Source organism: Ceratosolen solmsi, unplaced genomic scaffold (assembly GCF_000503995.2).
Source record: "Ceratosolen solmsi marchali unplaced genomic scaffold, CerSol_1.0 scaffold11, whole genome shotgun sequence".
Lineage (NCBI taxonomy): Eukaryota > Metazoa > Arthropoda > Insecta > Hymenoptera > Agaonidae > Ceratosolen > Ceratosolen solmsi.
Window position 1 is genome coordinate 9,330,004 of NW_011948416.1, and position 68,278 is coordinate 9,398,281.

General features: G+C 28.2%; 5 protein-coding genes across 5 annotated transcripts in view; 4 read left to right on the forward strand and 1 right to left on the reverse strand.

The window, feature by feature from the left end:
* The first annotated feature begins 16,041 nt into the window (after nt 1-16,041).
* LOC105359498 (uncharacterized) lies at nt 16,042-20,083 on the forward strand. The gene is made up of 7 exons (XM_011496112.1): nt 16,042-16,234; nt 16,312-16,406; nt 16,638-16,705; nt 16,795-17,074; nt 17,557-17,723; nt 18,306-18,423; nt 19,700-20,083. Exons 1-7 carry the CDS (start codon nt 16,042-16,044, stop codon nt 20,024-20,026), a joined length of 1,248 nt encoding a protein of 415 aa, XP_011494414.1. The 3' UTR covers nt 20,027-20,083.
* A 1,047-nt stretch (nt 20,084-21,130) lies between these two features.
* Nucleotides 21,131-24,312, reverse strand: LOC105359499 (MATH and LRR domain-containing protein PFE0570w). Its single transcript, XM_011496113.1, has 4 exons — nt 24,176-24,312; nt 23,552-23,728; nt 23,356-23,488; nt 21,131-23,223 (listed from the first exon to the last, which is right to left on the reverse strand). Exons 1-4 carry the CDS (start codon nt 24,221-24,223, stop codon nt 21,131-21,133), a joined length of 2,451 nt encoding a protein of 816 aa, XP_011494415.1. The 5' UTR covers nt 24,224-24,312.
* Nucleotides 24,313-24,689: 377 nt separating this feature from the next.
* LOC105359282 (protein phosphatase 1H) lies at nt 24,690-28,447 on the forward strand. The gene is made up of 7 exons (XM_011495836.1): nt 24,690-24,765; nt 25,170-25,562; nt 26,111-26,368; nt 26,453-26,673; nt 26,972-27,242; nt 27,351-27,610; nt 28,004-28,447. The coding sequence occupies exons 2-7, from the start codon at nt 25,377-25,379 to the stop codon at nt 28,257-28,259; spliced, it is 1,452 nt and encodes a 483-aa protein (XP_011494138.1). The 5' UTR covers nt 24,690-24,765; nt 25,170-25,376; the 3' UTR covers nt 28,260-28,447.
* Nucleotides 28,448-34,469: 6,022 nt separating this feature from the next.
* Nucleotides 34,470-55,888, forward strand: LOC105359283 (eukaryotic translation initiation factor 4E transporter). Its single transcript, XM_011495837.1, has 16 exons — nt 34,470-34,567; nt 40,551-40,648; nt 40,755-40,828; nt 41,741-42,014; nt 42,639-43,126; nt 43,887-44,194; nt 44,462-44,715; nt 44,963-45,347; nt 46,268-46,395; nt 46,512-46,631; nt 46,807-47,262; nt 47,574-47,751; nt 48,512-48,760; nt 51,660-51,878; nt 53,743-54,138; nt 55,540-55,888. The coding sequence occupies exons 1-16, from the start codon at nt 34,489-34,491 to the stop codon at nt 55,818-55,820; spliced, it is 3,987 nt and encodes a 1,328-aa protein (XP_011494139.1). The 5' UTR covers nt 34,470-34,488; the 3' UTR covers nt 55,821-55,888.
* A 9,327-nt stretch (nt 55,889-65,215) lies between these two features.
* LOC105359500 (uncharacterized) overlaps nt 65,216-68,278 on the forward strand; it is a 44,449-nt gene continuing 41,386 nt past the window's right edge. The window contains exons 1-2 of the mRNA XM_011496114.1: nt 65,216-65,465; nt 67,392-67,558. The gene's annotated coding sequence lies outside the window, so the exon portion shown is untranslated. The remainder of the gene's footprint in view (nt 65,466-67,391; nt 67,559-68,278) is intronic.

The following is a 68,278-nucleotide window of genomic DNA, read 5'->3' on the forward strand; positions in this document are numbered from 1 at the left end:
TGTTATAGATTAATTTAAATTAAATTAAAAAAAAGAAATTAATTGTTTTGCAAATAATAAAGATAATGTCGGTTTTATATAATTTATCGTAGTTCTTCAAACATTGCTTACTATCATTTAAGGGAATGTATCTTTGAGTCTATTTTTTGAGAAATTATCTTAAAATAATAGGTCTATTGAAAGCATTTTGCATTATCAAATTTCCTTATCTCTTAGGAGATCTCTGAAAATTGTCATGATGTAATATTTTGAAGTTTTTATTCCTCTGTTCTGACGAAATATAGAATGTAAAATTGTTAATATTTATATTTTCAATCTATTAAATTCTAAAAATCATATCATAAAATATTGTCTTATGTATTTAATTCTACAATATATTATAAAGAGACTATATTTATCTTTATTTTATTTACTGAGCCTACGAGATTTCTTTTTCACTTCAAACATGATGGAAATGTTGAGTTATTGTTTCTAATTCAAGTATATTGCCGTAAATGAAGTTGATATGTACTATCGAGGACAGTATAATCGAATAGATGATATTAAATGTTCACTCTATAATGCCAGTTTCAGATGAAATATATATTATGAAATTTGTCCTCGGATAAGAGAGCAGAGAAAGTAATTTTTCGTAATTACGCACGTAATTACGTGTGTATATATATATATATATATATATATATATATATATATTTAAAATTAAAAAGAAAACTGTAATTATACAAAAATCTTGGAAAAATGATTTATTTATCTTCTGCTTTTAAAGCCTGTAATTAACGATGCACTTCATAATTCCACTTCCTTGAAAATACGTAATTTCATAATGTTCAAAGTTCTTGATACGGGAGTTATTATAAGTAGTGTGCAACTTATGTCATCATCAACACTCGTAATGAACTTGCAGATGGTGCTTCATGAACTAAAGTAAGTGAGACTATCCTTTAACCGTGGTTTTAACAAAATCCCCCTTTCTCAAATTCAAATAATGAAAGTTCTGTATAATAACTATGAAACGAATACTATTGTGAATACGAAATATAACAAATTAAATAATTCATTTTTTATACATATTATGCTACATAACATTTTTAAATAAAGTAAAATACTTTTATATTTATTAGAATATTAAAAAGAATACTGTATGTTTGATGATTGTCAAGCACTTTTAAATAGTGCGCAAAATTAATGATATTACAGAAATATGAGATGAATAAACTTTTATTTATTTCTTTTTACAATAACTATAACTAACATACAGGGGTGGCACGCTCTTGGAAGAAGCGAATGAAAGCAAAATAGAAATGCAGCCTCGATCTAATGAAATTAATTAAGGAAATGACTATTATTAGCTTTCCTAGTGTGCGAAAAAACGATCTATATTAAGACTCGAAGAGAAATAGACTCGAAGGGAAATCAAATTTACGTTGAGATACCGGGAAGAGTTTGTATTCAACAACTACTGAATTTACATGACTTTTTTGATTGAGAGAAAACATTAGTCTCAATATTAATAATTCGATTAATGGACTTGTCATTTCATTCATTATTTATATATCTATTGAAAAGTTCTCTCCAACAATAATCACGCCATCGGCCAATTAATAAAATAGACCTAAAGTAATTAGTATGCTGATGTTTTATGATTTAATCAATGACTCTGGTATCCATAATATTGCAATTAAATTTAAGTAATTAGTATACATATGTTTTATGATTTAATCAATTACTGTGATGTGTATAGTACTCAAATGAAATTGCCCATAGTAATGATCTTTGCTCAACATTTATTATAACATCTACTAACTTGAATTTAAATAGCTCACTGAAGATATCGAATTCTCAAAAATACATTCATAATCAAGAATTCTAAAATAGTAATATAAATAATATAATGAATCAATATATTATCGGTATCGTACCTAATAGATATTATCTTTATTTTATTGTTCTTATTCCTTTATAATAAAATGCAAAATTATAATTTAATAAAAAATAGATGTAACCAAAAGGAATTATTTACTTCAATTTCTTAAGTTCATCGTTTAAGAAACAACAATGTTGAATTTTTCCAATTGTTACGCAAGGAAATAAAAATGCACATTACATGAAATAAACGTACATTATTATTAGACAAACGTTTCAAAATATCATGGTAATTAATTTAACGCTACTCACGAAAAGATAGCCCGTATTGTAAAAATCGAAAATTTAAGCTAAATTAGTAACTTATACAACAGACGTGAAAAATATGACGACGATACATGTATTTCTATATTTTTATCTTATTAAAATATTGTCCATTTATTCCAGCCAACAAGAAAGTGAGTTAAAATTGTGTTAATAAACTAATCTATATATTACTATTTTCGAACACAAAAATTGCCTTTAGTTTTAGAATGTTCCCCGAGTGAAAGAATCATTGACGAATTGAAAGAACGATATTCCGTAAATATTCATAATGCAAAAATTCAAATCGAGTATAATTTTCAAAATATACATACTAATCCAACTGATGAACACAAATTAAAATTGTTAATGAATACAACTATAACTTTCACCGGTAATAACCATATTCCGACACAATTAAATAATTAAAATAATTAAAATTATATTTAGGTTCTATTATATCAAACAAAAATAAGAAACTTAAATTGAAGAAGAAAATTACTTTTAATACGAGACCTATCATTATTCGACGTATTAGCGTAAGTTATCGCCTAGTCCAACTATGAACTGATAATAATTTCATTAGCATTTTCATAAAATTTGAAGGATTAAAAATTTATTGTGGTAAAGAAAATATTTATAAGGTGGATAATAAATAATAGAATTTGTAATGCCATCGATCGAAACAAATTGCTATTAAAATTATGTTCAAATGTTCTTTTACAATTAATAGCCGAATATTATTTATATTTGAATTACTTTTTAATAATTTTAAAATTATTTGATATGTGGATAAATATTTATATTTATAATTATATGAAATTAAATTGAAATTCTAATAAAATTAAAATAAATTTTTAAAGAGTTTTAATGCAGAAATAATAGACGGTTATTGTAACTATTCGATTCATTTTTTATTTTCACACATATATACATACATATATATATATATATATATATATATATGCGTAAAAAATTATATAAATGTTTAAGTAGAAAGTTAAAAATAATAAACCAGAAAATAGCTGCTCTATTGAGATGTCCGAAAATAGTAAAATAAAGTAAGTAACATAATTATAATTGTGAAAAGCCTAAAATTGTTACTTATATCTATATTATAGTATGGTCGTGCCAATTGACATCGAAAGTGCATTGATTCGATTATCCGAATATTGTATCAAAGAACACATATGCACGGAATTCAATACTCTTATTTCTAAGAAATTAATTGAAGTTGAGTATACCAAGCTATTGCCATTTATTAATTTCTTAAAAAATCCTTTGAAACTATTTAAATCGAATAAAACCAAAAACAAACCAAATGAGCCACAGGCCAATACTAGTGATATTAATAAGGATAATTGTAAACAGACAAATGTACATGATCCACAAGTAAGGAATAGTTATTTACATCTAGCTTATTACAATAAAGAAAATTTAATCTTTTTACAAATATATGAAGATAAAATTATAGATAAAAATGCTTAAATTTAGAATTCATAAATGTTTTGATAAACTTTGAATATTTGGCAAATTTATTGAATATCTTCTATTTGCATTTACTAAATAATAATTGATAATCGATTTTATTTATTATTAGCCTACGATAAATTTCATGGTAGATTTTGGAATTGGTCAAATAAAAAAAAATTTTACTAATGGTGTTGTAAAAATCCCAGATATATCATCGAATTTTTCAACTAAAGTAGTATTCCGGAAGATTGCTGGTAATATATCTGCTATTAACGGAACTTTTCAGTAAGAATACACATAATTCTTTTTAATTTTACTTCATAGATTTCCAAAAATATTAAACAATCATAATTTAGACGATGAAAACATTATTTATTTTTTAATTTATATAATATAATTAAATTTTTTTACTATTATTTTCTAACTTAAAAGCCATTGTTAATTCGCAGAGACTTGTCTCTACTGTATGTAAATATTATCTTTCGAATAATTCATTTATACAATTAGTTTAACTTTAGCTATCCTGCTACTTTAGATTATATAGAAAATGATAAAATTTTGTTATGTAACGTTAAAAATACAGTGAGTCAAGTATTTGCACATTTTAAAAAATGATTTATAAATTAGATACATAAATTGAATAATGTTTATAGAATGAATCATTTAGTATATTTATTTAACAATCTACTTTCTTAGTACTAATGATTATATTTCATTGTTTAGAAATATAACATCTTTACAAAGAATAAATGATGTAATCTTTTCGAATGTAAATTTCCGATTTGAAATAAATTCAACGCTTAGTCTTCAAAAGTCAAAGGTTACATTTGAAAATTATAACGTAAGTTTCCTTACTGTGTGTTTTTAATTATTTATACTTTGAATGAATTTACTAATATATTATACATGACATAAAAATCATCGATTAAATTTATTTGAAGAAAATGAAATCACAATTTTATATACAATATCTTCAAAAAGTATAAAATTTCTTTTACAAATTAATAATAAGACTTAATATATAATATCAATATTAATATATAATAATATAATAATATAATATTTTTAATCATTAATATTACGAATATTGTTTTCAATATTATACTATATATGATTAGTTAAAAAGGATAATGATAATAATAATTAAGGCAGGTGGAAAAAAAAGGTATACACGTTTATTTTCCGTATTCTCTTCCCTCGAATGAATATACGAAAAAATATAAATAAAATACATTTCATTACTTTTTGTTAATGAATTTTATATTATTAATAATCAAGTATTTGTTTTATGAAGATTGAAAGTAAATTTATATAGGGAATAACCTTCAAAATTTTTGGTTCTGTAATATAAGATTAAGTCACAGATTAAAATCGATTTCTCGTTAGAAATCGAAGATAGAATTTTCATATTTGTCTGGGTTTTGCATTTTTACTTCAATATTGTATTTACTAATTGAGCTATTAAAATTTCTACTCACACATTCGTCATTGAAAAATTGACATTGAAAATAACGATGTTTTAACGCCTAATACTGGGGCTACTGATTTCATATCCCCGTAAAAGTGTCGAGGAAGATCACTCGAAAATAGTGTAGAGGATCCGAGCACAATACGGAGCAATCGGAATCTAGCTAAAGTAGTGAGATATGCAGTAAAGAACAGTGGAGAGCAGTCAAGAGCAACGGAGAGCCGTAGAGAATAGTAGAAAGCAGTCGGGAGCAATAGAAAGCAATCCAAAGAGTAAATGAGAGTGACGCAGCTTAAAAAAGCTCCCAGTGTTATTCTGATGCTGGCGTTAATTATTACAATCTCTTGAATAAACAAGCACAGTACCGCACATTTTTTGAGTTCCTAATTTTTACAAATTGGACATTTACCATGTGTACATTTATTATAAATCAAAAGCAATATTAGCACTAGATATTCTAATACATATATATTTTTATAAATTAACATGATTTGTTTATAACTGCCCGATGTATGAAATATCATCATAAAACTTTGGCATTGATTATGATACATATATATATAAGATCACAATATATGGAATTTGAATTTCACACAGAAGAAGCTAGAATAAGTAACGCTGTCTCTATAAAACATCAAGTAGGCAAACTACGTTCTCTTATCTACAAGAGTCTCGACGGCGAAACTCTGCGGAATAGAGAACTTCGAGGCCCCTTCAGGTTCTCCAGAGGCAACGTTGCATCTCGTTCATCAAGGAGTCAGTCGAGAGGAAAAAAAGAATCACATGTGAGGAGTAAAAAATAATTATGAGGTAATAGAAACAACGAGATGTATGTCACAATAGCTAGCTAACAAAAGACATGTAATACGTAAAGAACAACAAAGGGAAGAAAAATTTTAGTGCAATGCATATAAATAAAATGTGGTTGTAAAGGTTCGATAAATTAACAATTGTCAACCGAACCACTTTCCCACTTTATAAAGTAAATTTTCGTCCAATGAACCAAAAAAAAAAAAAAAAAAACAATCACGAGAATAAATGAATCGGGGTAGATAAGAACCTTACCCAGCAAATTATTCACCTAGTTGTCGAAATCGATTGGACGAATCAAATTATTCTTATGACTTTACTACGTATGGTTATTTAATTTCAATTTCAATTTAAAAAAATTTCAATTTCAATATATTCCCTCTCCCACTCTCTCGCTCCATTTATTATACTTTAAATTTATTTCCCTTATTCGTCCCTCGCTTTTCATCTACAACATGGTATAGAAAGTATTTGATCATTATATGAAATTTAAAATCCCATTTCAAAAAATTATTTCAAAACAATAAAAGCAAGGAATGTACAAAAAATATATCAATATTTAATATGGGAAACTACATTATTTCTAATACTTACTATATAATAATTACTTTATTAATACAACCTACGTAAATTATTTAATTATAATGCCTTACTGAGAAACAATAAAACTATTAAAACAATATGGCTAATGTTTTCATTTACAATATTTTTACTATTATATAGCAATGAAAAAAGAAACAAAAATTCAATATATTTAAAAAATCAGAATAATGTTCATTTCTTTCCTTTAATTGAAATTCAATAATAATAATGAATTTTTATATTATTTCAGGTGAAATATGGAAAATTAAAAATTCGTGGTAAAATAATTATAAATATTGATAAAATAACACTAAGCTCTAAAGTGGCAATTGACTTCAACAAAACACCTTGTAAAGCGTATCTGATGTTTTTTGAAATTCATGATTTCAGAAAAATAAAGGTTGTCATGACTGGTCTTGGCATTCTAAATCATGAAGTAGCTTCAGTCATTAAATTGATAATAAAAAAAAAGACACTTGATGCCATTAAAACAAGACTTGATAGTAATTTATCTAAGTTCAACTGCGAAATGTTTAGACTGTAATTTTTATTCTTAAGTATTTTATTTACTACATATCATTTATTACACATTTCTAAATTATCTAAAATTATTATATATAATTCATAGAATATTTATTATTTATTATTTATATGGAACAATAAGATATTTTAAAATATAAATTTAAAAATTAAAAAGTTTATAGTATTTGTCTACGTTCGCTTTTAATTTTATTTCTTTGCCTATTAATCACTATAAAATATAAAATTACCTTTTACAGTTATTATTATTTATTATGAATATACATTTACCAAAGTAACATTGAAATTTATAGATTGTATACTTTCCTTGAGCATAAATTAAGTATTTATAAAAAATAATTTAATTGAAAAGAATGAAATGTATGAGTGTAATGTTAATTTATTATTAATAAGTGTCAAAATTGTAGTACATATCGAGATTTAACGAGAAATTTGTACAATAATATTGTAGTATTATAAAATAAAAATATTTTATGTGAGTCAAATTAATGTTATTTCTTTCTTAATCCACTTAATATACTTAATTTCTTTTAAATATCAAAAATATTTTTTTTTTATTTTAAATAAATGTAATAATAATATATCATGTAAAAAATTGAATAATTCATAAATTCCTAATCGTACGTAAATATGCAAAGATGATTAATATGAGTACACGTATGAAGCAAATACACACATGGACTCAAATACACATCCTACATCTCGTGCTAAAATAATCTTTGATCTACATGTTCGTTTTATGGAATCAAATGAGGGCACAATAAATTATTCTGAAATTATTTCTAAAACAGGCTAATATAACTTAGAAATAAAAAATAATCCAATAAAGTAATAAATAATTATTCAAGTGATCATAAAAAATATATAGAAATTTTATATCATATTGAGTTAAAAGAACAAATTAATGTTGATGTAAACAAAACAGCCACAATCTAATCCTTAATATATATATATATATATATATATATATATATATATATATATATATATTCAATTTTTTTGCATATACCAAATTGTTTTACTTTCTATTAGACAGTGGAAAAAATAATTATGTAATAAAGATTGTAAAATTTAAATTTAAATTTAGCACTATTAAACTTTATGTAAAATATCAACCTAATATCAAGATAAATTTTTATTAATCATGATATAAAACCATCATTACGTTTTATTTAAATAAAAATGATTCGAGTAAGAACAGACTTTCTCGTATTTCATTTTAAATATTTGAAAATTAAAAAAAAATAAATAATTTTAAATATTAATTAATGATAATATATAATCAATCATTACTTAGTATTACTTTAAATTATATTTAAGTGGATTTAAAAAATTATTCACATTTATTTATTTATTTATTTATTTATATATATTTAATATATATTGTAATATATAACATTAATAATAGTAATAATAATAATAATAATAATAATAATAATAATAATAATAATAATAATTTAATTTCAATTGTTATATTTTTTCTGTCATTTTTCAATACGTTAATACCGTTATATGCCATTCCGTTTTTAATGCTAAATAATTCGTTGACATGTACATTTATGTTATTAATAAATTAATTCAATAATTCCTACAAATTTTTAAAAGAGTTATGATCACTATATAGATTAGTCTAACATTTAAAATTAAATTTTAGATACACTTTCCTTATTCATAAAAAAGTATCGATAACCCTTTAAAAATTAATTATTAAATAAATTTGTATTGTACTATACGAAATTAGCATTTCACATAAACTGTATAACATCAATATATGTTATCAATGATTAAATTTATTACGGTCCTGTATTCAATATTAAGAATATTATAACATAAATACAGCAATAACTACACTTCTGACTTACAACGCATATATGAAAAGAACATGAATTGCAGTAGTTCACGTATATAAATCATAAATATGTAAATTTATAGAAATTTGTCTCAGTGACTAAAATAAAAGACAAAAACTGAATGAAAAATTTATTTTGAATTTAATAAAGTTTAAATTATTTAAAATAAATATTGTTGTTTGATTTATAATATAATTTTATATGCATATTGTTGTATAATTTAAAAAAATATAACTCATTTTAAGAATAATATTTGTACAACTACTTGTTACTTACATCAAATAACCCTCTTCGATGCGATAACAGTGTATTACAAATCTAAATTTGTTGTCAGTATATATGAATTTCAAATTAAGTAATTCGATGAATAATTAATATTATTCATAGACTTTATAATTGTAGATAAAATGGAGATGTATTTACGACTGTAAATAATTCAATATGTGTATGTATATGCATATCTCTATGTGGGGGAGGGGGGTGTATGGCAAAATTGATAAAAATGGTAGAAACACATTTTATGAACTCAATTGGTCAATTCTACCTAATAATAAATACTTAAAAATTCGTCCTTGTATTAGATATTTATTAACGGTTAAAGAGAAATTTAATAAAAATGAACTCAATATACGTTTAAAAAGAATATCTTAAAATTATCGAATAAATTAATTAAGAGTTTTATTAAGAGTTTTATTTAGAATTTTTTATTTGAGATATTTACAGTAGAAAAGCATCAGTATTGTTATGATAAATATCTCAAAACAAACTATTACTAAAATTTTACGTAATTTAAAATAATTTTGGTTCTGCAATATATATTACGAGCTTTAATTTTTTCTTTTATACTTCCGTTGCTTCTTTTATATGTATGTGTCTATTATTGGTATATATTATTTAGATATTTTGTGTACTAATTGATGATTAAATTGATTCTAACTAAGAATTTATAAACTTGAAAAACTCATATTCATAACAAAGATAGATACATTATTACATACAATTAAAGAATTAAATACAATATTTGTTAAAAAGAAATAAGCACATATACTTAATTTTTGTTTAAATGTATTTTGACAAATCAATTAACGTCACGTTAAATTATTTCAATCGTACTATACTTCAATCTAAACCAAATATTATATTAATAATCAAACAATGTATCTACTATTTGTACTTTATTTATAAATTATTGGACTGTATAAAACTTTTTAGAAATTAAAGAAGATAAGTATCAACTATATTTACCATGAAAATATTAGAAGAGCATGTATGTATCTTACGTTTAAACAATGTATATAATTATTTAATAATGATAAAGTATATTTATCTATAAAACTAATAATGATTTAATAAATCACTGTGACTTCGGATTATTATAATTTATTATATAAATTACAAATAATGAGAGAATTTTTTAAATGCATTGTATTAAAATACTAATTGAGAATGAATTTTTTTTACTATGATAATTGCCATTATATTTCATTATAACTATAATAATTAAAATCGAAAGCATCGACTAATTGTAAGAAAAATTTGAATTTTCATTTTATATATTGAAGCTACGAATAATAAAATCCGTAATTATTTTTAAAAAATTATGATAAAATCTATCTCAAAATGAGTATATTAAAAATCCACTAATTAAATTTTTTTAAATTCCTGACCAATTTATTTTAAATTTTGATTATTTAAACATCAATATGATTAACTTAAATTTTAATAAAAGCACAATCAAATTATTTCTCTTTACTTACAAATATAAATTTACATTTATAAATGCCAATTTATTTCAGATTCAAATATGTAATACTACCCATCTTCGCATTATGAATACAAATATTTTAGTTTAATTAATTTATTACTTACTAATTATAGGTCATTCAATCTCGAAGATCATTTGCTTTGATATTTTAATCAGTAAATTGGATTTTTAAATATTACGGGAAATGAAGTAAAATTACGAACTACAATTATTAATAACTACAATAAAGACATCAAGAAAACTTAAATGTTTATATATATGCATAAGAGTTTTATGTTATTGATTTCATGAGAGATTGCAATGTTTTAAGTGGCTTAAAAAAATTTGTTATTGGATTTTATTATAATATTAAAATTATTTTTCATAGATATTACTTAGAAAAGACATATTCAGTCTAATTTTATAACGTATTTACATCGAAATTCACAATTACTTTGGATGAATTTAAATAATATATTAATTTATATGTAATTTACTAATTATTATGAGTAGATATTGTGCGAGTAATACTTTCATAAATTTAAAAAGAAGATTATAAATGTTTATCAACCGCTATATATAATTTATAAATAACTTTCTAAAATTAATATGTGTCTGAAAATTCGTTAGAAACTTAACTGCTTAAATACTACTGAAAATAATAAAATTAAAAAACACTTGCAATTAAGTTTTATTCATCAGTTTTACACTATCTAGACAAAAATTTAGCAAAAAATGAAATAATTTATCACATTGCATTTATAAAATGCTTATGTCGTTTGCAATTTTTCCTTAAAACTAAATATATTAATCTATAAAAATACAATAATAATATTAAAGAGTATTTAATCATTAAGTTGAAATAGACTTAACCATAAACAAAATTAAATATAAAACTAAATTTAATAATGTGTAAAAATAGAAATATAAGATGAAAGAATTTTCAAGTTTACGTACAAATACAGTTCAATTATATTCATTTGACATATCATTCGATTTCAATAAATTATAATTTAACGCCTTAATCTTAAAATGCTCGTTTTTGTATGCAATTAATAAAAAAGATAAAGTAAACCAATTTACTAAAACTCAAGATATCGTTATATACTTATATTTAAACAATTATCTAGACTAAAATAGATTTTAGCGATTCAAAAATTTTCAATTGATTGAAATACTTTTTGCTTATGATTAAATTATTTAAATATTTGATAAAAATATATAAATATACTAGAGAGTTGTAAATAAAAATCATGTTAAATTTAATAACTAAAATTTATTTCATAATTTGATTGATTTATAATAATCAAAATTATTAGCAAAAATATAGTAAAACAAATTATTTATTATTTTTCTATTTCGTATGCAATCGATTTTCAGAATATATCAATGTCAATTATCTCATAACTTATAATATTAATTTATAAAAATATTTCGAAATTTTAAATAATTTTTTGGTACGAATTAATATAATACTATATTAATAAAATATTGAATCGATTATCTCATAAATTAACAAATATTACTGCATCATTCGGTTGTTTAACAATTAGAATATTTGGCTTTCCTCATAAATATAAATTATAAATGATACATTAAAATAACCACAATAATTTTGAAATTATAAATAGATTAAAATTTTATGTATTATTAATAATATATAATTAAAATTATTTATTTATAAATTTAATTACAACATTACCTTATGCTTTATACAAATTTATTTTTCTTATTTATGAAGTCATTATTTATATTATTACCTGCCTATAAAATATGTTAATAAAACAATTAAAACTTTTATATTAAGATAATCAACATTAATGATAATTATATATTGCGACAAAAATTGATTCAAAGATTATACATAATATCTTGTACTAACGCCTCCGAATCTACGTAAAACATAACAAAATAATAAAAAGAACGTATTATTCTAAAATGTAGAAAAAACCTTGCAAAATTATTCTCACGTGCTATTTACACAAATTTTGTTATCATTTTTTTGTATAACACTTTTTCTTTGTATAATCCATTAAACACTAATAATCTTACTACATGATCTTATTTGATCTACATATCACATTTATTATTGTAACCTAAAACTCTACATTCTGATATCAAATATTTTGAAATTTCATTAAAATAATAGTTATTATCTTGCTTTACAGACATTATATTCAAATTAGTTTTACGATTATTCCAGGAATAATATTGTTTTATTTTATTAGATATTACTATCTCTAGAGCTCGAAAATTAATAATCATTAGTTGGATAAGAAATATTTTGCCTATTTATAGCTTCACAGTACCTCACACTTAGTTGACGTATATTATAATTTCATTTTTGTAATTGTGCTTCTTTGTTACAATAAAATTGTATAATTGATTTGAAATTATTTTATTTAATACAACTCGACTGTTTCGACTAATAATATGTGTTAATGCGTTAATTTATTAATCAATTGTCAAGTCACTTTTTATTCTATACATAGATCATATTTTATACATAATTATACAAATACTTATTTAAAAGGTTCGTGATGTTATTTGTGGTTACATTGTAATATATTTAGTGATACATATTTATCACTCATACAATTCCTTAATTCTAAATTTCTCGTTTAAAAGGATTTAAAAGCGTGTTCGTCTAAATATAAAGATTTCACTCTTAATAAAAAAATTAATCTCATATTTTCTTCGAATTTATTATTAATAATTGTATTTATTATTTTTATAATGCATACATAAGGAGACAAGAATTTGGAGTTTAATAAGCATTCATAGAAAATCAGAAGAAATAATTTATAATAAATAATATAAAAAACAAAATCAATACGAATTTCAATAATCTAAATTTAGTTTTTCAAATTATAAGTAAATTTTGATTAAAAAATTTTTAAGTAACTCTAATTGTTAAAAATTAATATTAATAATAACATTAACTAAATTTTATGAAAAACATTATAATTATAAGAATACCATCAAAAATCAATTTATATTAATATTTTAATAACGATTTATAAACACTTTTACGTATTATATGTTATCACGATCAAATTTGAGATAACTGAAATTGTACATTTTATTCTTATCTCTCATTTTACGATGCATTTTATTTAATTTTAGAACAATTCACAAAATCTACGTCGAATTCGTATCATTAAATAATACATGTAACAACGTGTCACAGTATTTTACGTCACTATTACCTTTTTATACCTTTCTCGTATTATTAACAATTTACATTTTTATTTACTGCATAGTAAATAAAGTTTAAAATAAAATTGTTTACAAAAATAATTTTTCATATTTTACGGTTATAACCAAGGAAACATTTTGTCCATCATTCTTTTATATATATATATATATATATATATATATATATATATATATCTTCTACTAAAGCTTCCAAGCAACCTTACAATTTAGTCATTAATTTAATTAAAAATTTTTATAATGTGCTATATATTGCTAATAGAAAAGCCTCTTACCTCTGCAGCAATTATTAGTTTTCCAACTCACAAATTTAATTGTAAATTAATATTATTATTGTAATTAAATTAACAGTGGCTTCGATAAAACAAAATAACAGATTCTTTTACATTTAATTAATCATTTCTTTATAAAGATTAAATATTACCTATATTTCATAAGTTTTAATTTCATTATACATTGTCATAAACACATGTAAATAGTGATTTAGTTAATAAAAAGTGAACATTTATTTAATTAAATAAATTATAAATAGAAAGTTACTTGAGATGGAATAGAACATTGCTAAAACAGCATTAACATTAAATTTTAATAACGTTATTTAAATCCATTGAATTTTGTAAAAGCATTAATCAAATAATAAAAATTATTAAATATGGAACTTTGATCTTCTAATTTTTAATCTTCTAGAACTAATTAATATAAATTAATGATTTTTTGCAATGTGAATTGAACTTGTGAATCAATCATAATTAATGAATTCTTAAGTATCTGAATATTTATTTAATCAATTAATAATTTTTTTCTATATGAAAACAATAAATTAAAAAGCACTTGCTATAAAATCATTTTCTATAATAAATAATCTAAAAAATAATAAATAAATATAATAATAAAAGTAGTAATACGTTATATATATATATATTTTTTTTTCAGAATAAAATATAAAACACTTGCCATGATTTCATCATTCTACTTATTTTTATTGATCGCTTCTCTTTTAAATTCATCAGTTATCTCTGAAGAATTTCTAGGTAAGTTAAAACTATATAAATAAAAGATAAAATCATATAACAATCTTTTAAAAACTTATAAATAATACATGTTAATTAAATTAATATTGTTCACATATAATAAAATCTACTTTTTTTCTTAAACACTTTCAATTCATTTCTTGTAATTGTGAATATATAATAATTGCAAATATATAATTGGATAATAAAGTTACTAATTCTATATAAAAAAAATTATATATATATTAAAATTAAATATAAATCTGAATTAGTTATTTTGAATAGTTTATTAAATCATATTTATGAAAAAATCATACTCTAACAATAATAATAAAATTAAAATGAACAACTCTTTCACAAGATCAAAAATATTGTATTTTTATTAACTTTTACCAATAGCTAAAGTATTCATGCTAATATTTTTAAAGTTATACAGTCTAAGACAAAGTATTTAATAAAGTATAGATTTATGAATAAGAATGCATGACGTAGAACTTTATAATAATCAAAATATGTTTTTTAATACATTTTATTTTGAAATTGAATTTCCTACTTTTTCCAATTTACCGATATAGAAACTAACATACTTATTCAAATATTGCGCTGAATCATATAAAAATTTATTTTATATAAATTATAGTAGTAGTAGATATAGAATATTTATATATATATATATATATATATATATACTATATAATAATAACAATATATACAATAATAATAAAGTACAGAATACATGATAATATTCAAAGCAATTTGTTTAACTTAATAACTTTTATGTAAGTATGAATTTTCTGAGTATTTATAGTGTATTCACGATAATTATATATCTAAAGTAAAAATGTTCTCCAATCCAACTAGTAAATTCTTTACCTTACAGACTATTATAGGCTAATTTTAAAAAATTTTAAAATCTAATTAGAAAAAAAAACATCGTAACGTATGCTTTCGTCTTCTCGGACGTGTATCTTTAGAAATACTTTTTTTAAATTAAAATATATTTTTATTCTAGCTATCTACTGAGTTTTTATTCAACAAAAAATCCCTCCTTGAGTATAATTAAAAAACAATATAATTATTTTATATTACAACGTAACGTAAAATCTTAAAATAAAACCTTGACACCTTAAATTTTAAAATAAATGAAGATATTTTACAAAAAAAAAAAAAAATACCTTAACAATGATGATGAATTTTATTTTAGATTGCAGTATACCAAAAAATTTTGAAATCATAACAAAGGATAATAATAAAACACTCATATATGATGCCGACATTAATGTAAAATATTACCAAGAAGATTTATCGATGTGCAATATTCATCAACTTAAAATTGTTCATATTTTTATACCTAATATGGCAATAAGTTTTTCAGGTAAAATATGTTTTTCTTAATATTTACTATAATAAATATGTATTTTTCCATTGTACCGTCTTTATTTTATTTTGTAGGATATATAGTAGTGGGGAATCAAGAACGACGTAATGAAACTCAAAAAACATTCAAAATTTATAATTTTGAAATAGCAGGTTCTACGCAAGTAATAGTAAGCTTTCTATCAATTATTATATTAATAATGACGAATAAATAAAATAATTTATTGAATTTTTAATGTAAAATAGTACCAGAGTGATTTACATAATTAAACTATTTTTAATTAAAAACCTAATGTTTTTATAATGTAAAATAAAATCATTATTTATTTAAAAATACAATCATTTTTTAAATAATTATATTATTTTTAACAATTCGCGTAATTTTATGTTTTCTTCATCAGCAAAGTAATTGTGAGGATACGAAATTATCACATTGCAGTTTAAATTTATTAAAAAAAAATACTGACGAGTAAGTGATTAAATTATTTTTAAATTCTTTTGTATAATGTGAATATATTTCTATAAAGCTTAATTAAAAATTAATCGTTTTTTTTTCAGTCGTTCAATTCTAATGAATCAAATAGAATATGAAATTATTCATAGAATGTCCACGTGTATAAAATCATCGATTTGCCGAAAATTAGGTATTATTATATCTGATGAAATTAAAACAGTATGGAGTCAGTATAAAAATGGAGATGTTGATAATAATTATTTGAAATTAATAGGCCATTCTTTAGATGCTATTTCAAATATGAATACAAATAATGCAATGTGCTTAATACCTAGTTATAAAAATAATTTCACTAGTGAAAATTTAAATGAATATGAGGCACATGTAAGAAAACAATATATTTTACGTTAATTTTTACCTCAGAATGTAAAAAAAAATCTAGCTTTTCACATTTAGTGAATATTTTGATAATAGGATTGTTAATAATAGAGTCGATTATTATTATATTATTTTATTTATCTTATAGCCATTGTTTATTAACGTTTATAACATATATTTTTAATTTAATATCAATTTAATATTGGTACAATAGATATTTTCAAACTCATTTACAAAATTAAAAATAGTCGAAATACCTATTTTTAAATTTAAATTTAAAAATAACTATCATTTAACAAACAAAAAATAATAGCCTTAACAATAAATATTAAAATATGATCCTATTGATATAGTAGAAATTTATTGTACTTTTCTCATTTTTCGTATAAAAAAGTGATTAAATTCTTTCCTGGTATCAACAACATTTGTTTTAAACATAATAAGAGATCTTTTAATTTTATAAACATTAGTATTACATGTATTTTTAGTCTTTTATGGATATAATCGTAGATGAGACAATAAATCAAATTATACAAATTTCTCGGAAAGAGAATAATGGAATAGTAAATATTCCTAATATAGACGAACGCTTTTCAACCGGAGTGTCCATTTTTAAAGTTTGCGGTGAATTCAATGCTTTTAATGGTATATTTAAGTAAGTGAATTTATATGATTTTTAATTTATTCATAATTGAAAAATTAATTTATAAAGACTTTCATATTATCATACTACATATGTTGAATATTGAATTGATAATACAAGCTTACAATGATAATACAACAATACAATAATACAAGCTAATCCTTAAAAGAATTTAGGTAACTAGTTTCTTCATCGTCTTAATTATATTATTTATTAATTCCTTAAATGCACTTATTTCTTGAATCTATTTGTATAAAAATGAATAATCATTTTTTTAAATGAGAATACATACTTTCATAATTAAGCTTTCTTGTAAAGGCATTTTTGGTATTTTTTAACAAACAAAACATTTGTTAATTATTATTGTTATTCTATAAATAAATGGCACTGTTTCGATAAAAAGTAATTCATACTTTTTAAATACTCGTTAATATTATGAAACGCAAAATATAATATTTTGTTACATTCAGTAATGATATTTTATTATATTAGATAACTTGCAGTAATGAGCATTTGTAACCAATATTAAAATATATGTTATATGAATTGTAATAGTTGAAGATCCAATTTATTGTTTAATTTCATTTATTTTAGAGATCTGACTACTTTATCAAGAGAAGGATATGTTACTGTAAGAAGTGAGGGTTTAAAACGGTTTGCATCGTGTGGATTCGGACTGTCGACAGCATACTTTCAATACAATAATTATGTGGTAAAATATAATAAAATCTTTAATAATGAAAATATTCATTTTTATTTAATTTATTTATATATGCATTATAAATATATTACACCGAATTACGAATTTTAATTCCCAAAGTTTACAGAAATTTATCATTTTAATAATTTCCTTACGAAAAATATAAGAGTATTATTTTAAAATAAATTGCATAGATATTAAATACATTTATTTAGTTTAAATAATATATATATATATATATATATATATATGATAAAATTCTAATGTCTAATTTCAATGCATATTTCAGAAGTTTTCATTGCGATAACGCCGAAATCGTGCTTTTGTTTTCCTTTGAGTTTTCTTTATACTTACTATTTTAAATTCTACTTTAGCTTAAATATAAATTTAATTTTCATGATATAGATAATATTGTAAGAATTGCATGTAACGTGAATTTAATGAAGTTTAACGTTTTGATATTAATGATAATAATCTCGTAAAAACTTTCTTTAGCCAATAATTTATTGATAAAATGCAAACGAGTAGACATAAAATTTATTCATAAATATTTGATATTTTTCAAAAAAAAAAAAAAAAAAAAAAAAAGGAAATTTCAAAACATAAAGACTAGACATATTAAATGTTATCAATATATGCTATTTTCTTATTTTAAATAATATATAATGAATTATCAAATTGTTAATGACCATCATATTAATAATGAATGGTTTGATAAGCCTTAAGCGAGTATTAAATTTTTACTTTAATTATCATATAAAAAGAATTCGAATAAAACAATCTCTTCTGAAAATACAATTTGCCATGTGTTTACGTATCTGCGCGTATGCGTATCAAAATTTATATTATAAATTACAAGTATGGGCATAGAAAAAAACAATTGGAATTATTTACCTTCATTATGCATACTTCATATTTGATTTATTTCTTATAATTGTATCATTTAAATAATTATAATTCATTATATACCATAATATTTGTACTGGCATAATAATATTTAATTAAAAAATAATTTCAATATTAATATAAGAGTATTTAACATATGTCTAATATAGCCATATAAATGACTATGCAAATCTCTTAATACAGGTTAATTTATAAATTATATTGACTGTGGATTCTACATTTTAAAAAGTGATTAATATTTCTAATTACTTTTAAGTGATAATTCAAATATTAAAAAAAAAAATTACATTCTCGAATTTTCATATTATAGCATAATGATTTTCTATTAAAACAAAATAAACCTACTCTTAAGAAAATTAAATAAATTTTTTTCTTTCGATAGTTAAAATACGGCCGTATTAAAATGAATGGCAATATATCAGCAAATATCAATGGCGTAGCAGTGAACGTATCTCTTCTAGCTGATTTCGATCAAAAACCTTGCCGTCTTTCCTTAAATAATCTACAAATAACTAAATTTGGTTCCATCGTAATAAAAATAACAGGCGGCGGAGGGCTAAATCCTCTCCTGTCAAAATTGGCATCTGTCATCTCGAACAAATGGCATAATGAAATCATCAAAAAAATTGAACAAAAGATACGAGATCTTACTTTACAAAAAATAAGCACAATAGATTGCGAAAAGTATCGAAAATTTATTTCCAAGTAATAACTCGTCCATTGTCTCAACCATGTAATTTGACTAAATTGTATATTTCATTTAAATTAATAAATATTGTAATATATTTTTATTACGCTATTAATGATAATAAATTATGTAGAAACAATTATGAATAAACTGAATTTTATTCAAAACTAAGTTTTACATTAATGATACTTGAGCATTTATCTTATTCGTTTATAAAGAATAAAACTTTAAAATAATAATGTTACAATGATAATAGCTTCACTTCACAATTATTAATATTTCACATTTCTATTCAAATCCTTAAAATGATTTGAACTTTTTCTAAAAGTTAAATGATATGTGACATTAATATTTATCTCTATATAATAATAATGTTTATAGAATAATTCAATGCAATAAATTTCGTAATGATTTACTTTATTATATACAAAATCCATGCTAATTAGCGAATAAAAGATTTAAAACTAATTTTAAAACTACATAACATTTTCTGTTATGTAATAAGAATTTTATAATAAATTTGAGATTCTATTTGTATATATAAAATAAAGCATATTTTGTCATAATTTAAATCATTTTATCATAATTTAAAATAGTACGAAAGATTATTCATACTTTATATACAATTACTATTTGCCTGTATTGGTTTTTCAAATGTTAAAGTCACATAATCCAAAATAATAGTTTTAGTATAATCAGTGACGAAAATCAGTAAGGCATTACGTTATATAAAATCAAAAACACATGATTATTTGTATATTCTGCGTGAATATTTAACGACTTTTATACATTAACAATTACTATCATAAAATCATAGTAAAATTAATCTTATTTATTACGGTATTATTATCGACAAACTAATTATAATCGATTATTGAAGAAATTAATTCATATAATGTATATAATGATTAGAGCTTCAATGCGTAAAATTGCTCTTTACTATTTCTTAGCTTTCTTAATTTAAAAGACTACTTCATCTTCAAAATAAATTATAATATGATTTACACAAATAGTTAATTTTTTTATTACAAATAATTAAGAACAAACATTATCGATATTTCGCAATAAAAATAGTTTTATGTATCAGGTTATAAATAGTTGATTTTTTTTTTTACAAATATTTTATTAATCCGGTCTGAGTTCAGAAGTTTTAGATTTACTTGACACAATTTTTTCTTCATTAATTTTTTTATTATTTAAGTCCTTAGCTAATTTTTTATCACTTAAACCTATGCTGTCTACTTTGGCAAAGGTCTTGTCAACGCTTGAATCGCTGATCAAATTACTTTCAGTAATTCTCAATGGACAAATAATTTCCTTAAAATTATTCGATTCATTTTGTCCTGATTTTTCACTTGAAGATTTTTTTGATACTATATTACAAATAGCATTGATATTCCGAAGAGAATCGTCACTTTTTTTATGTTTATTTAACTGTTCCATAGCTATATTATCATTCAATGTTGAATCAATTGTTTTCGCAATAACTATATCACCAGTCGGTTGAACTTTTTGCTTAGCTCCAATTGATTGTTCGATAGCTTTATTTTCAATTACACCTTTGGTTAAAGAATTTTTTGCAATTACGGCATCATTACTGCTTATTAATGAATTGTTGTCTTTATGTAATTCTGATGATCTTGCTACCTCAGAAGTACTGTTATTTGTTTCACTGGGAAGTCCTTTTAGAGCAAGATATTCTTCTACTGAACCAGTGGGTTTGGGAATCAGTGGCTCTGAATTCTGTTGCGATGCATCTTGATCTTTCAATTTCAATGGATTATTTAATTTGCTCTGTCTCTGTCTCTCCCTTAAGCGTTTGCGTATTTCAGATTGAATTTTAGATTCTTTTATTACATTTTGAACGTCGTCTTGCTTATAATATCGCGTTGTCCAAGTTTCAGAACGCGGAGGTATATTACTTGATGACTCTTTATGTGTACTTTTATTGGTCAAAATTGTTACTTTATTCGCTTCTTTTCTTTCATTATTAACTTCAGTTTTTTCCAACTCATCCATATCATCGGGATAATCGTCTAAATTAATTACTTCATCTATATCTAATAATTTATCATCAAATGGATCTATTTTTGAATTATTTAACTTGTTATCGCTTAGATCAAGCGTTGTTTCTACATTTTCTTTTTTTGGAGATTCTTCAATTTCTATTAAATCCATTTTTACACTACTCTCTTTTCTCTTAATATTAGTTTCATTTTTAGATTTTGATTCATCTGAAACTTTATTCTTAATATCTTTAGCATTGTCATCGTTATTTTCTTTAATCTTTTTCTTCAAGCGAATGAAAGGATTCTTTTTAATTCTTTTAATTTTTCTCTTAGATGGAGTCTCAGTAATAACGGTCGTTTTCTCATTAACTGATTTATCATCATTATCATCAATTATTTCCCCTTCTTCAAGATCTATAGTTTTTAACAATTTACCTGAATTATTTGTTTTATTCGTTGCACTATTATCAGCTTTAATTATTAATAAATTGGAATTTTCGTTTCTATTATCATTCTCTTTACTATTTTCATTTTTAGTTTTCCTATCATTTTTTTCTTTGCTTATATTTATAGTCTTTTCACTGCTCTTATTATTGTCTTTATTTTTACTTTTTATAGATAGATCTTCTTTGATTTTTTTACTCCCGGACGTGCGTTCATTAACTAACTTTTGATTCACTCGCTCCGAATGATCGTCAGTTTCACTTTCGCTTGAAAGTAGTTCTATTGTCGGAGCTGGTTGAATAACTACAAAAACATCCTCGTCTTCCCCATGATTCATTAAATTATCAATTTTTTCAAGTTGTTCTTTAAGATTTTCCTGTGTTGCTTTGGTGCTTTTGTTTTTGGAGGTTTTAGATTCCGAGATTAATTTTGTAGAATCATTGATTTGGGCATTTTTTGAACTTGAAGAATCTTCTTCTTTACGTATCAAAGCCCTAATTGCTCTTGCTCTCATTTCAAGCTCCAGTAGATCCAGGAGGCTTTCACCTTCTTTCGGTTTCTCTTTTTCCTTTACTTCAGTTTTTATTTGGACACTTAATTTTCCTTTTCCTTTACACTTGGGAGGTTGAGGATCTTGTTTTTTTTGCTCTTGACATTTTTTCTTTAATTTCTTTGTATTCTTATTCTTTGAATTTGCACCTTCTTTTATATTTATTTCTTCGTCGCTTAGCCATTCTGTATCGGAAATAATTTCAAGAGCGGGACCTGGTAAAATCAATATCATAGATGTTATTTAACTTCATCAAAAGCATTTAAAAAAAAGTAATTACAATCAAATAAAACTAAATAGTTTTGATATTGGCTTTTTAATTTAAGCTAACAATAAATACAAACTACCTAAATCATCAGACTCTTCTGTGTTAGAAGATTGTAACATTTCTTGACCATTTATAATACACATAATTCTTGACCTGGACATACCAATCAATTCATTGGCGCACAATTCCTCTAGGTCACTAAATTCAACTTTCTAAAAGAAAGCATTTTTGTTTTTATGAAAACATTGATAAACTCATATTTGTTTATGTAATACCTTTAAAATTTGTGGCAACATCATGCGAATTTTTTCTGTCTTCACGGATTTGAAAAGTTGCGATGCTAGTTCTTTTCGATTGGACATATATTCCTTGATAGGTTTTAAATCCTTTGCATCCGTTTCATCGTCAGATGACGAAGTTACGGAAGAACTTGTAGAACTACTATCAGATTCCTACGAAATAAAATGTTTTAACATATTTAAATAAAAATATTTTATTCAATTACTCAATCGAATTGGAAACTATTTCAATTGCACATTTTTAAACATTTTTTATATTAGATATAATAAATTGTCTCTTGAAAATTGACAAAATTTATAATCACTTTCCAATCATGTTACATGCCTCTACCACATTGATGGTAAAATATCTTATTGTATATTTATCAAGAATCCAAAACTTCAACTTATATATACATAAATATATTAAAATAAATGCATATAATAATATGTTATTTAAATATATTCCTGTAATCGTTACATCAAGTAAAATGGCTAGATATAAAAAAATATTCCTTAATTTTTTAATACTAACCTGTAACGTCAACATTAAATATCATCGTGAAAATACTCAATTTATAACTAAAAAGAAGTTATAACATTATAATTTCATGATCTTACCTCGCTAGAAATCCTCGATCTTTTTAATTTGTTCTTCTTATCAGACATTTTATCTTGTGAATACACAAAAAATTCATTCACATAATAATTATAAGCGCAACAAGGTTCTCGCTTATATCGCCTCACTCGCAATTGTCTGTCACATAATGCCTCGGACCTCCTTACTTCCTAGGCAGTTGAAAACAGCTGATTTAGGTTCACTTAAGCAACGCAAGTGTGACGCGACTTTGTACGAAGACTGTAGGAAAAGATTAATAGAGAAAGGTGCTACGACAGAAGGAAAGATGTATTGCAGTTGTAGGCTACCAATATTTTTGTTTGAGTAAGAGCAGAATGGTATAACTGATATGATTTACGAGTAGATATCAAGTTCTAACCTCATAAGCCAAGTACGTAACGTCCCATCGTGTAACCAAGGATCGTGAAGAGAAATGTATTATTTTTTAATTCGATTTGTGATTTCGCCGTGAACGAGAATTCTAATCACACATATGTTAGATTATAAAAATAGAAACTAAGCGAAGGAAAAATTGTAGACATTTTTGGATTATGTGACGGTTAAGGAATAACTATTTTAATATTACTTTTAAGTATGTTGAATAAAATATAAAATGACAATAATATAAGACATTCGTTAAAGTACGTAACTTTGTAATGTTTTATTATTTAAATAAAGATGTTATTTAGAGTCGCCACTAATTTTAATAAACTATATTCAATTAATGTTAGTTATGCTAATTTGCATTAAAATTAACTTTTATTCTTTTATAATTATCTCTTCATTGTCAAAAGTAAAAATGTTTAGCTTGACTAGATAGGAAATGAATTAATTTTCTATTCTTTATACATAACTTAATTTATTAATAATTTTTATTTAATTAATAATTACACTGTTAATATTACATCCAAAGCATTTACATTATATATACCATCGTGTATAATATTTTATGTATCTATCCATCTCAATGTTATTAATCATAATCTTTAATTTTAGATAAACGATGTGATAAGACTTTTATATACGAGTATAAAATAGTGCTCGTAGGCATTCCATTAAATATATTATTTACTAAAATGTGGTATTGATGTCCAAAGAATTAATAGCCCTTAACAACTTATCGTAATATTCAGGCTTTTATATAATAAAATTATAAGTTTCTTTTATTAGATCTGTAAAAAAACTTAGAAGAAAGATACAATCATGTTTGGTAGATTCAAATATGCATTGATGAGTGCAGTTGGTGGAAGCGAGTTAGGTTTACAATATAATAATGAATCTGATAATGAAACAGTTACGGATGTGATAAACTCTAATATACCAATAACTATTGAAACAAAACCATATAGCCGACCAAGTTTTCTTGGTTTAACAAATGAAGAAACTCAGGTAAATATTTTCTTATCTTATATTAAGATAAGAAAAAATCAACTATTATACTTGTTATACTTTTGTCAAACTTAAAGCTATAGTATCCCAATAATATCTCAATTAGATTTTTAAATAATATTCATAGCGATTTGACAGAATTTACTCAAACCTTTACATTAATCTTAAAAATACTATGAAATACATAATAACCGTAATAATTGCTTGAAATAAATATTATAAATTTATATTATTATTAAAAGCTGGCAAAATATGCGGAATATTTTGTATTATGCATATTAGCTGTTGCATAATAATTGTATAGAAATGAAATTACTAAAATATTATTCATTTATTATGATTGAAAAAAATGTTCTATAATATATTAAAATAATAAATATTATGACATAATAAAGAATATCCCTTTAATTTATTTACTTTCTTTTATTTATTTAATGATAGATAAAATTTATACTTTTATCAAGTATGCACAGGCTGTCGGGAATCTGTCATTTATCAATTATTTAAAGCTTACGATACTTAAAAATTTTTTAAAATAATTATTTTAGGTGAGTGCGGATCATAAAGTACGTCCAATAATAGTACCTAGAGATCTTAGTAGATTGCCATGGTGCGCTGGTTATGCAGAATGCATAAATGCTGGAAAAAGTACATGGAACGAGGATCAAGCCACAGCGGTGCGTGGTGACTTAAAACTAACGGATGCAAACACAAGTTTACCGTATGTTATGTTTTCAATGTTTGATGGTCATGCTGGCTATCAAGTAGCTTTAACTGCAAGATTACATCTCCATAGGATAATTTTGGTAAACATTATGTATATTATAAAAATTTTGCTCTTATAAATTAATAAAATATTTATTAATATATATATGTATACATACTTTCAGGAAAGGTTAATGGCTATACCAGGTGAAATTTTATTATCTGAAAATAATGAAGCTACTGTGATACAAGGAAAAGATTTAATTGTAGGAGCTATTGAACTTGCTTATAGACAAATGGATCAAATGGTCGAACATCAAGCACAAAAAGGAGGTGGAGGATGTACATCTTTAACAGTTCTTTTCCTACATGGCAAACTTTATGCTGCTGGGGCTGGAGATTCTAGGTTCGATCATTATCTTAATTGTATAATTTATTATATTTGGTTATATATCCCTATCTTTATTAAACTAATAAATTTACTATATTGAATATATTCAATCGAAATTGTAGGTTGAAAGTTAATTGATTTAATAAATTAATTGCTACTGTAAGTTTTTAAATTATGTATTTTATAATGTATATTTGAAAATCTCTACATATATTGTATTCTTTTATTAATAAATATGTATTTCTATTTATAAGTATTTATTAAAATTTATCATCCAATAAATTATTTTAATAATAATTTTATTTTATCATAGAACGATTATGATATTGGAAGATAGTGAACGAGCGCTTACTAGAGACCATACCCCTGATTCAGAATCAAGTCGTGTACGTGCTTTAGGGTATTTAAAAAGTGGAGAACTTTTGAAAGGACACTTTACATCACTAGAATTTAAAAAAAGACCTTTACAAAGAGATATAGGTTCAACGGTTTTATATAGGGAGCCATACATGACAGGCTGGGCATATAAAATTTTATCACAACCTGATCTACGGTTACCTCTTGTATCTGGACAGGGAAAACGAGTAAGTTTCTTTGATTATAATTTTATATTAAATAAACTATTTGCTAATTATGTAATGTATTAACACTAATAATTATTAAAAAATTATATTAGCATGTTAACTTTGTAGAGTAGAGTGATGGGCACAATAGGAGTTACTCGAGGATTTGGTGATCATGGACTGAAAGCTGCAAATACAGGTGTTAATATAAAACCATTTTTGTCATCTCAACCTGAAGTGCAATCAATAAACTTAGAAGAGTGTAATCTTAATGAAAGAGATTGCATTGTTTTAGCAACGGATGGTTTATGGGATGTAATTTCTGATAAGACTGCAGCTAACATACTTAGAAAGACTCTTGCACCAGATACTCCATCATTAGAATACAGGTACAATAATCAAATTTACATATCTAAATACAATTCTATACATTATTGTTGTAAAATTGAAGTTTTCTAAAAAAAAAAAAAAATTGCAAAAACAGAAAAAAGAAGAAAAAAATCATCCTTTAATTAAAAAAAGAATTATAAGTAATATTAATCTGCATTAATTTTATAAAAGATCATTTCATTTTAATTAATATCTAATCTCATTAATACATAAAATTATATATAATAAAGGTTCAAGTTTAAAAAATTTTTCAAATAAGTACTTTGTAGTAATCAGAATAAAATTGAAAAGAAAAATTTAATTCACAAAATTTAATTTACAAAATTTATTCACTTCATCTTAAATCATTATTTTATTATTTTACTATACACAAATGAACGTATTATACACAGACTGACAATGGGCGCACAAGAATTGGTTCAGGCAGCAAGAGGTAGATTAGTTGGTCGAGTGTGGAGACTTAAATCTGAAATGCAAGAAAATGGAGAGGACGAGATACTTCCAATGGCATCTGTCGATGACATAAGTGTAATGGTTGTGCCGCTTTATCCTTATCTGTGCGAACATAAACAGTGGATTAAAACACAACAACAAGAGAAACGGCATTTAATTAATTCGTTAGAATTATCGACAAGTGATGCAACCTAAAGTATCGATTTTTTTTTTACATTTTTAACTAGTTAGCAATAAAGGAAAGGAAGGAATCCTTAGTTGAAGATCTTTTTTCATCTCATCACATTTTTCATGAAACAAAATCAAAAGATTTATTGATTAATTTTCATCTTAGATAATAAACGATGACAGATATACTTTCACATGCTACGCAATAACAATATTAGGGAAAATGAAATATGTTTTAAGTATTAAAGAGCATCGACAACATATTTATAATTAAACAAAATTAATAAAACCAATGTTGTCAAAATCGTCGAATAAGCTCTTAATTTTTAATTGACAAATTGGTATTTTTTTTTTTTTTTTCATTGAACTGTGAATATTTATTATTATTCTTATAATTATCAAAATATATAATTTATTATAATATTTAAATAGCACATAAGGTGCAGGCTTTAAGATATGTATGCCTATTTGAATAATGAAAATGACAAAACGAAGAAATGTAAATTAATTTTAGCTTAAATTCTTAACAGACTAAATTTACAGTATTTTATCTATTGTATTTTATATTTTAATCTGATATTTAAACATGCACAAAAATTAAAATATTTTTTTCAAATTTTTCATGCATGTATACTTAATATTAAGTTGAAACAAATATCAAGTTCCACGATGCACATATTACAAATGTCCTAACAATATTCATAAGTCATAAAAATTATGCAACTCGCTACAAATGTTCTGTAATAAATCATTTTTCCTGAAGTTTCATATATAAATTAAAATTAAAAACTGCTAATGAATTAACTAATTTGTACTAAGAATAAAATATAAAAGAGTGAAAAGTTATTTACCTTTAATAGACTATAATTAACATAAAATGTTTCTAATACTAATTTATTATTCTATAAGTTTTATAAGAACAATTCATATAATATTAAATTACCAACTGCACATTTTTAAAGAGTTTATATATATATATATATATATATATATATATATATATATATAATATCTGTAATAGAGTTTATTATTTTACACATCAACACGCTACATTCCATTTTATTTTTCATAATTCAGTAAAAAGAAGGAAAGAATTTAGTATATTTTTAAATACTGAGACTTATAATGTTTAATTTTTATTTTACACAATTTTATTTGTTTATTTACAATTTATATATATACATACATATATATATATATATAGTAGTTAACACTTTAAACTTCTTACCAAGGATTGACATGCTGTCATAATTAGTAAATATATGTATATAGAAAAAAAATATTTTTAGTAGCCAAATATTAACAATTATACAGCAGCGTTGTATAAAATAATGCATAGTAATGCATAGGAAGCCTGTATAATTAAATTTATCAAATAAATTTAGTATTAATTTGTATTAAATCATGTGTATTATTTTATGATGTATTGATTAGTATTAATTTATTTTAATTCAAGCCAGAAATTAATTTTAAATTGTATGTCAATTATGAAATTAAATCTGCACCACCTAATTTTGTCATTTACAATCTATTTGTTTTATATATAAATAACTTTTAGTAATAAATCTATCGCATATTTAATTAATACATATTGTTTAAAAAATTGTTTATACCTAAAATTTTATTTTCAAATTAAACTAACAGTTTCATAATAATTATTATTGATATTATTTATATAATATTATTCGAAAATTTTACAATATCTATAAAAATTATAAAACTTCATAAATAAATAAAATATTTCTGTATTATTTATTAATGAATGCTGTTAGAAATTTAAATTTAACTAAACATTATATTTTTAATTTATTTAAATGTTTTTGTTCTTCTCTATTTCAATTCTTCTTATTGGAAATAAAAATGCTTAAAAATTTTACAATCAGTTAACTTATATTATAATAGTATCCAAATCGAATTATTTAATTAAAATTTTGAATATTTTCAATATACCCTTTTATTATCAATTTTTAAACTGTCTATATTTGATTATTTAATATTTAGATTTAAAACCATGTATAATTTTTAAATCACTATACGTTTTAACTGAAAATACGAAAAATGATTTCTAATTATAATTTTTAAAAGAGAAAATTGGTTATAAATTATGTATTATAAATCTAACATAAACAAACAACCTGTATTTATTTTGTATTTATTGTTACTTAAAAAAAAATATTAATTTGTTTACTAACTTCAATATATTTATTTTACAATATAGATTTCACAAATTATGTTCGTTTATTTTATGTGTAGTGATGTAATACATTACTAATTCATTTTAAAACTAGTAAATGTTATATAAATGTTAACCTAATAACTATAAGAATTGATTAGATATCGATTAAATAAAATCTATTTATTTTATAAGACAATCGTAAGAATAGATATATCAGAAAAAGCTATAATCATTTGTATATATAAAATAAACAAGGTAATTTTACATTTAATGTGTTATATTTTCTATAAATCGTATTTATATTTTACTCGATAAGTAAATTAAAATTTGGTATAACTGCTAAAATTATATTTCTCTTGCGATATTTTTTTTATTTTGTATATATTAAGTTTCAGGAGCTTATTAGTTTTTAAAAAATAATATTATTAGCTAATAATTTATCAAAAAAATTAATTTCTTAAATTTCAAAGCCTTAAACATGAAATACAAGTCAAGATTTAAAATTTAGGTGATAATTAAATGATATTTTTTATCCGATTTCTGAAGCACCATAATAATATATTAATGCGTTTTCAAAAGTATAGAAATAATATAAAAAAAGTTTAAGATTGCGTTGATCATTAGTCGTATGAAAAAAAAAGAAGAATATCCTACTTAAGACAGAAAATGTAATAATCCGAAATCAACGGAAAAACAAAAGGCATTTTTAAAACCTTGTTGAAATATTATTAAAAGGAGGTGAAAAAAACTTTTACAAACAACTATTTACAGTATTTTTAATTGTTAAATTTGTAGTACAATATTTTATTGATTAACACAATTATTGAAAATTAGAAAAATTCTACTAGCATTATTATAAAGTTCAATAAATAAACAACCGCAATACGATAAATGCACAACCAGTGTTTTATTCGTATTCGTAGTAAAATAAAAAAAACTTGAAATACATTGACTGTAAATAATGTAAAGATTTTTGAGATATTTGAGAATGTGTAGGAGTTAAGTAATAAGTAATACTTCATTGATGCTTATGAAACTTTACAGAAAATAATTGAACGGATAGTCATATAGATTGAATTTAATTAATCTGACTGGCATTTATTTTATTTCCTTCGTACTCTTTTCAATTATGATCGTTATTAATGCTTAATCTCTTTAATAATATTTTGTCTATACATTCAGATTCTTTAAGTAATTAAAGGATGCGAGTAAAATTTGTTTATCTTATTATTATAAGAAATTAAATTACTTTTGAATACAAATTATAATCTCTCTTTTTCTTTTTTTTTTTTTTTTACCAAAAACCATTTAAATATTTTAATCATTGAAAAATTATAAAATTAAGTATTTTAAGTAATTATGCCATTGTCACTAACATAATTATTTTGTAATACAATAAGTACAAAAACAAAAAGTAATTAAAAATCTTTAATTCTTTAATTAGAGCATTTCTTTAATTAAAGCAGATTTAAAAAAAATTGAAATACTCTAACATCTTATATTATTAATAAGAAATGTTAATACCGTTGAACGATCGAAATATAATAAAAATAAAAGTCTTTCAATTCAATTAACCAACAAAGTAAATGACAATTAGAATATTAATTTTAGGATGAATTTACGAAACTCAAGCGGACGGTATCTTTAACAAAATTTTGATTTTCCCCTCCTCATACGAGTAACATACGGTAAAATATCGAAATTTGTCAACACTGGTTAGTCAAGCCATCTCGGCTCTTTTTCTAATATCTTCGCATGTACGGCATTAAACTTGCCCGAGGCAGGCAAATTCAATGAATCTTATGACAACGTTACAATTACCCCAATGAAATAAAAATTAGCAAATAATTTTAACAGACGTTTAATGAAATACGACCTTGGTCATGTATTTTTGACGCGTCAATACAGACCGTAACGCCGCCTTTAGCCGCATAGTCCAATCAACAAGGGGGCGGCACTGCGTCACATCATTTTTCATTGCAATCAGGTCAAAAAAGCGTGCGAGTGTGACAAAGATAGAGGAGCCTAAAGTGTACATCAACCGATCGGCGAAAAAGACAGATCCACACGCGTTCCCTTCCCAAACCCCAAATCAGCCCCCAAACGTTCGCTGGAGCTCGAAGAAGCAGCATAGGAGATAACCAGTAACTAGCCAACGATAAGGAAGCGTGCATTTCAGTTCGCTCTATACACGTGTCTGTGCGGTAACGAGAGTGAAGAGAAAGCCGATACGCGACAAGCCTCCTCCTCCTCCCACCCCACCCCAACCCTACACACACAGGCGCACACGCGCGTCCCTCTCACACGCGTATATAAACCTATATATACGCATATATACATATATATATATATATATATATATATATATATATATATATATATACATACATACGTGCATTCATACATACATTCGTATATGCATACGCGCGCGCACGCATACGCACACAAGTGAGCGCGCATATATATATATATATATATATATTTATACGCGCGCGCGCGCGCGATTACATTTGCGCGTACGCACATACCCACGTATATACACAAGCAAGTACGGTAGAAAAGACGAGCAAACTATCGAAGAGAGAAAAAGAGAGGAGAATAAGTCTAAATTCAATGCTGTACTTACAATATTCTCTAGTTTATGTACGTGCATACGTACGAATATTATAACTATCCGGGCTCAAGCAGCGAAAGGGGAAATAACGAGTGAGACAGAGCGACAGAGAAAGAGAAAGAGAGAGAGAGATAGGAAGAAAGGGAAGCGAAAAAACGAAAAACGATACTATAACTATAGAGCCATGTTTAAAGCTTGAAAGAAATCCAAGTGGTTCGTAAAGAAAAAAGAAGTATTTGCACGGAAGAGGAAGCCTTTGACTAAGAAAGCTGTACATAAAAAGAAGATTAAAAAGTAAAGAAATCAAGAAAGTGTACACACGTAAATTTACATACTTACACATACACACATGTACTCGTCGTCGTGTGCGCCATTTTCTATTTTTGCATAGGACAAGCAGTGCGGAAAAGCCTATATAGTATTGTACTACCAAAGGTACACGCACGTACACTACAGTCGGATACGGTTATACATCGGTACAATCCACATGTGCAACGACGTACACAGACCGATCGTGGATAAGAAAATCTTACTGACATTGCATTGAAAGAGACAGACAGAGACAGAGAGAGAGAGAGAGAGAGAGAGAGAGAGAAAGAGCGAGAGAGAGAGGAAGAGAGAGAGAGAGAGAGAGTGAGAAAGGGAGAGGCAGAGAGACAGTAAGATTTTTGTGTAAGGATTTAGAATGGAAGGAGTACTATGAATTTCGGTTGAATCAGCGTTTATACAAGGCTTGTGTTCTTTCCATATTCTCATAAATTCAAAGAAAGTCAAAGAACAAATTTTCTACCCTCTTTGTATCATTCTATCTTTATTTTGTACGCACAATACGCGTACAGCTGCACGCATATTCATATTCATGTATATATGTGCAAAAGCTTATACGCTCTCTGTCTCTCTCTTATCAGCGCGTAGCACATAAACACTTTTCTCGAGCCTCAACTTTTTCCATTTTCTCGTACGATTGCTTCCATATACACATTTAAAGTGAAAAGGAAAAAATCATTATACGGACGGCGAGAGTGAAAAACCACCAAGTTTTCAGACAATATTCATACACATCTGAGGAATATTGTACAAGCAGACAAATATACACACATATTATAGACATACATTATAGGAAAATAAAAAATATTGTAAAAGATAAAAACAAGTCTGTGATATTAAACAGTACATACGTAAGGTGTGTATACCTATATATATTTATATATATATATATATATATATATATATATATATATATATATATATATATATATACAAACACACAAACTTAATTAGATTTAAAGACCTGTATAAAAAGAAAAGAGATTTCTTTAACAAGGGTGTGTATATCTAACTGTGTTAATGTGAGAGTTACATTAGTTGAGTAAGAGTAATTTTGACAAAAGGCTGTACATACCCTGGATTGTGCATTGTTTGGCTTGCCGTTCCCAAAAACTGGGAGCTAAGTCTAAAAGAGAAACATGTCTATCAGCTCTGCATCCAGCGAGAAACCTGAATTAGATCCAAAAGATGAAGCCAAGGGTGAACGTGAAGGTGAAGGTTAGTATTATAAACTATTCTGAATTATATATTATTTTATTTCTACAGACTAATTGTTATTTAAAATTAAATTTTATAGTATGTAATAAGTTTGCGCATGTGTAAAGTCATGTACACAAATGTGTGCGTAGATACGAATATGTATAATCCTCATTCATACATCTAATGTAACGAATATAATCTATATCTACAGTATTTTTTTAATTTTAATATTATAATTTATAGTTAAATAAAAACTATGAGTTAAACGATATTTTATTATAATATACTATAATTCATTTTTTCTTTGATAATTTGTTGAGTAAATTACTGCAATTGTAAAAATGTATGTTTGAAGCGATTGAAAACATAATCCGCATATTATTTATTTCTTTAAACTTTTTTTTTGGTAATCATTATTATTATATGTATTAATCATTGTATTAATGATTAATAATGATTATTAATGTATTAATAATGTAATGTAAAATTACATTTAATTTTACAATTTCAAACTAAATTTTCTCTTTCTTATATCTGCGTATCTAACCTTCCCATAATAAATGTATACAAATTTTGGTTATTATAATGACAATCAAATAATGAAATTATTAATGTAATGACAATCTCGATAAACGATAAATGAAGTGCTCTATATTTTATTATTCTCAATTCTTCAATTTCTTATTTGATGTTATGAAAAGATTTTATTTTAAAATAATTTTACATGACATCCTAACCTTAATGTATAAAAGTTTCAATTATTTATCACATAGTATTTTATAATACAAAATCGTTATATGTTTTAATACCTGTAAGATAAATTATTCTTAAATATTTTTTTATAAAAACAAAAGTTTTTATATAAAAGTAATTTATTGCAAAAGTAATTCAATATCTCTGTATATAAAAAAAAGCAAATATACTAATACTAATAATTAAATTTTTTTCATTTATTTCATTTATAATGATTATGTGACTAATAAAAACTATTATAAAAAAAAAACTAATATAACAATATTTTAGAAAATAAATATAAACTTTTTTTGTCGATAAAAATTTATTATTTTTTGTTTTTCATTGATTTTTTTGAAACCTGATAAATTTTTAAAAATTTACTATTAATTAATGAAATTATCAAAGATACTGTTAATAATATAACCATTGTTATAAATAAAAAATTTACACTGTTTCCTATTAAGTATTCGTTTTGGATCATTCGCTTTCCTCGTTATTTAATGACAATTAATAAATCACATCAATAAACCATAAAAGAGGCATTTGGTATTATTTAAAGTTTAAAAAGATAATTTGTATTGTAACTAAGGCAATTTATAATGAAGCCTAATAGTTTTGTAATATAATCTTCTATTTATTTTAAGTTTTAATTTTATATATATGAAGTTATTTAATCATGTAAATTTGAGATTATATTTGTAATGAAACTATTATTAATTACAAATCTTGAATGTATATTTAAACTACATAACAATATTACTTAAATGTTTTATTATATTTTATTAACATTTTCCTATTTTTTAATATAATAATAGTTCTTTAATTATTAAAAAAAACAAAATGGCTGTTGTAAGATTTATGTAAATTCTTATTAAATCCTACTTATTTAATATTTTATCAACGTATATGCCTAATAGTATATATAAATTATTTAAAGATTTTTTAAAGATTATTAATGTTTTATCAGAATATCTTTTATGCTTTTTCAATTCAATTTTTATTTTTATACTAGTTATAAGACAAAATTGCTCTATAGAATATCGTTGTCTTATGCGTATTTTAATTCGTTTATATAGGAATATGAAATTGTAAATCTAATCATAAATAAATAGACCTATGTGAATGCGCTGTTAAATATCGTAATTTCGGGTTATCTCTTGTTGGGACGCAACAACTTTTACTTTTCGAACCCATTCCTTAAGAAGCCAACGACCCACTCAATCTTATGTTTACATTGAGACATTAATACAAGAAAATCAGTATATATGCGAGCCAATCAACAACTGAATATAATAATCTTCCATGTATCTCGCGCCTCGACTTTTCGGTGATTTTTCAGTACTTCCCCAAGTTTTCGCTCGTGCTGTTGTTACAAACACAGTTTGACTCTTTTTCTATTCTCTCCTTCCTCGATATCCATGAAGCATTCTATTATTCTTTACGCGTTACGATATATTTATTGTCATTTAGCTTGTCGTTATTTTTAAAATAGATAAAGCTAAATTATTCAAAAAAATAAATAAATAAATAAATAAAACACAACACGCGCGCACACACACAGACAGACAGACAGACACACACACAGGCACACAAAAGAAAAGATTCAACGGTTTATTCGCGAGTGCAAAGCTCAAAGTGTTCTCTTATTTAATTAAAAAAAAATCGTGTTTTATCTCGTGAAGACGTTAACCCGTTGACGGTTTGAACGTCACTCTTTAAATCATTAGGTTGTGTTTGTTGTATTCCTTTTGATCTTTTAGTATTTAAGCAGGTAGATGATAAACGCTAATAAAAGGATATACCTTTGTTTGATATGAACTTCAGTACCATTTTATGTTGCATTTTTTGTTTTTTTTATTTTGTTTAATTATTTTTATCAATTATTTCAATAATTTATCGAAAAATTTTCTTCCGAATATAGAATATTAATAGTTTAGAAAAATAAACATCACAAAGATTTAAATTTCATTTTAAAGTATATAATTCAACTAAATTTAATTTTAAAGTACTGCGATATAATAAAGGCTTACATAGTTTAGAATATCAATATATTTAATAATAAATATATTATTAAAACTGTTTTGGTTTCATATTATCGTGTTTGCTATTTGCTATTTTCTTGCTTGAAAGGTGAATATTGTGACTCTGTATCAAAAATAACGTTCAATAATTCAAATTGCTGAATAAATATTATAATGATTATACATGTACGTACTACTATGTGGTTAATAAATTTAGTAAAAATTTTGTTGTTTCTGAAGCGATGAAAACTTCAGTGCACGAAAGCTATATATTCGATTATTGTGAACAGCATCATAGAATTGAAGTTATTTATAAGAAAAATTTGATAAAATAAGAATCCAGCAAATTAAAAATTGAATATCATACGGCAATTAATTATTATTTTTTATTAATGTAAATGTAGAAAAAAGGCGCGCACATGAGCATTATAACGAAAGTGCCCTTTCTGTGCTCTTCAAAAGTAAACAAATTCTAAGCCGTTAGAAGCGATTGACGATCATTGCGCCCCAAATTCGAAATCCAACAGTTTCTAGTTTCGTTGAATCGCACAGTATAGAAAGAGAAATAGAAATTCACGTTTAAATTTCTAGTGTTGAAGGCTTTTAACTTTTTCCTCGGAAATTCTTTATCTGTATCCATCGAACGACTTAAAATCGCCTGACTCTTCCTTTTGAGGAAGTATCAAGAAAGGTAAGCACTTTTTCAGCCAATCAATGATTAGTGAGAAGAAAAAATGAGTTTTGATACACGTCAATTAATTAATATACCCATTACTATTATCCTCAAATGGTTAGAATTCGATTCAATCACGAAAAACTACTTTATAATGTAAAGCAAATTACATAATCGTATAAAAGTCAGATTTATTTGAAATCGGACTTGCATAATTTTTGTTTAGTTAAAGCTTGAAATGATTATTTTTGTACTGTAAAAGTGATTAATTTAATATCATAGACAATTTTTCGATAATCATAACTTAATTATTCGTAGCCATGATTGATTTGTTCTAATTATTAAATAATCGAAAATCCAAATTCTTATCAATTCTATGAAACATGATATATTTCTAGTGTAGTCAGTTTGTATAATATAGTATGTTTACATTCTTATAGAGTATTAGAAGTTTCTTGTCTTTAATATTCATAATATTTCGCTTAAGTATATTTGTTTTCAATAGATATTTTCAGTAAAAAGCTATTAAAATAATCTATTCGAATTAAATGGGTTTTAATATTTTAATGAGCAGTAAATGCATTTTATACATCCCTAACATCATATCTAACATTGCATATGAAATTATAATTCAGTAGTTATATTTATATATATATATATATATATATATACTAGCGTTGACATTATTGAGGGTAATTAATAGACAACGGAAATATTAAGAAGCATGCACATTTGTAAAACATGTTATATTCTAATTGAAAAATGGATAATATTTGGTTATTGGAAATACTTGTTTCACAAATTGTCGGTGTGAAGATATCTTCACACGATATAACGAAATTTTAATGAAAAATAAATTATATGGAAGAATCGTTTGTCTTATTAATCTGAAAATATTATTCTAAATACAATACTAAAAAAAACATTTTACGTTTGTATATAAAAATAATTTTACTATTATTGTTATTATTATTATTATTTTTTAATATTTTCTAATTAAAAAAGACAGTGGATAACAGTCAAACAGAAGGGTCAGTTGTTAGCAATGAACGGTAGGATTTTAATAGTAAAATCTGAATATTTTTAACCGAATATCTTTAATTGTATAATTATTAATTCAAAGCTTTTAGATTTATTGAATATTGAAAGCAAGAAATGTTTTGTCGTAGATTTTTTATTTTTCTTCGTGTATGTGTGTGTGTGTGTGTGTGTGTGTGTTAATTTTGTTTCTCGCGCTATCAACGCAACTGATTTGTACAATAAAGTAAAAAAATACAGATCAAACATCCTTAAAAGTCCACGTGGTCGTAAAGTTACCGCGTAAGGTGCTTGCGATGTAAAAGGGGCGTGTGCCAAGCGTTGCAAGTAATAAGCTAAGCCGCCTTTTTGAATTAGAATAATCGTAGAGGAATAGAGGGACGCGCTTAAGCTCGGAAGTCGGAATTCGAAAAGTTGCCGAGGTCACAAGTCAAAGGAGGAAGCCGGAAGAAAACGAGAGGAAAGGATCCGCAGGGATGAAGTTGGAGACGCGCGGCGCGCAACAGCAGGTTGTCGGGGGCAATGCTCACCGTTACCGACGCCAACGCCGGCGTCCGCTGGTCGGGCCCACCGGTGTGCCGAGCCTTGACTCGACCCTCGCCCAACAAACCAAGCCCTACCAGTGGTCCAAGCGCGCCAGCGCCAAGGTGCTTCCCCTCACCGGCAAGTTCAACTTTCGTAAGTAGTGCGCCGAGTGTGGGGCTTGGGTTTAACGAGTTTGTAAGGGTTCTGGCGAACGATTAACGCTGATGAGCCAAGCGACAATGACTGTCGGATTAATTCCAGCTGATGATGGATGATCGACGGCATGGACTTGTTAGTGAGAAGTGTCGTGCGGATTCGCCTGTGATGAGACAAGTCCTGCCAAGTATTGTTCATTACTCGACGCCAGTGCGATAATAAGCTTTGGCTCGGGCTGCAAATTCAATATTTAGATTATTGCCAATTCAATATTTAGATTGGTTTGCCGTTGTATGAAATAAATTACGTGAAATATAGAGAGAGTAATGAAGCGTTTAGCATTTGTTCCGCACTTCTGGACATCTGTTTAAAACTTTATTATCTTATATCTTCATTTTCAAAAATTGGACTGCGTATTGTTATCGAATATGTAATGCATTCGTGTATACTAATGCGTGTATATTAATTGCTGGATTATTATAAATTTCGGTGAACTTGATAAATTATTAAGGTTTTCACGTCATTTTAGTGTCTTATTATTTTCCAGTTGTTACGCCTACTTTTAACGAAGGATGATGGCACTACAACTCGTATTTTAAAAACGACTATGTAAAAGAAAAAACCAAGTAATAATGATTGTCGATGGTAAATACTGTAGAATAAATGATAATTGTTACATTAGAAACCAATAAAACTTTGTTTAACAATCTGAACTCAATTAAATGATCCGGTAAATAAATATGTGTGTGCGTGAATGCGTTTGCACGCACGCGTGTACGCGTGCAACAGTTAAATGAAGTGATCTTTGTTTATTTCAACTTAATTGAATATATTTTACTTTGGGATATTTCAGGAGACGAGGCAATCATTGCAATGTCAATTGCCGGTGAGGTGACCGATACTTCCATTGTGGAAGTTGGTCGTTCGAGACCTCAATATCAGTATAGCAGAGTACGTTTTCTTCATTTTACATTTCTAGAGTTAAATAATATTTATAAATACCTTATACAGTCATAGCACGTAACGTATAATATATTTTTTTTTTTTTTTTTTTTAGGAGGAGCTGATGAAAATTAAGTCACTTCCATTATCGAAACGAAAACCTGACTTTATAAAACCTGCCTTTATTAAGTATGTATTTATATTTAAAACTTTTATTTTTATTTAACGGCTGATAAAATATGAAAATGTCAATATAGTCAATATAGTACGAACGAAAAACAATATTTTACCTTGTGTTAATTTTCATGATAGACTCAAAAATATTAAAGAAAATAATTGCTATTTTTTAAAGAAATGTGGAATCTTGACATTATCGTTTAGTTACATTTATCTATCCAAGCAATAAATAGAACATTAATATTACGACAAATCTCATTAATCGTATATATAGTATAAAAATATATAAACTAAATTTTTAATTCCAAAATTTTAATTCCATATTTTTAAAAATGCCACAGGTTTACAGCTTAAAAACATTATTTGCGTCTAATAAAATAGAAAGTTTGGATTTTCACGTTGATTGAAAGTGCTCTTTTTTTTCTTTTTCTTTTTCTTTTTCTTTTATAACAAATAAAGTTTAATGTTCATATAAACTTGATAATAACTCTTCAACTGACTTCAATAATAAATTTCCACTGATTCGAGTCAAAATCTATTAATTTTACGAATAGTCTATTGTCGTTCTATATTTTTATCGATTTCTTGACGTAGTTATCTACATGTGCTTTCGCATAAAATTTACAGTTATTTTATGAGTGTCGGAATACCGCAATAACAACTGCGTAGGTAAAAAACAGAATGCTAACTCGAATAATGAATAATCTTGAAGAATTCGAACACTCGTTGCCGAATGATTATTTCCACCTAACAGTCAAAGATCTTAGAGTCAAATTTAAATTAAACAAATCAAGACTTGTACGCTTGGGTACGCTAGTCCATCTATCTATCTCGTCCAGTCCTAAGTGATGCAATAAGGTTAAGCCGCCTGAAATTCATAAAAAAATTTAAATAATGAAGATTTAGTTTCGATATTATGCGCAGTTCGCGCGGCATTTTGGATCCGGAGTGTTGGCATAACAGGAAGCGCAGTGAGACGCCGCCAGATGACGAGGTGAAACCCCGCGACCGAGGCGAGCCGGTCGCAGAGAACCACGCGGCAAAGCGACGCAGCGGCGATCCCCGGGAGCGCATCCGCAAAGAGCAGGATGGCATCGTCCTTAGTCCCCAGCGACGTAGCTTCCATTCCGGCTGTTTCGTCAACGTCACCACAGAAGCGTCCAATAAGCGTCCCGTCAGTCCTATTGGCAAGAATGAGGTGAGCAGATCACCCCGGCCGGTAACGATGTCAATTTCATTCGCCCTCTTGCTCTTCTTTTACGAACCGTTGCATCGAGCCATTCAATACTGTAATTCATTGTTATCCAGACTCACTTTTCTTTTTCATATAGATTCATTCCTTAAACAATGTCTCGCAGGTTCAATATTGCGGCCGTGTTTTCATTCTAAATCGGTGTTTCGCCGCGCAAACCATCGGTACTGCTATTAAATAATTTAACAGGGAATTAATAATTTTGCAAACTCGACGCAAGTCTTTATACGAAATGTATACTGAATTTGGGAAGTGCTAATCGCGCTTCAATAATTTGAAATTCATTAAATTCAGTGATTTAAAATATTCTATTTCGATTATAATCGCAATTAACGAAGAAAGCACTTGCTACTTTCATTATACTTGCAAAAGGATGCTTTTCATCCACGAAAATTGAATTACATGTACGTAGTTGTAGTTTCAAGGCCAACAATGACAATTCTTACTTACTTCTCTACTTGTATAAATTTACAATGACTTATTTATTTATTTATTTATTCGCGTGCAGATGTAAAAGAGCATGCCAATATAAAAAATATGAAATAATGGCTAAGCAATTTAATGTTTCAGATATCCCATCGTGAATCTGGGAGGCGAATCGGCAGTGGGCGCATCCTTGCACGCGACATGTGGGACTTCCGGCCGGAAAATGACAAGCATGATTCAGATTATGGGTTCAGGAGCGGGGATCGGGATCGCGATCGTGATCGTACTGGGGGTGTAGATCGCGGGAGTGGAGGCTCCTTGCGAGACAATGATCGGCGGAGCGATCGCGATCGTGACAGGGACCGTGATCGCGATAGAGACAGGGATGACAGGATCGACCGAGTGGAAAGATTCGAGCGCAGATCCTTTGGACGGGACTTTGGCGATAGGGATCGTGATCGTGATCGTGACCGTGACCGTGATCGTGATCGTGATCGTGATCGTGATCGTGATCGTGACCGTGATCGTGATCGTGATCGTGATCGCGATCGTGATCGTGACCGCGATCGTGATCGTGATCGTATGGATAGAAACGATCGAGACAAGGAGCGCGGTGGCCGAGATCGTGGGAGGTAAGTGTCATAAGATTATATTCGTGACGGCCACAATAGACTTTACTTTTTCCGCCTAATAATACATAATAAAAAGACTCGTTCTGATTTATATATAAATATTATTATTATTATTATTATTATTATTATTATTATTACTATTAAATGTTTATTCAAATTTTAATTTAGTAAATAAAATTCTAATACTTTCTAGTTCATGAATATCTTATTACAATCTTATAATATCTTAATACAGCATTACAATGGTTCGTGGACAATACCAAAAGAAATTATCGTATTCTTTGTATTATAAGAGTATATTAAATTTAGGATTGTTGTAATTATTTGAACTGCAATTTGTAATGTAAACTTTTAAAAATGTAAAAGTAATTGCTGTAAAAATCTCGTACAAGTCACAGGCCAAATACCTAAGATACAAAAATGTGTGTAAAAATACTTAACTATCTCTGTAACGTCCCGATTTCACTATGAAAATCGTTTCGGGCGCAATAGCTGGTCCATGTTCGGAAATGAATTGACTAAGAAATTCAGCAAATAAGTGCTTCCTACGATAATATCGATTTATAAATTTGCGATTAATAGTTATGCAAAATATGAGAAAACCTAAGAAAGAACCAATTTTTTTTTTTTTTTTTTTTTTTTTTTTTTTTTTGATTAAAATACCTCAGATATAAACTCTTTAACTCCTTGAGAAAAGAAACCGTCGGCTGAGAACTTATATTCTCCTTAAATAATTGCTGCCTCTTAAATTCTGTCGCAGGTATAGCAACGAGCGTAGACGAACCTTTAGCGATAATCGCGAGGCAGAAGAGCCCGAATGGTTCAGTTCGGGGCCGACCTCGCAGCATGATACGATTGAGCTACGTGGTTTCGAGGATATACCCGAGGATAAGGCCATGGGCTGTGGTCCAGCGAAGCCCAAAAAGCAATCGCCCGCACAGAAGAAGCGCAACAAGAAGGCTGCCCTTGAGAAAGAAGAGAAGGCTGCTGCAGCGGCTGCGGCTGCGGCTGCCGCGGCCTCCACTGCACCAGCTGTCGAAAAAAGCGAAAGTACCGGTGGTCCCAAAGGTGAGTCCATTGATCGGTAAATAATAATGCGTGTCAGTCTCACACGTTATTTAGTTGATTAAACAGAAGCGAGTAATGAATATTGCGGCTATAAAGTAAGGAGTAGTACTTTTGTTAGAAATAATTGGAAGGGAAGGGCGTCTCATTATTCTCTGTGCAAAAGCAGAGTAATGTGTTGTTTCGAAAAGCTTTAAAATCTTAATTAAAAGCTCAGTCATTTGATTGCCGGCTTAAGCCAACTTAACCGTATCCGTGTATTTGCGCCAGGTCGCAGCACGCCGACGTCGATGGACCATCCGATCAATGCTGTAGCACCGCACTCGCCGATATCCGAACAAAACGAATCACAGTCACCAGTACCTAAAGAGAAATCGGGCGAAAGCAGCAAGATTGCTGAGCCATTGAATGGCTCCGAGGAACAGTCAAACGCAACTGTTAAGAAAAAGGAGAACCATCCGGACTTTAATCTTGATGACTTCCTAAAGTCCGATAGCTTTCCTGGCGTACCTGGCCTTTTGACGGTAAATACAGTTACTTTTCACTTTTCATTCATGTATATATTTCTAACTTACTTGCAGAAGCGCGAATGATAAACTTTAATAATTAACTCGTTTTAAAGCCAACGACTCAATTATATCGAACAATTATTAAGAGTAAAAAATCCAAGTTGACCTCTACATCATTACTTACAATAAATTTTATTGAAGAAATACTTACCTAATCATACTCATTGACAAAGACATTTAAAATGTGATTATTTGTTTTTAGAACGATGTGGGTTCAAACGGAGGATCTGGCTCACGATTCAGCCAATGGTTTAAGCGCGAAAGTCCACCGCTTCAACAACAAAATCAGCAGTTAGATCCTCTAAGGTCTACGATTCAAGATGAATTATTAAACAACCTTCTTAATGATATATCTGAGCCGAATATTCATATCCCGTCAGTTACCGAGTCAAATACATATTTCGCGCCAATTTCGCCTGCCGCTAACACGCAAAATAACATTATGCCGCCTCAATCCTCATCAAGTACCGGTATCAAGTTACTAGAAATGCTTCAGCGTAATAGCAAACCGCCCAACCAAAATGGACAGGGCGATGCGACGAGCGCCGTTATTCCCATGATGAAGAACTCATCAATTAAAGAAATTGGTGAGTTAGAGATGTTGAGATGTTTTTTTAAAAAACATTGTTTTATACACTATATTAATTTCACAACGTTTATTATCTTTTCTGTTATTAAAATATGTTACTGACAAAATTAATTGTAGTATATTTAAGTTATTAGCCAGCGTAAAACAATCGATCGATGTACATTTCTTATTAGAAAGTAAAAATTATTAGGAGTAAGAATCATTAGGTTACGATTATTTTCAGCAGAATTGTCATCGTTCTTCCCATTTAATACAAAATATATTTCAAAGCTTTTTCAAAGTCATTTTAAAAATAATTTATTAAATGCTGTTGGGAATTCGCGGAATGTCATACAATGTTTATGAAATTGCATGGTGGAATACAAAATTCTTTTTAAAAAAAGATTGTATATTAACATTTTAACTTGGGTCAATACAGTTAAAGAAACACAGCCCATCGAGATTATAAGCATATGCGCGGGCATATTATTGATGAAATATTTCTCAAATTATAATACAGAAGTATAAGATAAAATCTCCTATATTTATGTAGAAAAATCTAAAATTAACTAAAGTATTTTGTATGAAAAAAAGTAATTTTTATTTAATATTATAGTACAAAGTGAATTAAAAAAGAAGTATTTCTTACCAAAAAGTTTATTAAAAATATCTTCTATTTATGAGAAACGTAAGCAAAGAAATTTCTTCTCTTTTTTTTTATTAAAAAAAAAATAACGAAAAATAGATTCACCTCATGAAATTTTAACAAGATGTGTGTGTGTGCGCGTGTATGTATAAAATTATGTACCATTTATAAAAATAACGATCAAAGTAATATGAAAAAATTGACACAATATTTTACAATAAATGTACATTTTGTAAAATATTGAATGTAAACATATGTATAGAAAAATATAATAATTTTAAATTTGTTTGAAGGTGCTGGCAAAGTAGTTAGTTTAGAAGAATTAGAAGCTCGTATGCGCGGTGGTATACCGCCTATGCCGCAACCCGATATTCCCAAGATGAATAAAACCGAGGAAGATTTATCCGCCTTCAAAAAATTGGTAAACCAATCAAAACCTTTGTACTAATTTATAATGCCAGATTACAGCTTTTGAAGTTGTTATAAACCGTAATTTATATTATAAAGATTGTTTCTGAAAAATTTAATTCACCATAGCTTGCTCAAGTGAGTGGAGGGCAAGCGGTACCTGCAGCAAATGGACCTATTCCTCAAAAGCAGCCTTCATTACCACCACCGAACCAGCAAACCATGCAACAGCCAATCACTCTTATGCAGGTAAATTATTGACTTTTACTTAATCAATATCTGTCAATCATAATTATCATTTAAACCATCTTGCTTCTCCATTGTGCATACCTCACAATTTGACAAAAATACAAACTGGCAGGCACAGTTAGCTGCCATTTTACAAATCAATAATAAAATAGAAAATTTTTGTTTCATGTTTCAGCTGCTAAACTCTCAATTGAACAGCCATCAGCAAATTCCACAGATTCCCCAAGTCCAACCACAGCAATCGCATCCATCCGAATCCCTCCAGATGCCTTCTACATACAATCACGTAGGTCCGCTTGGACCAGTGCAACATCCACATCAGTCACAGATGCAGCACGAGAATCTGATGAAAGTGCTGCAGATTCAGCAGCAACAACAGCAGAAGCAAAGGCAGCAATCCGAAATGCTCTCAATGATGATGGGAGGAACTTCTCAGTCGATTCAGCAACCGGCACAGCCCCCGCCGCAGCAGCGTATCCTTGGCGTAAGTCCGATACCTACGGACCAACAGATCATGGTCAACAATACTCCATCTACCAGAGAATTATTGCAAAGACCCGAGGCAGAGGCTATTATCAGGGGACTGCAGCAAGGAGAAATTACGAGGCAGCATCTTGTACAACAGCTACAGGTTTGATCGGTTTTACATGAAAATTTCTTTATATTCTCAATATATAATGTAAATACTGAAATTCTTACAATTATGCCTAAAAACAATTACTAGATACATTTACAATGTAATAACATTTATTAGAGTCAAGATCTGTCATTAGAAATATGTCACTGTAATTGTTCGGATAATTTATAAAATTGATCGTTTAATTATCGATATTTAAGTATTCACCATACGAAAATTATCCCCAAAATAATGAATAAATAAACATATAATATTATTTATTTATATATATATATATATATATATATATATTATATTTTTGTTAGAATCCTGTTATGCAGCATCGTCATCGGGAAATCTTAGTTAGTATTTTGAAATTTTATGGTGGCCCAACATCTCGTACTGTTAGTCCACATCCAAGTGTTCCTACTCCACAGGATCACTTACTACAACAAATGCTGTATCAACAGCAACAACAGCGAATACCGTCACCCATGAATAATGGTATACTCAATATTTTCTTGTACCTTATTAAAATATGATTTTTATGATCGATATTTTATATTTTTTTATAATTTGTTGTTAATATTTCAATAAAATAAAATAATAAAAAAGAAATGAAAGTTATGAATGTTTGAATAAAATGAATGCTGAAGGTAAAAGTAAAATGTCTCTAATAATGTTAATTTATAGTTACGTGATAATGATTTTTAAATGAACAGTAATCATCGTTGGAAATCGATTTTTATTAAATTATATCAATATATTTTGTGGTCACGAAAGAAAAAAATGATTTTAATGGCTTCTTTGAATAAAAATGAAATTCGAAGCACACCCGTTTAAATATTAAAATAAATAAATAAATAAAGCCATCATAAGGACAAATGTCAAACTAAATTCTATAAAACTAGAATATTATTTCGGTTACAAAATGACTAACGCTAGTTTCTAATAATATCCATCTAATAATAAAATGAATCTTGAATATTATCTAGTGACATTGGTTAGTCATGTAATTTACACAATTACTGTCAATTAATAACAATTTTGCATGAATCTCGGCAAGATCAAATTATAAAAAATTTATATCTATATATATTGTGATATAAATGTTTTTTACACTGACAAAGTTCTCACGTGCCATGAGAGAAGCGAGAGAAAATTTTTTAAAGCATAACATTGTGAAAATTACGTATTTCACGGATGCTGGCGTAGCGGAAACACGTTAAACGTAAATCACCCTCTACATATTGTTTTCCCCCAGTGATGAGTCACCGAGTACCATCCCCACGGGAGCTTGCAGTTCACACGCAGTCCATAATTCAAAACGCTCTTCTAAAAAAGAAACTCGAAGAGCAGCGCGAGAATTATCGCAAGCGACAGGAACAACAGCAACAGCAGCGTTCCACTACTCCTGTCCACTCCCCGGCAAAACAGACGCACAGCCCGACGCCGCTGGCGTTCACGCCAACCTCCGTCCTGCGAAAGATGACTGCTGAAAAGGAGCCCGAGGGTGCGATATTAACTTGTGTCCAATTAGAACTAGCGCACAAAAGTCAAATCTTACCCTACATCGCCAAGGTGCAGCAGCGCCTGTGGGCTACGAGGACGAGATTAACATCGAAGCTCCTAAAGAGTCCCGATGGCTGCTGCACCAGCATCGATGATAGTGATCTGGCTTTAAAATCGAAGCATATGCTCAGTAAAAGTAGCAGTAATATTATAAAAGAGGAGGTCGAAGAGGTGGTGGAAGCGTCGGTTAACAAATTGCAGCTTGTAGAGGTCATTACGGAGTTCAATAATAATGATGCCAATAACAACGATCAAACAATCGTTGTTGACAATCCTCTCAAAGTTTGCATTAAGAAAGAGAAGAATAACGATGAAGTGAATGCGGTTAAATAATTCTCGTAAATTGAAACTCTTTCGATTCGATGAAACGGGATAAAATACGGTATATATAAGTAACAGACATTGGGAGTAAATTTTTTAACTTACCTTATAATTCCAGTCATGCTGATTTGCATGAAATTTATTTTTGCTCGATATAAAGTAATACAAAAGTGAGAAATATCTTGAAATTACGCGTTAGACTTCTTATTTATTGAACGTCTAATAAAAGAAAAAGCAGTGAAAAATGTGATTTTTTTTTTTTTTTTTTTTTTTTTTTTTTTTTTTTTTTTTTTTTAATATATTGAAAATAGAAGTTTTATTCTCTTAAGGAATAAAAAAAAATTAAAAAGTATGACTATGTTTAGTGTAATTCCCTTACATGAATCTAATAATAAACTTTGACATAAATAATGAATGTAAGGGACTTGAGCTGAGTAGCCAAAAATTCATTAATGTCTGTTAGTAAATTATACTATTTGCAATAAAAAAAAACTCTTTCTACTTTGCAAAGAAAATCATATGCTTCGGTTTAAAAAAAAAAAAAAAAAAAAAAATCCGAAAAAAACTTAATTTCATGAGTTTAAAATTTCTTCTCGTTAAAGCGTTGATGAAATCGTATTCTTCATTTTTCTTGTATGCTTTTTTTTTATTTTTTTTTTTATTATGATTATTATTATTATTATTATTATCCGCGTTGGATTGCTTTTGTTCTCGTGATGCCTAACGAAAATAAAAATGCAATGCAATTATCGACGACGAACAAAAATGATTGTCACAAAACCATTGTTTCTAAATATATTATTTTATAGAAACTCGGTATTAGGACAACCGAGATGAATATGAAGTAACGATGGGTCGATAACGCTATGCACGTTATGGAAAACAAACACGGCTTCGCTTGCACTTGTGGTTCTTTAATCTTTGATAGATTTTATAATAAACTACTTTGCTTATATCACCTCTCCTAGACAATTTCCTATCTTGAGTTTGCTTTTTATATGGTTTTCTCTTGTCCGTGTATTCTTAGAACAGCTGCTTTATTCTCCAACTCAAATAACGAACTTTTACTGTACTATTAGCTTAACCTTAATTTTCTCTACTTTCTTCGAGGTTTGATTTGATTTTTTTATCCCTTACAGTTTATACTACTTATTTGAATTATGGTAAGTAATACAGTTGCTAAATATTTGCCTACAATGATTATTGATTTACGCGTGTGTGTGTGTGTGTGCGTGCGAGTGTGCGTGCGTGCGTGCGTGCGTGCGTGCGTGCGTGCGTGCGTGCGTGCGTGCGTGCGTGTGTATACATATATAATTGATTGATCGTATTTAAAAATCAGAGAATAATTTTGAATTAATTTATTTGCATCGATAGTAATTTTTTATTATTAAATAAAAAATAAGTTAAGCGTATTTTTCTTATTTTTACATGCACTTTGAATATTAGTGAGTAAAATAAGAAAAGAGCTTTATAGAGTATAAAGCATTTTAGAACATTTAATTCATAAAAATATAGGTTTATAGGTTGTAACTAGAATTTAGTTATTTTCATAATTAATTGTTGTTAAAAAAAAAAAAAAAAAAAAAAAAAAAAAAAAATTGCATTTATTAGATTGATGTTTGATGATTATGAAGAGACTAATTTGCTTGAAATGGAAAATGGTTTTTTTTTTATTTCATTTTATTCGCTGTAGTTGATTGGAATAATACAATTATCATTAGGCACATTTAGATTGAACTAATGTATTTGGTTGATCTTAGTTGATCTTAGTATTATCACATGTATGCAAAATCATTGCATTAATTGTTATGATATTTTTTTTTTCTATTCTATAATAGATTGTATAGAAAATTTGGTACCACTCTATAGTAAAAGAGTAAAAAATATTTGTTGCATGGCTCGCATATTTATTATACTAAAAATAAAAATAACATTTGTTTCATCGCTTATACATATAAATTATAACTTGGCAATTAACAGAAATCATGAATTACGATTCCTTTAATCATTGAAATTTGTCGAAAATACCGTAGATTATATTTTCAGAAATTATATTGATATTGAAATATTGATATTCAAAGTTTCCCGCGAATTAATTAATAAATAAGATAATGCAGTGCGTAGCTGTAGCATTTTCATTTTTAACTTTAAAATGTTTTCCGTCGCATAGCTTTTGATAATGATAAACAAGGATTATTTAATTGATGATTTCTATTGGTAAGGCAAAGGACTTTTTATTATAAATTCTTTGAGTAATTTCTTCTAAAAGAGCGAAAATTAAGCATCGCGACGATTGGTCCAATATTATACTTCCCGTTAATCACTGCAATCGATTGCAAATAATTAACGCGGACGAGGGGCCAACGAGTGGTATAATAAAATAATCGCTCTTTGAGAAGGAAAGTAAGTACGCCCGAAAATTGTGCTTACACGAGGAGTGAGCTTGCTCGGTGTCGAGCATAAGATATTCGGCATCTTTAGCTAGGCTAAGCGAGTTCGTGTATGTGTGTCCACTACAGGGAGCCAAGAATCGTCGAAGTTGCTGGTTAATCAGGCGAATGCTGGCCACCTGCAGCACTTGCAACAGCAGCAGCACCAACAGCAGCAACAACAATCCCAGCAGACGAGCGTGCAAATGCTCGCTCAAGGCGTATTAGCGCGGCATACTGCAGCGATGCGCACCCAGCAACAGGTCCAGCCCTCTTGGTCGAATTCCCTTCCCATCAAGCAGCATCCCGGTAACGAATGCCAAGCTATTGACACGTCTCTCACTGTCACACATACCCCGCCTACAAATATCGTCCTCCAGATTAACCCACGTGCAGTAGAAGCTATTACTGCATTACTTGGTCTCTCTAAAACACATTTGACGATAGCACTTTATTATTAAATGAGAGTACGAATGTTTACTATATTTATGTGGCAGTTGCTCGTTTATACAAAAACATGCGACATTGCCGACATTTTCATTTGCATTTGCCAACAATGTCATGGTAAAATATGTAAATTTAACGAAGAAAGTAATTTTTTTTTCTTTTTATAATACAATTATGAGAAAACACGAGAAGATATTTATTTATACACACACACACACTCACACACACACACACATATATATATATATATAAAAGATTATATGGCTTACTGGTTGAGCCAATATATATTTCATTTATAGGAAATGTTGGATGATTAAATGAGAAAACATTATATGGCAATCGTCTATCATAATTAATTTTTTTTTCATTATAAGTGCACAGGCACATTAATTCTCGCATAGAAAAATTTCATAAATTGAAGAAAAATACACGAAAGAAAAAAAAACTTAATTAATAAACATTGTATACTACTCTCATTTTATAATTGAAAATAGTCATCGGAATAGTTGGTCCCTCGTGGAGTATTCATTTCTATAATTATATTCTTATTCTCTTCCTTATTAATAACTATTTATCGGAAAAAATGGCCATTCTAGCGAAAGATGGTCGCTTCAAGTCGCCGTAAAAATATTGTAAGTGAAAACAGTTAGTCTCCGTAACAATTAATTTTATTAATAAAGATAAAAAAAAATCATGCAAATTATAATATCACAACGTACACGAGTAATAACAGTATTAGTCGTGGTACTAGGAATTATGTTTCAAATGTTCATAAAAATTTTTTTTGGATCATTAATCATAGTAGCTTAGTTCTAGCAAATAATATATAATACGTGCGTTTCTATTTATTTTGATTTCAATATTTAATATAGTTTATGATATTACTATCTAGTGTTAATAAATATTCAACTGTTTTTGTATACTCTGATTGCCTTTAACTAAATATTTATAAATTAAATGAAAAAATGTGTTAAAAGAATTTAAATATTTATTTAAAATAAAAAAATATATTTATATAATATTATAAACAATATAATAATTAAAAAAAAAAAGCGAATCCGAAGTAAAGAAATTTTCAAATTCCTCATTTTATAATAAATTTATTCTTTTAAATATTATAAATTAAGAAATGGATTATGTTTGTTTAATATAATTTAATCACCTACTTTCTGCCTTCTTCTATGTGTGAGTGCGGTGCGTTTCTTGTACTGTCAATAACTCCAAATTTTTCGCACCTAATGCATATACGTTCAAGAATTTCTATATTAGGGATAAATTATTTTTTGTGTTGATTGTAATACATAAATTTCTGATTTATACTTGTTTTTTTTTTTTTTTTTTTGCTTGTGAAAACTAACAATGCTTGCCGAATAAAAAGGAAATATTGCAAGGTGAACGTTTTAATGAGATTAGCATTTACCGAATGACTGGATTACTTATTATTGTATACTAATCATAATCATGTATTGATTTTAGAAGATTTAAATAAGAATCAATCTCATACAAATTTCTTTTAATAATTGTTTTAATTGCAAAATGCAGAAAATAAATTACTACAAAAAAAATCGCTTATTTATTGGCGAAAAATGTATGATATTATCTTATTTGTTTCATTATTTGAAAAAAGGAAAAGTAAATTATTGTTTAAGCTGCATTGATAAAGGCATTTTGTTCTAAGAGATACGAAATAAACTCAATTTCAATCCAACGTATATTTATTTTACAGGTCGACCAATCGTCAAAAGTAGTACTGGTATTACGCAGCAGTTCCATTACAGTAGCAACGTTGACTACCAGCAGCAACAACAACAACAACAACAACAGCAGCAGCAGCAGCAGCAGCAGCAAAGAGTGAACACAAATATATTTGGAGGGAACGCGACTCGCTCGAAGCACACGATCTCCGTAGGTCTACAAAACATCGCTCCACAGTACAACGCCCAACAACAACAGCAACAGCCTCCGAACTCCGTAATGGGAGGCCAAAGGCAGCAGCCCGACCCCATTAAGCAAATGCGGCATTTGAATATCCTCCAGGAGGAGATCGCGCTCCAACAACAACAGATGAGGGCGGTAAATGCGCCCCAGGTGCTTAATCAGAATTTCAATTCTACAAGAACCGGTGAGTGCTCGCATTTAGGACTGTTTTTGAAACAAACAGCCCTTGCAGTGATTTTGTTGAGGGAACATCAAAGTCTAATTGAATGTAAAATCGCGCTAAAGCCACATGATTTTTAATACTTGCAATTATAACCGATCGCTCGTTTATTGAGCAAACGCATTGACGACATCAAAGACTAAAGTGCATGAATTACGATTGATCTCTCTTTGAAAACAAATGCAACTCCAATTAAAAAATTACCTAATACTCTTTTATGTTTTAATTTAATAATAAGTAATAATTACATTTTTAGGTCTTCCTGTTAATCTGAATCCTATATCATGTAATGGTTCTCCAAAATCTAACTAACAAGATCCTCATCCAATTTTATCCTTTCATCATTTTATTAAATAAGTATTTTTTTTTCTTGTAATTTAAAAAATTGTTCAATCAGATTGTTCCTTAAAAATTGTGTTTGCTAATTGTAATGAATTCATTCAATATTAAAATTATTTCATTGTTTTTTCGTTCTAAAGTCAAGTCTAACTTTCGTTATATATAATTGTAAATAATATAATATAATATAAATTTGAGTTTGTTAAAATGTTTCTTACGCAATTAATATATGACATGTAATGCGTAAGTATTGATAAGACATTTCAAAAAGACTTCTCCCGATTAAAAAGTTAATCATTTACAGGACTTTTATTTCCATACCGAGCACATTTATTTACCTTACCATATAAAATTATAATTTATCATTCGAGTTAATTTCAATATCGAAGCAATTAACTTCATAGGCATCTAAATTAATATTTACGCTTTTTTTTTGTCATTAGAGTTTTTCGTACATCGTACAATACATTTAAGTGGAACGTGATGTTTTGAAGGTTTCCTTGAAAATTTTCATTAAACAACTACGATTCTCCTTACATTACGTTTAAAATTGTGCTTTGGCTATTAAAGTCTTGTTGAAACAATCATTATGTAAAATTCGGTTAAATATATTATCGCTACATTGAAACAGGTATCAATAATATTTTTCTTAGTTTTCAAAGAAATTTAAATACTCAAATCAAAAGATTTTGAGTATGCTAGTATTTCATCATATCCACGAGTTGATAATTAAGATCATTATTTTACATCGAAATGTCGGTCGTGACGCGATGATTTCTACAATACGATTTAAATAAATCGTCTTGAATTATATGCCACCGAGAAAAAGTAGTGAAATTGCCATTTGATATCGAAGAATTAGCCAATAACTCATAGTTCTCGGTCGATCGACATGGATATTCAACTTTTCCACCTCCCATAAGTTCCCACTGGAATGTACATGATCACTTATCAAGTGAAAGTGCAATAATTGGACAAACAATGCCTTGAACACGTTCTCTTCTTCTTTGTCCCGGTCAAACGTAGATGCCCGAGTCATGCATCCGCAGCAGCTGAGCATATCGGTTGGCAGTAGCCGCAATCAAAACTCCTCGGGACTCGGGAGTTTCATGGGCGGCGGAGGCGGTGCCGGAGCCGGCAACAGCGGTGCCTTGTCCCCCACGTCCAATCAGCTCGCACGGTGGTTCAGCCCGGAACTGCTGGCACAGGCACGCGCTGGGAAACTGCCCGAGCTCGCGCAGACCAACGTCCTCTCCCTCGAGGAGCTCGAGAGATTACAGCACGCATCCACGACCGTTCACAATTGAAGGATGATAGTTGGCTGACGGCAAGACCCGGACACGAGCACACTAAAGCACACACGTACACACGTACACACGTACACACGTATGCGCGCGTGCATGAACTAGGCGAGTCGGATTCGCGCGCGTCGAGCGACTGGGACCTCATGATGAGGAAGCCTCATACGCGATGATACGCTTAAAGATAAGTCCTCGGCATGAAAACCCTCGTTTATTTTTGTTAGCCTGACCTGACCACATCCCCCCCCTCTCTCTCTCTCTCTCTCTCTCTCTCTCTCTCTCTCTCTCTCTTCCCCCTCCCCCAAACCCCCAAACTCCCACCTCACATCCTTCAGGAAATTAATTCTACTGCGAGATTATTAATGGAGAAAGTTGTATGCGATAGTGCATGATATCATGACTATTTTACTTTTTATGCACACTAATTCATCTTCGAACATAACTGTTATGTTTATCCAATTGTAAGGAATAATTTTGAAAAATTGGATTTTTATGGTGGCCCGTTTGTTTGAAATCGAGGAATATGTTTTATGATATTCGTAAAAACAAATTGTGACAATTTTTTTTCTTCGCATTTTTATGGTAAATTACTTTAATTGGCTATTTTACAATTTTATAGTTAGCTGAGCTGCAATTAAAATATCTTGTTATTAATACAGTTCAATTAAAAAAGAAAGAAAAATATTTCATCTGGATTTATGAGATAAAAAAATTTAGATACGGTCTGAACGACAACTGTGCCAAAAGTCAAACTGTAAGTTTATATATTTTGTATACTCTGTTCTTTAAAAGTGCTAATATATAGATAGAGGGCCTTAAAATCAGGTCTTTATCTAATAAAATGCCAATATTCGTCTAGAATTTTTTACATAAGGTTAAAGTACGATAAAAGTATATTGCGTATGATTATGCTGGAGTAAATTTACAAATTAATAAATATAGACAAAATAATGAATTTAATTGTAAAATGCATGTCTACGATGTAATTTAAATATAAACATTACTATGAAGGTTTGGCTTTGTATAACAAATTATGCACTTCTACGGCGTTATATTTATATATTAAATGAAGATTGTTTTTGTGCCAAAGTACCTAATGCTTTTATTTATTTTTTTTTTTTTTCATTGCACTGGAATGTCAAAATTTTTTATGAACAACCGCATACAACTTTTTCAGCAATAAAGAAAAAATCTTCTTTCTTTCCTTTTCAAAATTATGAGCAATGCATTATTGATGTACAATACGAAGAGTAATCTGTTAATAATGTTAATTTCGTTGTACTTTTCAAGATTTAATATACGATTTTTTCGAATGATATGAAATAAAATTGTTGGAGTTACCGTTTATTTCATTTTTTTCATGAAAAAAAGCAACGAGAGTTTTTCAGAAAAGTTCAAAAGGATATATTGCATTAGCAAATGCTAGGTTGTATAAAAAAAAATATTTCAATTTTTAAGAAAAAAAAATAGGATGTGAAACGATATATTTTTTTTACATTGCCTTCTGAATTTGCATATGTGAAAAATATAAATAAAAATAGGAATATACTAGGATCACTGACAGCCTTGATTTGTCTAACCAAAAGCATTACTGCCAAAAATAACTAAACTAATTTTCCAATGAATGTAAAATATGACACTAAACTTTACATCAATCATTGTTGTGATATTGCGTCTTTAGCGAAAAAAAAAAATAAGAATGAAAAAGCTATTTGCCTGATGTATTTTTTTCTTGTTTTTTTTTTTTATATTATTTTTTTTTTTATTTATTTTTTTATTTTTTATTTTATTATTATTATTAAATTATTTATAAAGATTACTGCAGAATTTTTGTCACGTATACTTATCCGCCTAATACTAATAGAAAAGAATGTATTTATTAATTAAATATAACATCAACGTTAATTGAATAATCGTAAAAATGCATCCTTAAAGCATTTATTGCCGGGACTTTATTATTTTAATTAATAGCTGGTTCATTCATCAACTTACCAAATGAAATTACGAAATCTCTTGTATTGAAATAAGTGGCGCTCTATTCTGTCAAAAGAAAACTTATGATTTAACTTTTATTCGTGCTTTGACACGTATAAAGTAGAGATTTATTCAAATTCAGGGTACAGCCGAGGAAAGCTATATTTCATTAAGTCATTCATTAATTTTATATGTAATTCATTTTAGTCTTATAAATATAATTTATTTATATAGATTTTCTGTAAGGACAATCTTAGCTTTTTATTATAATCTAATAATTTAATACTATCGACTCAATTACCACGTTTAAAACGTTAAAAAATATAATAATAATAATAATAATAATAATAATAATAATAAACACATAAATATAAGCTATATTTTGTTATTATTAATTGAACAGTTAGTGAGATATTGAAACTATGCATCGGCAGGTCTGAAACGATATGAATATTTAGGTTTACGATAATCTATGCAACGTGTCTTTAATTAAAAGCAGGCAGTTAGATGAGAATAACATTCCACTGGTTGACAAACAAGGACTGGTTTAAAAACATTTGAATGTACCATCTCTCTTTTTGAGCGTTTTATAATAAAAAAAAAAAACGAACAACGATTATAGAATCTTTTTTAGTAATTCTTATCCTATTGTACTATAAGTTCAACTTTTTAAACATTAATTATTCCGAAAAATATTATCAATTGAGCTAAATTGCTCTTATGTTTTGTATTTAATATTGTAATAAATTCATTATATTTTCGAAATTAGGTAATTGTATAATTTATACAAAATACTTTATTTTAGAATAAACTAGCTCAGTTGATAATGGAAGTTTTCAAATTTCTCGTAACTAGAATATTGTTATAAACTTAATAATTTTACTCATACTCCAAAGAACTGAAAAGTTTGAAAAATCGTATGCTGCATCGGATCTTTTAAGTATTGCAGTATGGCTGTGTAATTTACATATTTTAGTACTCCGATAAACAAAACACAATATATAATCAATTGTTAATGAAGAAACAATAAATTAAAATATGTTGGGGTACTATGTTTTTTTTTTTTTTTTTTGTTTTGTTTTTTAATTATTAGTATAACATTGAAATGGAATTTGAACGTTTGATTTTTCTCTTTTTTGAAAGACAAGATAATCTACCATTGAATTTATGAAAAGCTCAAGAGATATTCTAAAATTTCTAAACAGAATCTAAATTTATATTGAGAAAATTTTAACGCTATGATTAAGTTAATAATTATTGGAAAACTACGTATTATGAAAATAATTTAAATTCTTGACATATATTCCTTTCAAAGTATCGACCTTCGAACTCTTTTTTGTTTCTCAAATTTCGTTCTAATTTACAATCTAATGTATTACTGAAGCTATTTATTATATTTAATGAATATTCAAAAAAGACGAAATGTCTTACGTTCAGGAGGCATGTAATATCATTTGTAATCGCTAAGGATGCAAATATTGAAACAAGCTGTCGTTACGTCTATGTGTATAAGAAAGTAAAAATTTACGACAAAAAAGAACAAAATCATGAACAAAGACTTATGATTTTGCGTATGATATCGCGCGTGATGGTATAATTGTTTAAACATAAACGATTAAAGAAATCGAAGAAATAAGAGAATATAAAAAAATTAGCTAATCAAAATTTCAAGTATGACGGGGAGAGAATAAATCAAATTATTTTCAAATGTTTATTTATTGGCAAAGATTTTTACTTCAAATTATCGACAATATTACATAATCGATACCATACTAAAGTTTTTTTTTTTTTTTTTTTTTTTTTGTCAAAGTATAGAAAAAAGAAAAAAATCATTTTTTTATGCTACGACTTACGTAACACATCTGTTGAGTATCATTTTAGAAAAAAAAAAAGAAAAAAAAAATTGACTGATAACGCAACTGTTTGTCTTAGTATTCTCGAGAGTTAGAATTCTGGGACTCTGCTTTAGAAAACGAAGAGAAAAATGGGAAGAAAAAAAGGGATAAACCGAATGAAAATTTTATGTTTTGAAAGAAACGTATAAATAAAAAATTCAAATTAATAATTAAGTAGGGAATAAATCATTGAGAGACTACACACGTTCACATTCGTATAACTCGTGATTATATTCCAAATAATTATTGTAAATAATTCGAAAGACTGCGGTGGAAAAATCAAGAAACAAGAATAATTGATTAATGCTTATACTCGAATGTTTTGTAAATAAAGTTATTGAACGTAAATATTAAGTTGATAATCTTGTCGAAAAATAAAAGCGAAGAATAAGAAAATAGTATATAAGTTGTTAATTTATTTACCATTGACGCAGCTTGATAAGCTTATAAACAATCATGAAACCTATTTTTTCTAAACAATTGTAAAAGATCATTCAACCTTTATTCATCTTAGTCTAATTTCATTTACAAAAGTTAAATTTGTTTTTTTACCTCACATACGTAAAGCCTACAATGTATTAAAATAAAAATTGTTAATAAAGAGAATTGATTAGCTGGTTTTGATAATCAGAAAATGAATCTAGTCATCAACATAAGTATACCGATGTCTTGTTTTATTTCTTTGAAGTACGTTATTACGCTCTCTATTACATTTCTAAAGTGCAGTTTAATATTTTCAATTTATGATTTCATTTTTAAGATTATTGAAATTTTAATTTTCAATTAACCAATCAAAATACGAAATACTAATCTTATAAATTTTCGTTATAGGCGCATGATATCGCTATAACATTGGTCAGATAAAATATTAAGCTCTTATTATTATGTAATTCTATGTATCATCTACATTTATTAAATTGTTCACTTCACTATTTATAAAAGTCCATATAAATTACTGTTCTGATATACTTTACACAGGCTACAAAATAATGAAAATATACCGTTACAATATTAAATCCGACATATGCTTAACATTCACAATTTTTAAAAATATCTCTTTCAAGGTGCATTCTTTTGTTTGTTCGGTCATGAAGTTTAATATTTGTTTGATAAGTTTTAGAAAACAGTTGTAGATTAAAGAAATCTATTATAGATCGTTCGTGAAAATAAAAGGCTCAATAGTATTGCATCACGTGTATGGGTGTGATAACGGAACAAATTTTAGTAAAATTAACCAACAATAGACGGAGATGTATTTGCTTCAAATTGTTATCTATTTTTTTATCCATAGATTTATGGGTGTTGACATGGGCGGTTGTTCTACATCGTGAAAGATCCAAATTGTGCTTTGAAAAGGTCTATAAAAATGAACAAATAACGTAGGCCTATTATATTTCTAATCATGATTGCAAATTTGAATTTGTCTATAAGCCTTCGTATATAGCGCTTAAAAAAAAAAAAAAAAAATGTCATTTAATAATGATTAATTTATTTACTTTTGAAAAAAATTTAATATCTTTTGCTTATACTACTTATTTGAGCTTGTAACGGTATAACTGTAATTTATGCATACATAAATTATTGATTAAATTATCCTCGATTATGAAGGTGGAAAAATCAATTGACATTGAATTGCTAAAACCACACGTACATATATCTATATCTCAACATTAACATTAAGTTTTAACTAAAAAATAAATTCATTAAAATAATAAATGAAATATTTAAATATACGACACTAGATGTAAAATTATGTATTTAATGTTTTATGAGCTGCTAAGGTTATGATATTTTTAAGACTCGACTTTCTAAATTGCTTTACCTTTTTTCATTTACGTTTGAGTAACGTACAGATTATAGAAAAAAAATTATATAATATTTTAATAAAATACGCATCAAGCGCATATAATTATCGACACTTGGGCTCTTATTTTACAGCTTTGCTGATCGATATTAAGACCTCGTGTCGGTAGACCTCGACGTTTCTACAAAATAATTTGCCTCTTGAAGACTAATTATCAATAAACATACGTTATGTTAAACAAAATATATAAAATTGATCCTATTTGGTGCTTGAAAAACCGTTACTTTGTCATTTTATACGAAGTATTAAAAGCCACTTTGAAATGTAGTTGTTGATATATTTAATGACACAATGAAATTCGAAAGCTGTTTACTTTGTATTAAAAATTTTAATAAAACAATGTAAATTATAATATATGACAAAGTGAATGTATATCGAATGTTTGTAATGAGATATGAAGAAGAGAACAGTACATCTAACGAATGTTTTGAAAATATAATTACGAATGTGTTAAATATTAAAATTTGATTTTTAATTATCTATTTTTGCTTATGGCATATTGATTCATGTATTATCAACTTTTATCTTATTATTTAATTATAAATAATGCTTTTTCAGGTTGGCATTTATAATCCGTATTTACTTTAAAAAATTTTCATCTCTCGATCATACTATTTCATCCACGCTCAAATAATTTACAATTTGTGGATTAAATCATTTATCGAATTTGTACGAATCCAAATCCTTCTATTTGCATTAAATTTTTTTTTACAACTGAACCTTTTATAATATTCTATTAACAAAATGTTGTCGCTTCCCGCCCGATTAACTAGTACACTAAAGTTATTCATATAATATTGAAATATAAAATGCAATTATCAAAACAATAATTGAGTGGAAATTATTTTTTTTTTTTTTTTTTTTTTTTTTTTTTTTTAAATTGTAGAAAACTACGTTTCTAGCGTTATGTCATTCGTTTCATTTGTTAAGCTTTGTAAACTGTTAATACTTTAAGTTCTTAAATATTCTCATATACATACATATAGTAGAATATTTAACCAAATCCTCAGTTAATGTGACTTGTGTAATGTAACTGTAACTGTAATTTTCTGAATTTAACCAAATCTTTTGTGTTTATTCAAACAAACCATAAATAAGTTAAATATAAAAGGCTTCTTAATAAAAAAATTCATTATTAAAATAGTAATGTTTTAAGATCGTATTATAGCTATTAAATGATCATTGAAAATTACATAAAAAATTGTATTCAATCGATTTTACTAATTAATGCTCCATCTCTTTTATTTCCTCTCTCCCCGTGAAACACGATAAAAGTGTCTGTAAATTTTATTTCCAAGATTCGATCAAATATATGTTTTACTTTTTCTGCAATATCCCTCTAAATAATCGTTCCTTTCAAACACATGATATTCCGAGAAATATTCCTATTGATTATGAAAGAGGGGGGGGGGGGTAAATCATAGCAAAATTACTTCTTTTTTCAATAAATAAATGCCAAGATCGTTTAAATTTCGCGCTTTTCGCCGTTGATAAGGTAGTGCAGTGTCAGAATATACATTTTTGCCGTCCTCCTTTGCCATCCATCCCCACCCGAACAAAATAGACGAAGGTTTAGCCGGTTGCTTGGTAGGCCACGACGACATTCGTTCGCGTGACTGCGGTCAGGATGGATCGTCGGTTCGGATAGGTGAACGTGACTTCCAGCTTGTTTTATTTGCGAATCGACTGGTGGCTGGTCGCGTTGGCTTTCGCGTTGGCTTTCGCGTTGGCTTTCGCGTTGGCTTTCGCGTTGGCTTTCGCGTTGGCTTTCGCGTTGGCTTTCGCGTTGGCTTTCGCGTTGGCTTTCGCGTTGGCTTTCGCGTTGGCTTTCGCGTTGGCTTTCGCGTTGGCTTTCGCGTTGGCTTTCGCGTTGGCTTTCGCGTTGGCTTTCGCGTTGGCTTTCGCGTTGGCTTTCGCGTTGGCTTTCGCGTTGGCTTTCGCGTTGGCTTTCGCGTTGGCTTTCGCGTTGGCTTTCGCGTTGGCTTTCGCGTTGGCTTTCGCGTTGGCTTTCGCGTTGGCTTTCGCGTTGGCTTTCGCGTTGGCTTTCGCGTTGGCTTTCGCGTTGGCTTTCGCGTTGGCTTTCGCGTTGGCTTTCGCGTTGGCTTTCGCGTTGGCTTTCGCGTTGGCTTTCGCGTTGGCTTTCGCGTTGGCTTTCGCGTTGGCTTTCGCGTTGGCTTTCGCGTTGGCTTTCGCGTTGGCTTTCGCGTTGGCTTTCGCGTTGGCTTTCGCGTTGGCTTTCGCGTTGGCTTTCGCGTTGGCTTTCGCGTTGGCTTTCGCGTTGGCTTTCGCGTTGGCTTTCGCGTTGGCTTTCGCGTTGGCTTTCGCGTTGGCTTTCGCGTTGGCTTTCGCGTTGGCTTTCGCGTTGGCTTTCGCGTTGGCTTTCGCGTTGGCTTTCGCGTTGGCTTTCGCGTTGGCTTTCGCGTTGGCTTTCGCGTTGGCTTTCGCGTTGGCTTTCGCGTTGGCTTTCGCGTTGGCTTTCGCGTTGGCTTTCGCGTTGGCTTTCGCGTTGGCTTTCGCGTTGGCTTTCGCGTTGGCTTTCGCGTTGGCTTTCGCGTTGGCTTTCGCGTTGGCTTTCGCGTTGGCTTTTACGTTGGCTTTTACGTTGGCTTTTACGTTGGCTTTCGCATTGGCTTTCGCGTTGAGATTTTCAAGGGCTGGGAAATGATGCGGAGGCCATGTTAGGCTCACTCACTCGGCTCATTCGATAAATAAATTTAAGAAATGCGAGTGCGGTACAACGATGCGTGCATAATTTGTCCGCCTACTTATTACTTACTACTGCTTAGCCTCCTTTGTACGACTGCGTTTTTACCGCGTCGTTGCATTGTCGAGGACGGCTTGGGAGTCGTGCAGGTTGATGATGGTTGGTTAGGAATTTGGGAATGCTTGTAGGATTATAGATAATAATAATAATAATAATAATTGAGAAGCCAATGGCGCGAGCGTAGTGCAAGTCTGTCGAGAATACCGAGTTGACAATACTCGCCGCCTTCGTCGCCTACCAAAGACAATATAAATATAAATGAGCCACTGATAATTATAATTTGTCTTTCTTAAGGAAGAGTTACATTGCAGATCGCATAATAATACCGAGGACAGTCAGAGTCGATGCAGAGGATAAAGCAGGGCTGCCGAGGATGGCCATTGATTGAAAAGAAGAAAAAAAAAAAAAAGAGAGACGAAATATGTGATTGAGTAACGATAAATTAATTTGACTCCATATTGTATTGTATATTTATTCTTATTATATAGCGGCTGTTTTGCATTAAAATAAAGGTATTGAAAAATCGATGCAAGAAGCCATTGTTGGACGCGTATCGGTATGTCGACGAGAACACGTACAAATCATCGAGTTATTAAGTGGGTTGAAATTACAAGGATAGTCCTGATTGTCCGTTGGAAAAAAAAAAGAAAGAATGAAAGAAAATGCACGCCACCCGATTCTCGAGCACTTAAACTTGACAGCAGCCATGAACCATTTTCACCATATACCAGCGTCTATTGACGTCCATTTTATGCCTCCATATTTCCGTCTCTCTCTCTCTCTCTCACTCGATCTATCTCTCTCCTTGTCTCTCTCTCTCTCTCTCTCTCTCTCTCTCTCTCTGCCCCTTCTCACTTTTACTTACTCACTCACTCACTCTCTCTCTCTCTCTCTCGATTTATCCGTTCGCGTAACGGCTAGTAGCGTGCGTTTCTCGGTCGTTTTTTTTGGGACGGGTAGAGAAAAGGACGGATCGCCGCGAAAAAGGTCTCGAGTACACGGCAGCGCAAGGAAAATACGATTGCGCAACGACGTATCGACACCCACGCGTCGTTCCATTTCACAAGCGCGTGCTATTACATGGAGCGAGATGAAAAACGGATGCAGAGCAAGAGGGAAAGTGTAGTGTTGGAACGGAAGTGAAGAAAGAAAAAGTAAGAGAGAGAGAGAGAGAGAACGAACGAGAGTTTGTGTGAAGTGAGAGACGTTGAGGCACGTACGCACAGTCGCATCATACACATCGGCGAATCGGACAAGCGTTCCCCGCTTTTCCATCCTGAAACGCGCACGCGGCGGATTATTAACGGCGGGACCAACTCCATGACACGGCGTGCAGTTGACGTGGGATAACGAGGAAGCGAAATCGCGAGTCCCGGCACCGCCAGCTATTAACCAAGGCACCTGGCGGCGTCGCTCTCCTCGACGCCGCGTTGCTTCGCCTCTTGGCGCACGTGGCGTGCGAGGTAGACATTTACCTATACGCGTACGCACTCGTACGCAAGCAAGCAAGCACGCACGCACGCACGCACGCACGCACGCACGCACGCATGTACATAGAGAGGGACAATCAGCCCTAGGCTTTTTCACATTTTTACTCGCGCCAAAACGGATGTGCGTGAATAAGAAGAGCAGTCCGCGGTCACGTATTGTGGTGTGGCTGTACTAACGTAAGCGAGGGCGGCACAAAAGAAGAAAGCTTTCTTTTTATCTTATCCTCTTCTTCATCTTTTCTCTCTATCTATCTATCTATCTCTCGCTCTCTCGCTCTCTCTCTCTCTTTCTCTCTCTCTCTCTCTCTCTCTCTCTCTCTCACGCTGGCTAACTCTAATGGCACAATCTCTCCTTTACTTCGATAATGTTAGTCCGATGGTAAACGGGGCCTCTCACATGGCTGTGCGATTGTGAAGTGCCGTCGATACGATAATCGTGGTAATAATTGTTCCTTAGCTACTTGTTTTTCTCCATGCTGTCCCTCTCTCTCTCTCTCTCTCTCTCTCTCTCTCTCTCTCTCTCTCTCTCTCTCTCTCTCTCTTTCTCTCTCTTTCTCTCTCTGTCTCTTGGTTTATTGCGCGGACTCGGAATTTTTCTAGGCGGACATTGTCACTGGCTTCGCCTCGCGTTCGGACATTCATTTTCTTATTTATACGTACAATAGAGCTGACGTTGTGTTCTTGGAAAACCAGTAAAATGGGAAACTCGAGTTCTGTTTTATGCACATTTATTCCAATGATTTGAGCGTTTAATGCTTGCCTTGGGACTTTAATGAACAATATTACATCAAATTGACAATTAATACATGGTGTCATATGCAACGGAGAACAATGGTATATGTATATACATTATATGTACATTTGTGTGCGTGTAGAGTCTTATATGCAAATACATACGTGCATATATTTATATAACGTTCGTGTGTGTGTGTGTGTATGTGTATGTGTGTTGGTGGGTGGGTCGATTTGCGTGCGTAGATAAGTATGCATATATGCATACACATGAACGCGCATAAATATAAAAGAAAATTTTTTTTCTCGTCAAGGAAGACTTAATCGTTCGTTTACAACTCGTTTATGATAAAAAAAAAGATATTTAATTGTCTCGAGCAATCGAATTACTTTTATGCTGTGTGCACAAAGTGAAGCTTTGATATAGGACTATTGATTTAATACAGCTAATATGTCTCACGAGACTTGTTTTTTTTTGTTTTTTTTTTTTTCCCATAATGTTCGTTTATTTTACCGTAATGTACCAGTAACGTACGATGAAGTGATACGATATTAGCGATTTATAAACAATAGAATGTCACTGAATACTTTGTTTCTACAGCAACATCCGGAATATTGAACTTCTCTTATGCTAAACGCTCTCTATACACATAGTAACATTGTATAGATGCAAAATGAAGTGAGACGCCATACTGGGTCAGTCCAAAGCTCTAATCTTGTGTAATTTTTTGCGTTCATGCTCGTTTCGACGTTCTATGTAGAAAAAACGAAATCGACCGATTTTTTATTCGCGTTACTAATATTTTATTGCGTTCGTGAGTATCTCACTAGTAATTAGACGTTATTTTGTCGTCCTAGATTGTGGACGATACATTTTAGGTGACATGTATAAAAAAAAAAAAATGACGACTCTACTGGCACATGACGGATCAAAGGCAAAATGTCACTGGTTGGAAGAATGTCCTCTAAAACTGATAAAATAGGCCTCGCGATTCCAGGGACTTGAATTCGGTTTTACAAAGAAGGTAAATTGTTATTTGGATTTTTTATTTGTTTTTCGTATTTATATAATACTATTAAGAATATGAGAATATGAGAATATAAGAATATAAGAATATAAGAATATAAGAATATATGATATAAGGTGCAAATTAGGGAGGCTTGCAATGTTCGTAATTACGAAATGCCAAAGTATTAGATCAATTATAACTTTTTTTTTGCGCCTACGATTTTTCTAATATCGACGAAAACATACACGTAAATGTTAAAATGCAAACGAGTGAAGCATCTTGTATCTTGTATAGTGACACGTAAAAGGATGTCTGCAAAGAAAAACTGAATATTATTAGATAATGAGTTCTAGAATTTTATTCGTATGGCGTATACGTTGAAATTAAGCTTTCTATTCGTAATTTGTTGTATACTGTATTTATATTGATAAATCATAAGTATTACGTAAGTCATTACCTCGGCTGTGTGCTTAGCTAGTCAATTATCGGTTTTGCAGCACTTCTCCATTCTAGTGTTACACAAATGTCTTTACTCGCATTATTAAATCCGACCAGAAGAACCGAGAAGTACGAAAATGTCTTGAAAAGAAAAAGGAGTTTTTTTTCTCTTGAAATTCTTTACAAGAGCATCACCATTAACGGCATTGTTACGTAATTCGCTGTATAAAATTATATTACACCTGATATCGGATATTATAATTAGAAAGTTAGTGAATTGATCTCTTCTATACTTTA

Excerpts from the sequence above, each read along its gene's own strand:
- LOC105359498 (XM_011496112.1), top strand. The coding sequence starts at position 16,042 with ATGATGATGAATTTTATTTTAGATTGCAGTATACCAAAAAATTTTGAA. Across the intron at positions 16,235-16,311 it reads TATGGCAATAAGTTTTTCAG|GATATATAGTAGTGGGGAAT; the intron begins GTAAAATATGTT and ends TTTATTTTGTAG. Across the intron at positions 16,407-16,637 it reads CAGGTTCTACGCAAGTAATA|CAAAGTAATTGTGAGGATAC; the intron begins GTAAGCTTTCTA and ends TTTCTTCATCAG.
- LOC105359499 (XM_011496113.1), bottom strand. The coding sequence starts at position 24,223 with ATGTCTGATAAGAAGAACAAATTAAAAAGATCGAGGATTTCTAGCGAG. Across the intron at positions 23,729-24,175 it reads GATCGAGGATTTCTAGCGAG|GAATCTGATAGTAGTTCTAC; the intron begins GTAAGATCATGA and ends TTTATTTCGTAG. Across the intron at positions 23,489-23,551 it reads TGTTGCCACAAATTTTAAAG|AAAGTTGAATTTAGTGACCT; the intron begins GTATTACATAAA and ends GCTTTCTTTTAG.
- LOC105359282 (XM_011495836.1), top strand. The coding sequence starts at position 25,377 with ATGTTTGGTAGATTCAAATATGCATTGATGAGTGCAGTTGGTGGAAGC. Across the intron at positions 25,563-26,110 it reads TAACAAATGAAGAAACTCAG|GTGAGTGCGGATCATAAAGT; the intron begins GTAAATATTTTC and ends TAATTATTTTAG. Across the intron at positions 27,243-27,350 it reads TATCTGGACAGGGAAAACGA|AGTAGAGTGATGGGCACAAT; the intron begins GTAAGTTTCTTT and ends TTAACTTTGTAG.
- LOC105359283 (XM_011495837.1), top strand. The coding sequence starts at position 34,489 with ATGTCTATCAGCTCTGCATCCAGCGAGAAACCTGAATTAGATCCAAAA. Across the intron at positions 44,195-44,461 it reads AAGTACCGGTGGTCCCAAAG|GTCGCAGCACGCCGACGTCG; the intron begins GTGAGTCCATTG and ends TATTTGCGCCAG. Across the intron at positions 48,761-51,659 it reads TGCTGAAAAGGAGCCCGAGG|GGAGCCAAGAATCGTCGAAG; the intron begins GTGCGATATTAA and ends TGTCCACTACAG.